Genomic DNA, 71875 nt, shown 5'->3' with positions numbered 1-71875 from the left:
AGAGAGAGAGAGAGAGAGAGAGAGGGAGAGAGAGGGAGAGAAAGTGTATGGTGATTTAGATTTAGGATAAAGAATCTGTTTGGAATTGGTCACAGCGGTAGTTGGACTCATGGCATTCTTCCTCTGTCTTTGTAACGATGTCTATCCTTCCATTAAACTCTTTTTATCTACTCTCTCTTTCTCTCTCTCTCTCTGCAGCTAGAATCCCACAACAAAGCTAACATTGTTTCTCTCCGGCCATAAATTATTCATGGACATCCGACCTTCAAATCAATTTACACATCCCCCCCCCCCCCCCCCCCTCCTCTCTATCTCTTCCCATCTCTCCTGACTCTCCCTCCTTCTCACACTCACTTCTTTTTTCACTTCTTTATCTTCGAAGTGACAAATCTAAACAAGTCACTGTTCTGAGGACACTGAAGTCACAGTAATGAACGCAGTGAAGTTCTGTCTATCAGCTTGTACATAATGTCCCAAATAACCAAATCCATAAAGTGAACCAGCTAATCACGACCTGAAATACAATACATTTTTTCAATAACAAATTCTCTTCCTTTTTCAGTCACTACCGGAAAATGACCAAATCAGATTTTGAAATATTAAAGTTTTAAGTACTCACTTTTTTTATGTATTTAAGTACAAAAGTATTAAGTATTTAAGTATCAGACTGTATCTTTAAGACTGGAGTATTTATCTAAAATAACTTCCTTTCATCTTAAATGTCCAATCAGTTTATACCTCTCCCCGTCTTCTCTTGGGGCTTTCTCTTCTTGTTCCTGTGACGAGGTGGTGCTGACCCCGCTGCGGGCGGGGCTGCTGTCAGCTGATGCGGTGGTCGTCGTCGTAGCGATGGGCGGAGGCGTGTCTGTGTTCTGTTTGAGCGTCTGAAGTTTAGCGAGGGGGATGATGTCGCAATTGTGGGGGCGGTGCCAAACGGTGCGTTGAGTGGAGGCGTTGTAGTAGTAGAAACGGGACGTGTTGGAGTCGAAGAGCTCCCACCACTGATCTTGACCGCTGCGTTTGATCCGCACACCCGCAGGAGCATCCCACACGCATTCGCCCGTCAGCAGGTTGGCATACATCCGTTCCCGCGTCCGCGGTTCAATGATCTCCACCCACTCCAACCTGAAGACACACACAATTATCAGTCATATTCAGCGAGTCTATAAATACCCATATACTAGAGGGAGACGGCGAGGGAGAGAGAGAGAGAGAGAGAGAGAGAGAGAGAGAGAGAGAGAGAGAGATGCAGACATGCCATGTACACTTGACTCCAAAAATACTGCATGTAAGCATTCCTGTCTGTGATTGCCAGGAATGCTTAGTGAATACTGGACTTATGGACACACATTTGCAAACACACACACACAAGTTATGGGTCATAGTTCACATTCCACTGTGCTTCTACAGCTGTCCAGGACCATACTTTGTCAGTATCTGCAAAAGTGTATGCAACATATGTCTGTGTATGTTTGTGTGACACAGAGATAGAGAGAGACAGAGAGAGAGATGTGTGTTTTGAGCATTTGCACGTGAATATGATATTGATATTCTGGAAGTGGGTCCATCTGGAGAGGAATATGAGTATTTGTGTGAATGAGCATGTGAGCGCGCGTGTACACAAGTGTGTGCGTGTGTGTGTGTGCGTGTACGTGTGTGTATAAGTCTGTATGTATTGTTGCTGCTTTTTTTGCTTTATTTATGGCATTTATGAAAAAAAAAACAGCTAATAACTCAAAGGTGATCTGTGCAGGATGATCCCAGTTGTTGTGATGAACAGTTCCACATCAGCAGTTACTGTTGATTCAATGACTTAATGACAAATTACTGAATATTAATTCTTCCCATTTTCACTGTCTCATTTTCTCCATTAAATGTCAACAACACTTGAAACAGAGCTGTGTTCAAAATCACAACGATGCAAATTGACTTTCACTCTGCCACTAAGCGTTTCCATATAGGAAATACATATATATTCATACAGGACTATGTGTGTCTGTGCCCATTATCCCTAAGCACCTAATCCCATAGTAAAATTCTAATAATCCCATAATCTAATATAATCCAGTCTAATCTAATTAAGAAATCCGGTTTGAAAGGTGTTTTCAGGGAAGTCTGTCCAACAAGACAGTTGGTTAATCTGATTGGCAGCCTAATGTATTTGTGAAGAAACATTTTAACCGTTTGTGTACACTACCCAGACATCTCCAACCAACCATGATACCACATTACGAGCCATCAGTCAAATCCCAAGAAAGAGAACGTAATTGTTTTTTTTTATACCTTATGTGAAATTTACATTTATTCATTTGTACTGTCTTACTTCACGCTTTGACAGCTGCAGCTGTATTTTGTTGAACTGTATGCAGCTGTGTTTCACGGAATGTCAATGCATATAAACAAAGGACCATGTTTCAAATAACATAACATTCACATAACAAGCACACATTGCATGCATACATAATTCCAGATATGCACAAATAATCGTTATTAGAACAGCGCCACATCCCACAGATGATGTATTATTTCAAATCAAATATTCCACTTAAAAATGTTAAGGCAACCTGGCACAGAGCCTATTCACACTCCCCTTTTTTTTGGTTCAATGCAATGATGGGATTATGCAATCAGAATAGTGGAAAAAAAAAGTCTAGTGTTACACTATCAACAATTCGATAACAACTTTTTCTTTATTTTCCTGATTGCTCAGTTGTGATGGCTAACAGAGCACATTGTGATGTAATAAGTCGGAGAAGTACAGCCTGCTCTTAGCAACCAGTCTCTCACAGCCTGCCCTTAGCAACCAGTCTCTCTCACTACACCAACATTCACAGGGTGTTCTTAATGAAGTATTGATCTAACTATCTGGGTCACTGGTGCACTGTCTAAATCCTTCTTCATCATTTCAGACTTTATCCCTCTGTCACTATCGCTGTATCTTTCGTCCCTTTTTTGGCTCCCTCTATCAAAATAAATTACATAAATCACACACAAGAAAGGTCACATGTGGATTCGGCTAATAATAGAGTTATTAGCGGTAGTAATTTGCAGTGAAACTGCGACTACAGCAGCTTCACATAGTATCACGTCCTCATTTGATTCTTGACTGTCCAAAAAAAAAAAAAAAAAGCCTGTCAGCTTATCAGGAGGTTTCATCTTAACAGGCTTAATTGTTTTCAAAGAGGAATCCACCTGTCACGGTTACAGCATAAAAAAGAAAATGACAGATGTTTGATGGTCATTGGAAATATCAGCTCAGTACCACTTTGACTGGTCTTTAATACCTGTCTCGCCCACACACACACACAGACAAAGTGACACAACACAGTGTCACTGTACAATGACTGGCCAAGCAGCACTGGACACCCACTGAATGACGAGCATCATTTTACTGTCCCTTAATGACACTCTCGCTCTACCTTCCCTCTCTCTCTCTCTCTCTCTCTCGCTCCCTCTCTCTCTCCATCTGTAGAGAATCCATTACTTTTAACCTAACACTCCAATAACCTGTCCAAAGAAAAGATTGCATATTATTCAAAATACTATTTACTGCTAGATTAGATTTCATGAGAGAAAGTGAAGACACAGGGAGAGAGGGAGTGCGTGTGAGTGTGAGTGTGTGTGTTCGCTCTTCCATTAGGCAGTGCAGTGGAGTGTGACGGCCAGTTCACCACCCGCGCTCCCTTCCCGTCCACAAAGACACACACACAGACACAGACAAAGACACACACACACACACACACACACACACCTGTCCTCTATTCCCCCTCTATCTCCTGCATGAAGACTTTTCTGTGCTGTGTGATATAACCTTGGCAGTGACAGTTTGCTCCTCCAACACACCACATCACACCGCCCTACAAGTGTTCAATGCTTGGTCGAAAAGAGACTCAAAGATGTGCATGACATGGTTTAGGATAATTTGATGCTAAAACTGTGAGAATTGCAGAGGGGCTGATTTGAGGCTCCACAATGCTGAAATAAAGGAGAGTTCTTCAGGGGAGTAAATTAAAAGAAAAGCAGACTGGCATATATTCACCCTTTTAATGTCAGTGAATTACTAGATGAGTACAAGTGTTTTTTACCTCACGGGTATAACCTGTTATATCTAGGCCAAGTCTTTGGACTAGAAAAACTATGGCTACATTTATGGAGACAACGCATCTAAGAATAGGCTTATTTCTAAGCATCATCTCTCATCTCTGACCCAATGATAAGAGTCAAATAAAACACTCTCCCTTAACTCCTATAACTCACGGTATAACACACACACAAACACACACATGCACACACACACATACACACACATACACACACACACACACGCACACACATGCACACACAAACACACACATGCACACACACACATATATTTAACATGAAAAACCTCAAGGGGGTCAAAAAAGGGTACATCTTCAGGAGAGACTGAAATAGTGAAGTTGAAAGGAGGGGGAAAGAAAAAGAGATAAAATACAAAGAAAGAGAGGTCAAGACATGGAAAAAAAAGACAGACAGAAAGCACAGGGAACATGAGGGAACAGGTGTCTGTGGATAATACTATGTGAGGTAAAGGAAATGAAACACAAGAGAAGAGCAAAGAAGGAAATTATGAGGAATTCTTGTGTGTGTGTGTGTGTGTGTGTGTGTGTGTGTGTGTGTGTGTGTGTGTGTGTGTGTGTGTGTGTGTGTGTGTGCGTGCCTTGTGCCATTTCGACTCTCCTGTCACTCATCTCTCCAGTTGCTAGGGGCTCCATGATGATGGAGCAGTCAAGGAACCAATTGCATGCTGTGGCTCCAGCTGTGCCCAAAAGCATTCTGGGAGAGACCAGAGTCAGAGGGTGTGTGCATGTCTGTGTCTGTGTTTTTTCTACAATGGGCAAAGAGATCAGAGAGGAAAGAGGTTCTCCTTCTCATTTTTCTCTGCCTTCTCACAAGACCCACGATACAGCAAATCCTTCTCTTGCAGTATAGTCAAAACAGCTATGGATATTCCTCCATTTACAGTTTTTCCAATTCATGCGGCTATGAAGCTAATCACATTTTCACACCACAAACAGCTATTTATTCAGTTCTGTAAGGCTGCATTGACATAATTAAAACAGTCTTTAAAAAAAAAAACAAATAAACAAAAACAGGGCAAAAACAAAACTACAGGTGTGTAGCCAATTTAATTCTAAAGCAAAGAGTTTACACAGCCTTCAATTAAGAAAAAAACAAACAAAAAACTTTCTAGTATCAACACCTAGAAGTTTATTTCTAGGGATATAAATGATGCTTTGAAGCTCCGCATATTTAAGACAACGATGGACTCAGTCTGTTAAAGGAATGAGACACGAGAGCATGAAGATTATAGCCTTGATGTAAAGGGTTATGTTTTCAACTGGAAGTTCTTTCGATTTCACAGTCGAAAAGCACCATTCTGTGTCATGCAAGGAAGCTTTTTCAAAAAGACAGCAGTTAAGAGTAATACTCCGGAAGATATGAAGACATCCCATGAAAAGAAAGAAAGCAGTAAGACTTCAGAAACTTTCCTTAAAATAAATTTCTAGAGTACTTGAATTACTGGAATAATCACTTAAAATGTAATTATGCGCCGATGACATCAAAAGTGATCCGAAATGTTCGTTTGGTAGTTTTGGCGTGTCTTTTTGAGCAAGGTCCTTTTTATTCTACAGGCTTTCACTGTAACACGCTATTAAGAACTAAGTGCTGCTCTGCTTTCCAAAATAGAACACTTGTTTCAAATCTGTCCTTTTCGACTACACTAAAGTAAACACCAAATCCACACAGGGAATGGGCATATTAGGCTCTTGTAATTATTTGTGTTTGTAGGTCAGCCTAAGTGATCATGTAAATGAGCCCTTGCCTACAGACCCAAACTGCACAAATGTGTGGGCACACACACACACACACGCGCACACACACAAACACACACACACACAGTGGAAGAGAAAGAGAGACAGAGAGGCTCTGGGGCATGAGGGGTCTCCATACACAGAGTTTCAAGCATTCCACACATTGTTCCCTCCCCCCCAAAATTCTATAGAGTTCTCAGTAATTCCCAACGGATTTAACAAACTACCTCCCTCTCTCCCTGTCTAAACCTTTCTCCATTTCTCTCTCTCCCTCTCACACACACACACATACTCATAGGAGGTCTATTGAGACATTAACACCCCTCCCCCACACTCGGAGTGATTCACACTCTTCAACAAAACCACCTGCTCTATTATCTCAGACACACTGCCTCTACATTTAAAGCCTTTTTACACAGACAGATACTTACAGAGATGTGCCCGTCTGCAGGATTCAAGCTCAGTGGGAATATACAGCAAGATCATCTCCCTCAGCACTACTAACACGCAGATTCCAAACGACTGCAGAGTTTAATGTGTGAATGGAGCAGATACTGCAAAAATCTAGAATGTGTTGACATCTCCAGGGCTGCAGAACGAGGCGTCAAGCTCAACCTGGAGAAGACTGAGCTTCTTCCGATCGACGCTCCGATCACCATTGAGGGTTTCGTGGTGTCCCCCTCCAAGTCAGTCAAAAACCTTGGCGTGACCCTGGACAGCTATCTAAACTTCTCAAGCCACATCACGGCGGCCACCCAGTCCTGCAGATTCTCCCTCTACAATGTTGGGAGGATCCGCCCTTTCCTTACCCAACAAGCAACCCGGCTCCTAGTTCAAGTACTCTTCATCTCCCGCCTTGACTACTGCAGCGCCTTACTGGCTGGCTTACCGGCCTGCACTGTCAGGTCACCTCAGCTGGTCCAGAATGCTGCTGCATGCCTGGTATTAAACCTCCCGAAACACTCTCATGTCACTCTGCTACTCACTGCACTTCACTGGCTTCTGGTAGCAGCCCACATCCAGTTTAAGACACTGGTGCTGGCTTCCCAGGCCACAAGAGGCTCTGCCCCATTCCTACCTTCAGTCTCTGATCACTCCATTAACTCCAACCAGATCTTTCCGGTCAACCTCCTCTGGGCAACTGGCGGTCCCCTCACTTCGGGGACCTGGCAGCCGCTCCACTCGGCCATGTCTCTTTTCTGCCCTCGTTCCGCGGTGGTGGAATGACCTTCCTCACCCAACCACAACTGTGGAATCACTCACCATCCTCTGCAGGAGACTGAAAACCCACCTTTTCAGAATTTACCTGTCGCCCCAATATGTAACCGCTCTTTAATGTTATGTTTTATATGTTATGGTATAAAAAAATCCTCTGAACTAACCTTGTCTCTATGCTGCACATTTTTTTTCTGTTTTATTGTTGCAGGATCATAGTACTGAAAATAATTAATTTGCATTCCTACTGCGATCTTTTGCTTATGCGGTAGTTAAACCAGATTGATGCAATAATTGTAAGTCGCTTTGGTTTAAAAGCGTCTGCGAAATACCAAATTGTAAAGTGTAAATTGGTTCATTTCTTGCGACTGGAGTAAACTGATACAAATATAGAAACTCCTATTCTGACTTGTAAGCTGCTCTTCAGCTGATAGCTAAAGAAAGATTTCCCCACTCCCCCCCACCCCCCCGCCCCCCCCCCCCCACACACACACACACACACACACTTTAATTCCAATATATCTGTTATCTCTCACATTCAAATGCTGACATTCTCTTAGGTATGTGTAACCATTAAAATAACCGAATAAAATAAGGATTACATGACTATGCGTGTAAGTGCGTGTGAGAGAGAGCATGTGCGTATGTGTGTCTGACCTAGACGCTCAGACCAGTTTTTCATCACTGCTACCACTGACATCCAGTATCCACCACACCAGACAAAGGCATCCAAGCAACAGTATCCTAGCAACAGCAGCCTCTGTAGTTCCATGACCCTCATGCCCCACATCTGTAGGTATCAGGATGAAGGCCCACAGGATAACACACACACACACATGCACGCACGTATGCACGCTCACACACACACACGCGCACGCACACACACACAAAAAAGGCACACAGCATGAACAATCACACACACATGGGAAACACACAAGCTCACACATACTGAACTACTACAAACAAACAGTACATTTTCGGAACCATTCAGCCTTTACCTTCTTCCACACTCACTGTTCTCCTGTCACCCCTCTAAATTCTATCGTTCCATCTCTCCCATTTTCTGTCTCCGACTAATTTTCCTTTTTTTTTCTTCCTCTCCTGTCACTTTCTATTTCTATGCTTCTCCCTCTTACTCTCTCTCTGTGCCTGCTAAGAACCAATGAAAGCCATCACTTAAAGAGAAGAGAGAACAGAAGAGAGACACAGGGTGAGAGAGAAATATTGACTTTAAAATTAATTATAAAACTTGAGTGTGACTTTGAATATGATTTTGAGCACAATTTTGTGGAAAAACCCTATATATGATAAGAAGGCCTTGGGGTAAAAATAAGTTGGATATAGGCACAATTTCAAGAAGGGCAGAATTAGCAGAGAAATTTCCAGAATATGACATAACCTACTTAGCTATGGCAGAAACATTATCAGATTCTTTAAAATTCAGACATTTTAGAATCTATTTTTCATGAAACAAGATCATTTTGTTTCATCAAACATTAAATATTACCCTATATGGGCTTTTTAAATGCATATGTAGATGTTCTTGTGTGACAGACTGTGGGGTTACTATCCAGTGGCAATTACGGTGGCGAAAATTGACCGTCAGAATAATAATGATGATAATAATAATAATAATAATAATAATAATAATAATGTACTCTATATGTGTCTCATATTATTAGACTAAATTCACCTAAGCCACCACCAGTGTGTACCACACAACAACAAGACAAAACGACGGGCAATGCGATCTACTATTACAACTACTACACTTGTCTGAGCTTTGTTATACTGACAAAATCTCTGACTGTAATCTCTGGCAAAAGTTCCTTTCTCGTGTATCTATCCCCATCTCTACTTGAAGGAACTCCTGTTACAGGAATGTCAAACTTGAATATTTACTTAAGAAATGAGTAGAAAAAGTCCATATTTGGCATATAATACAGACAGGTGCATTCAGATAACCTAATTATTAAATATAACCTAATTATTAAATATCCCATGGTAAAAGGTTAGAACAGGGAGAGAGGGTGTGAAAAAAGATTAAATTAGTACCATGACACAAGGTACAAAATGACTCATATTTACAAGACAGTTGCCATTGAAAAGAGCAAGAAAGGATTGAGTACTGAAACCTTTCACTACAGAGAAATTACACCCCTCCCCAGTTGACTTAACAGACTGCTCTTAGCAAAATCCATTTTGGAGGGGTGCAAAGTCAGAATGTTCAAGATACACAGTGTCTGTCGTTTTATAATCTCACATTTTCATTTCAGTTTATTGTGCCATACAATACCAGGTGAGTAACCCTCCTGCCATGAAATAGAAGACTGCTAAATGCTGTAGGTCTCAAAAGAAGGATTGTGCACACAAGCTAAAGGGATTAACAGAGCAGGCGCTGAGAAGGTTCTGTTTTCTCTGAATGGCAATCAGGCATATGTGGTCTGTGGAGCTTTTGAAAGCTGTAATTGATGGAGCATTCAAACCAGATGTTTGATTTTATTGGAATTAAGAAGTCAAAGCACAAACCCCAGACCATAGTCTAGTTTTATTCAGGAGCTTTTTTCAAAGTATATGCATCTGTGGAGCAAATCTGAGGTTAAGGGCTTTGTTCAAGGGCATGTCTGAAGAGAGCCATCACACATGGGAACTGAACCCACAACGCTCTGTTTACCGTGCTGTTGCCTTCAGCATTAAGCCACAGCTACTCTTAAAAAGAAAACCACACATAACCCCACACACAAGATCTTAAGCGTCGAATTTATGTCACTTTAGACCTGACCTAATGTTTGAGTGAGTGTCAGTGGATTAAACTGGGAACAGTATTAGCATCCTGACAGGAGATAGCTCTGTAAAACCACAAGCATCAATATTCATCAATCAGACAAAACACTCACGTTCATTCACTCTAACACACTAGAGACCTTAGCTGTCATGTGGCATGCTCCTTCTACAAACGCAGGCAGGCTGATAATTTTCATTATCTTCTGCCCTGCTTGAGCAGCGATGAGGTATGGAGATGGCTGCTGTCATAACCACGATGCTTTCACGTGATATTTTTAGATTTGTACATTGCAAGAAGAGAGGCCAGGTTCTAGGCGCTTTGTGTTAATAGCTATGTTAGCTATGTATGAATGCACGTCTGAGATGTTGTTTTTCCGTGCATCTATTTGCCCTTGAATAAAATTTAATTCCCACGGTATGTCGGTGAACATCCGTTGTGATAATACGTAGAGGGACGACAGGTGCTCTCGTGAGCGAAATGAGAGGGAAGGACTCAAGGAGAACTCAAGAAATTCGCAGCTGTGCGCCTGCGGCTGTCGGCGCTACAGCTTCCCTATAGTCACACCGGCACAAGAAAACCTTGAGCGCTCCAGAAAATGTCTTCGTGCCGAGAAAAATTTTAACACTGGTTGCGATACGCAATAGAATACTGTGAATAATGTGAAAACGAACTAGTGTGCTCCACCCACACATTTTGTATGATTCCATTCACATTCGAGCAACCTCTCCCTGCTTCGCGTCCTATTCATACAGATAAAATAATGTCAGGGGCTCGCATGATTGCGGTACAGTTGATTGTATGAAATATCAACATTCAAAGAGTAACAGTTTTGTCCGAGGAATTTTGGAGGGCCAAGCAATATGTGGCACCCCATAAATATCGCGAAAATACAGGTAGAGATTATGTTTCTGTTTTAAAAAAATCCATAGCATATTGTTGACCCGCCCCCCCAGCCCCCCCCCCCCCCCCCCCCCAACACACACACACACACACACACACACACACACACACTCACAGAGTTACACAGAGATATAGGCGTAGTCTTCCGCCACTAAATTAAGCGATCACAAACGTTTTCATAATGTCCTTAATCGATTGTGACATTAGCAGGCTCCTTGCCGCACGAGGTGAATAATGGCACAGAGGTCCCTGATAATCATGTAGACTGTGCGTTATATTTGATAAACATGCCAGAATGTGCTCATGCTTAAGATGAAAATGACACTTCCCATCCCCGTGCGGACCACCGATCACTGCAACACCAATTTAACCATTAATTATTTATCAGTTCGCTTAAAAGTGAGTGCCGCTGTTTCTCAGTCATCTCAAATCATCTTGATAAATATCATTAATTTCAGTCCAGATATGGGGGTGGTGCCGTCGCGTGCCGCAGGTGTCTGCATCTGGGTAATGACATTTGCCTAAATGAGCCTTGCGGGGGGAAATGGGATGCACAAGGCGAACAGACGCCGTCCTCAAAATGTATTTGTTGCTAGCACAGGCGTGCGCGCGCCTCTGAGTAGGGGATGCTCGAGGTCGGGCGGTGATGTTCTAACCGTGCCCAGCCATGACTGGTCTCAGCGAGGGAATGACAGAAAATCAACAATGAATGGATTAATGATAAGTGCGACTTCTCCTAGTTGTCTGGGCGTGGGATGACTGTTCGAATGGGTCAAACCACACTGATGTGTCTGATGCCTCAGCACGAAACGTTCGTTGGGATACACCGCTGTGTGTTAGAAGGAAGTTTCAATATCTCGGTCTGCACACTTAAGCTCTGTGATGCTACTTGTTCGATAGGATATCGACGGAGCTATCCTCGCATAGTCCATCGAGCCCACCAGCACAGACCATCCGGTCCGACCTTAAACACTGGTAGTTAACGGTTTCTGTCGGCTGCAGCTGCTATCACACTCTCATAAACCAGTAAGTGCACATGCAAGGGGAAGCGATGACCCATACCTCTCCGCCATAGTCCCGCTGATTCCTTGTTAAAATCCAGTGAGAATAATCCACAGGACATCAGTCATGATAATAGCTAAGGGCTTGTGCCACCGCAGTACCGAACGATATCTGGAGTACGCGCTGTCTCTCTGCGTCTCCGTCACCATCGACAACCTGACGTCACTCTGCGTTCAGTAGCGAGCACGCAGGGGTGTGGGAACGACGGGGTTACCATGGCAGCTCGGTAACGCCACTGGTTCGCAGCATAAGCACCGATTCATGTTTATCATTCTCCTTGCACGACACTGATAGAGTCCACTCGTGCTAAATTTGTCAAACCAGTATTTTCGCATAAAATGAAGAAGTCTCAGAACAAATGTACATCCTCCTCGACAAATCCACAGACTGTTCAGTTATAAAAATCCCGGCTACTCCCACTCAAAACAACACCTGAAATTTACCGGTAAACTCCCAAATTTTGAAACCTCTCATGTAGGCTACTATCGCCACAGGGACAAAAGAGCCACTTGGGAATGTTTGTTTTATCCATGTTTAAGAGAAAAAATTCATTAATTATTCTCATTAGTTACTCTCCGAATTTTCTTAGAAATGAAGAGATGAGAGTTAAACGCAACACCTAAGATATATCCTTCAATATATAATAAACGTGTGCAATATTTTAAGCTATAGAAAAATTGTGAAAACTTGCCAATATTTATTGAACGTGTGACTTGTATTCTCAGATGTCGTGAGTGTGTAGCCTAAGCGTTTCAGAAAACTTGGCTGTGTTTTTTTTTTAACCAAATACCACTCGAACTGAAAGAATGGAATCAAGACACACAAATTTCGCACAGCTGCAGAAGTTCTGTCGACGCTTTGCAATGTAGTCTTTGAAAAGCTTACCAAGTAAACCCATGCACGTAGGAAAGAGTTCCATACAGTTTCGTAGACCTGGGTATGTGTTTCAACCCCTAACAATAGAGAGCAGCAACTCTGTGAGATAGTAAATACAACGTTACATCAGAGAAAATCCAGATACGAGCATCTAGCCTAAAGCAACTGCTTTTTTGTAAAGCCTTTTTCCTGAACCAACTAGACAGAACTTTTAGCCATCCTGATAGATTTCATGATTTTAAACGAGCTACGTATAAAGATTTTCACGCACACATTAAACAGATATAATGAATTCTTAAATAAATTTATTGATGTGTTACCAATGTGTTCAAGCTGCTCCTTTGACACTGGATCTTTTATAAGTTTGTTTTACAAACAAATGATACCACAACTTTTAACAAACTTCGTGAGATTCAACAATATACGGTTGTTTATTATCCTGACAGGGTAAGTTTCATATTCAGAGATAAAATAACGCATTACACACACACACACACACACACACACACACACACATATATATATATATATATATATACACATATATATATATATATATATACACATATATATCCATACACACTAACAAATCTTTTCCCAAGAGTTAAAATACTCTAATCACTCTGACAACAATCATTAAAAAGCACTGAACACTTCACCTGTTCTTAAAAAATACTTCGGTAAAAACGACTGATTTGTGATTTGTACATATCATGTTTTCAACATAGCATTATACATTTTGCCATAGTGTATGCCTTTATGTATCTCTGCAGGTGAGTGTGTAAAAATCTTTGTAAAAGGCTTTTTATTTGCAATGCTGCAAATTAAAAATACTGCAACGTGGCTGCATTGGCTATAAACAACCAAAAAGTGCGACAAAGACGCCTCCCCAGTCTGACGACGTAATGACAAACACTGCTAGCGTCACCCAATGACAGTCCTCCAGCAACATATTATCTGTGCAGTTAGCAAGGCAGGCTACCTTAAACAATTATTGTCTCTACCTCTCCTTCACCTGTGTAGCATTTTAGAGATTTAGCTAAGTGTAAAGACAATATATGAGGGGTAAAATTTCATGCATTTCTCAACTTGCTCGTTTAGGCTTTTTAATGAATATAAGCTTTGTATTGCTCTGTATGCTGCTATGCGGGCCGCCATGTTTGCTTAGCCAAGTCTGCTTACGCTAAACGACAACTCTGTCGGAATTAAACTGCATTGACTTGTGACGCCATACGTGGCCGACCCGCTTTCAGCGAGCTGCACAATTGAAAGCAACACAGGAACTAATTTAAACTGTCCCTTGTTTCCCTTACCAGTGTTATGGTCGGAATGGTCATAAAAATCTGCCGTGTTTTGCAACTAGATCGACATGATTACAACCTTGAGAACAACTGAGAAACATTTTGATGCCTGAACAGTAGGAGATTAAATTGACTTCAATGGAAAGTTAAGTTTCTGTGTAATGTCATCCCTTCTTCTGTTAGCTCCACAGAAGTGTACAACCTGTAAGATCTAATGACAGCTGCAACGGTGTTGTGCTGCGGCAGGAGGAGCCTTAGGTGGCTCCGAAAGCCTCTGGTACCTGCAGTTTTCACGAGAGACGAGACCACCTACACTCAGGGGCAGAGTCCGGAGCCCCGCATTCGCGAGTACTTTTACTACATCGACCACCAAGGGCAGGTACAGCTTACGACTCCGTCCGGCAGAAAACCTCTTACTTAAGATTAAATTTGCATATTAAATTCATCACTGACAATCCGTACTCTGTCTCAAAACAGCTCTTTCTGGACGATACTAAGATGAAGAACTTTGTCACCTGCTTCAAAGGTACTGCCAGTGTGTGTAGTCTAGAGGAATGTCGGAGTCTTTCCCCTTCCCACACTTGCAACAAGCACGCACGCTGTGAAATATGCGTCATATATTACTGCAAATTTACCTGTTTCGCCATCAGCAATGATCAGAGTCATGTGCTGCTGTCTTACATTCAGTCACATGTGCCACAGTGCTCGTGTATTATTGTGAAACGTGTGTTTCCATGCAAATCCTTTGTGCTCATTAGTCCATGTGAATCATGTGTTTTGTATTAGATATAGTAAGCTTGCAACCTTATATACTAACTAGCTGAGAAACGGCTCTGTGAGCTCTGATCATTCACATCCAAACAGCACTCATGTTTCTGCTCTTACTTATCCTTCCTTTTGTATCAACTCAGAAACAGTATTTTTCTGAGTCTTTGGCAACTAGAACAGTTCTGTTTAAATTTATCTAGGTCTATAAGATGGCAGTGATAAACTATCCCCAAACATAATCTGGCCCAAACCTAGTCTACCTACGTATTTTACATAAGATTTTCAGAAAGCAAATAACAGACATCTACCACTGTCATGCATTTTGAAATATTTCAGTGATTTAAAAATATTCATCTAGAGTCAAGACAGATTGGAGAAATAAAGGAATTTGGTTTAACAAGGACTATGAAGCATAGACATCCCTTCTTGGGTGTTCACAACATGTTTAAGCCTATATTTTCAGTGCTTTTTTAAAATTAGGAAAATATTGAGGAAGTAGTAGGAAAACTTTAAATATGGTCTGACAGTTGGTTGAAGTTGACCAGGCTGTAGAGATTTCTAATCCAGCTAATGTGGAAATGGGAGAAGAGCACAACGCCATAATCGTAATTCGTCAGTCACTGTTATGCCATTAATTCCTCTGAATAGTGACCACAGTGGTATTCTCACATGTTGATTGTATTGGATAACGTACGTTGAATGAATGAATACTTAAAATGGAACTGAGTTTGAACCTATGTGTTCAGTTGTTCATTGCTTTGGCAGTTCTTATAGTTATGACCGCTCTGCATCTTACACTAAGCCATAGCCTCTTTCTCACACTTTGGCGACTTTGCTTCTCCATATCGTCAGTTATAAAAAGGTATTTGCCATTAAACAAAAAAGGACATTAATATGTGTGATCTTATTTTCCTCTTATAATTTTCCTCTATCTGATTTTTCATCCACTATTCCACAGATAAGCAGTTCCTTGTTTTCTTCTTCAGCCGCCTGAGAGCCAATCGGACTGGCCGGTACCAGCAAGACTTCCCATTTCTGTCTCTTTGTGGGAGAGAGCGTAACTTCCTGCGCTGTGATGATCAGCCTATTGTCTTCACCCACCTGTTGTCAGAGCTGGGGTCAGAGGAGCGTCTGTCCTACTGTGGGGGTGGAGTCAAATTGTCAGTCGCTTTTCAGCCAGAGGCTCTTTTCATGCATCCCCTGACTGGAAGGGTGTACCATCCTGGACCTGAAAGTGGAGGTGGTGTGGGATTGGTACGCTCTGCACTGGCCATTGATCTCAGCCCAAACTTTGAGTACCCTTCAGGACGAGACCACAATGACCCACCCAGTCACTTTACATGGGCGGGGCATCGATACACACTAACTAATGAGCTGGCTAGACATTTTGAGCAGACAACCTAGAGTGGGTTAGGCTGCTATTATAGGAGTTTGCAAAAGCATCCAGTTGTTTGGAGGAAGATTTAGTACATAGCTACTTCTGAAGTTGTTTCTGTAGCACACTCTATCAGTGTGGTTCAGAGTTGATCAGCAAAAATTATGTGCTCCAGAAATGAAAATCAAACGATGAACCGTTTGCAGCTTACCAAGGATTTCTGAGTTTGTGTGTGAGTATGTGAATGTTGGACCATGTGTACATGGATTTTGTCTCAAATGAGTATATGGGGTAGTTAGGTATGTAGAATTTGGATTGTTATCTAAATTGCTATGAATTAAAACCCTGTATATTTCATTAGACCTGCCTTATGTATTTTTGTGCATCCCAGTGTATCCTGAAGTAGTAATCATATTTACTGACACTGTATTTAAGAATCTGTCTGTTTATGTGTGTGGGGATGTGTGTGTTGGGGGTTGTGGTGGTGGTTGAAGGTCAACAAACAAGAGGTGGCAAAGAATGTGTTAAAAATATTGTCCAAAAATGTGTTTAATGAATAATCATTGTTGATGTTGTACTGGCTTTGTTTATTTTGGCACATACCTAAACACACCACTAGCTTCAATAATGGGTGGAGCCAGAAAGTAGGGTGGAGGAGAGGAAAAACGAAAGAGAATGGAGTGGGAGGGAGAGAGAGGACGAGACACCGGAGTCTACTGAAGGGGTGGAGAGCTAGTGGGAGGCAAGTTTAAACTCCATGTCCCAGAGGGCCTGGAGTATAAAGTGAGGCTGAGCGAACATGGCGACATCAGAGAGCGAAGCATGGACTGCAGCGGAACGCTCAGTGCGCGAGCGTGTGCCTCCCCTTCTTACAGACCTGTACCAGTTTACCATGGCTTATGCTTACTGGCGAGCAGGAAGACACAACGAGCCTGCCGTGTTTGAATTGTTTTTCCGGAACAACCCGTTCGCTGGTGGCTTCTCACTATTTGCTGGGCTGAATGACTGCTTACTGTTCTTAAAGAGTTACCACCTTAGTGACCAAGGTGAGTCTGAAACGGCACATCACGTCAGAGGAGATAGAAGGTCATAAACCTTCTATTTTATGAGTCAGTTATCACAACGTTTCCCTTGTTAGACGGTCGGCTGTATCCGTAATTAGTTTGTAGTAAAATCCAGAATGACACAGGATTTTACATCACATTTCTTCACATCTATCAAAATACTGAGTCGCGAAGTGCAATGTAGGCAGCTGTACTCAAACGGTTACACATAACACGTTCCAAATGGTTAAAAGGGCCCTGCTGGACCCGCCTTGTGAACTTTATACGACACCGCTGAACTTTTCGCGAGGCCTTCTCATATATCCGACACGCTTAAGACACTCTAAGGAAAATTTCTTGAAAGTCACCACGGGGTTTGCACATGACTTGAATAACGATGAATTAACTGCAGGCTACTTAGTGTAAAACCCACATATTACAGACGGACCAGCTTTTGTAACAACACGAGTAATGGTTATGTCGTCACGGGACGAAGGTCACTTATTTTTCGTAAGATGTCAGAGTGTGCCTACCACGAGATGCCTAACTTGTGCTGTAAACACACACTGACAATGTGTACTTCCACTACCAGCTACGGAAACTGGGAGTGGACATGACTGCAAAATTTCTTTTCCTCTTGTTACGTCAAGCAACGAACAGAGGTACAAATTTCAGATACACTCAGACAGTGCGTTACAATTACGTGTACCTGAAATGTACCACTTGGATTTACATCAAAACACATTGAGGGCACACTCAGCATGAACCTTCACGACACCTTAGTCACAGTGGTGTGTCTTGAGTATGATTTATTTGTGATACAGTTTTGCGTTGTGTCTGTTAAATACAGATGTGGAGTATCTACGCTCAGTACTGCCTTCTGACACTGACCCTGCTTTCTTCTCATACCTGCGGGGGCTGGACTGCTCCTCTGTCTCCATTCGCTCGGTACCTGAAGGCACTGTGGTCTTTGCTATGGTAAGGGATTACTGGCTCGGTTAAAAGGCAAAGTACATGTTTGATGTCTGTGAATAGGTGAACGAGTGAGAGCATGTGATGCCTCTGTGTTTCTCTCAGGTCCCTGTACTGGAGGTATCTGGCCCTCTGGCTGTGGTGCAACTGCTAGAGACCACCCTGCTTTGCCTGGTCAATTATGCCAGGTAGGCCCACACATACACATTTACATCCAAGGATTGTATTTATGCTAATCGCGAAGAATTTGTAATTATTTATCTTCTTATTTGGAGAGCACAGTCATCTCCTCCAACACACCTTTGTTTTGGTGTTTTAGTCTGGTGTGCAGCAACGCAGCTAGGTTTCGTTTGGCAGCTGGTCCCAGGCGCAGGTTGGTGGAGATGGGTCTGAGGAGAGCACAGGGTCCTGATGGAGGACTCACTGCCTCCCGTTACACACACATCGGTGGTGAGACATTGCCAGCAGATCCTCAGGCACACGCGCACACACACACACACACACACACACACACACACACACACACACACACACACACACACACACATAAGCATGCACATTAATGTTGCTCACAGGAATTATGACACAAGGGAGAAAATGTTCACACTGAAGCTTCAAACATAAATCCCCTTCAGCTACTTTTTTCCTTTTTTATCAGTCAAACATGTCAGAATTATTTGCATAACCCACTTACAGTTAGATTAATAAGAGTGAACATGCCTGTGATGGCGAATCAAATGGATTGCTTAGAGCATTACCATGACAGCCTGCTGAGCTGTTCCTATCTATTTTTATCTTTTAAATCAAGTTTTGCTGTTCGGCTACTGTGGTAGTGCAGCTATGCGATATCATCACCCATCAGTCATTGTTGCCTTAAAGTCTGTTACCATTTTCATCCTACAATGTGTTGTTTCTACTCTAAAATATATCATAGCTGTGTATTGTAGAGTTCTACTTCTAGAATTACTACTTCGTATTATTACTTTTATATGTTAGCAACCTGTAACACTGTAATTTTTTTTTCTCATGGGAATAAATCATGAAATAATGGTAAAAAGCAAAACATCAAGGGTAAACAACAGGTGAACATTACGCTCAAAAGATTATCTGTACTTAGAATGCAGTTTTTATGTTCATACCCTAAAGAAAAATGTCCACATTCACAGCCAGTATCTTGAGCTGTTTTCATGTCTGTGCAGGTTTTGATATGACCAGTAATGTACTGGCTGGCCGTCTGTTTGGCATTCCTGTGGCCGGCACTATGGCCCATTCTTACGTCACTTCCTTTTCCTCTCTCGAGGAAGTTTGGCCTCAGGTACAATATATATTTCTTCTGAATTATCAAGAGAAATAAGATAAACGGTATTATGAATGTAGTAAACAACAATTCAGTAATAGATGAATTCACACTTTGTTTCAGTACATTTAAGAAGGATTAGTTGTTTTTTTTTGTTTGTTTTTTTTTGTTTAGCTGGTTTTGATGACCACAGTGATTATTTAGGCCAACTAAAGCCAAAGATAAATTTAATGTTTGGCGAAACAGTGATGAACATCCCACTGTTTTTTAATTCTGAGAATGACTTGGTGTCCAATGTAATTATTCTGAGCATCATAATAAACTGTAGAACTGTTGTTGCACTGCAGTTAAGAAATGTTTTTTGCCAGCGCTGCTTATATGATGCTTTCTCACGGCAGACTCTGGTGCCTTTGGGAGGTCGTGACCCTGTTGACCTTATTTCGTTGGTGAAGGGTTGGCTGGGGAATGTGTGCCAGTTACTAGGGGCGGAGTCAGGCCGGGTCAGAGAGGGCGAACTTGCAGCTTTCTTGTCCTATGCTGTTGCTTACCCAAACAACTTTTTGCCTGTGATTGACAGCTACAACGTGAGCTGGTAATTTTCCATCGGAACAGGACTTTGCTCATATTCATACGCCTTATTTTTTTATACCACAGCTACATTAAATCACATGTTATCTTTGATCCTCTCACACAATTCAAAATTTCCTTCTTTGTCCTGTCCTCTTGCTCACAATTGTTACTGATTTTCATATGCATGTTAATGATGGTGATGTGCAATTATTTATACATTGTGACATTTGTCACTTCTTTTTATGCTGCATTATGAGACAGGTGTAGGTCATGTTCCATATGAGGAGGAATTTTATTTCCTGGGAGAAAATTGTTGTGATTTACTGCATGCATTGCTGATGATTATTTAAGTGTGGAAAAGTAGTGCAGATCAACGACAGTATTCCTCAGAATGGGTTTATTTCTCCTCAGCACTGAAGACACTTACAAGTGCTCACCGACATTCAGTAAGTACTTTAAACATAGGGAGGCCCTTCTTGTTCTTTAGCTCAGGAAGAGATAAGGTTGTACATCATCCTTACAGTAAACAATAGGAAACTGTGAATTAAACTAACTACTAGAACGCAGCTAAAAATGCCCATGTATCACATTTATGGTAAGAAAGCATAAGATTATTTGTCTCGGTGAGCTAGCTAAGCAATGCAAATAGGTAAAACATTGTGTGTCAGTGTATTAATTTAGTAGACTGACATTCGTTAACTGATTTGTATACTTGTATGTACTGTAATGCATATGACTGTCAAAAATATTATGACAAGGGGAGATGTAGGTATATGAACTGAGTCTCAGGTTCTGAGGAACAATGCTATTGCTCAATGAGAAGTCCACATTCATTAGAGCTTTCATTTGATCCAAAAAAAGCGTTCCATGATTTTTTTTTATTTGATTGATATACTGCTATTATAAAGCACTGCTAATATAAAGCACATGGTAATGCATGTTTGAACAGCCTGATTAATCTTATCAAAGCGTTTTGTTTATTGTTGAAGCATTTGTTGATTAAATTATCCCATTACTTGAGTAAGACCTACAGAACTGCATTTGTAAATATCTATATGTTTCTGTATGTTTGTTGCAGTAGTGGCTTGCTGTGTTTTTGTGCTGTTGCCCTTGCTCTGTGTGAGCTAGGGTACCAGCCAGTGGGCGTGAGACTAGACAGTGGAGACCTCTGCAGACAGTCAGTGGAAGTGCGGCATGTTTTCCAGAAGTGCAGCAACCAGTGAGTGTTACTTCACAAACATCTCATTAAGATTTGGTCACACAACTCTTGTGTAACTCTTCCATTCTCTTGCCCTTCCTGTAGTTTCTCTGTTCCTGGATTCCAGTCTCTGATCATTGTTGGCTCAAACAGCATGTCTGAACAAAGTCTAGCTGAACTAAGCAAAAAGGTCAGCGATCAAATTCATCCTCTCAATTCAGTCTCTTGTTTATCAGAGCTGTCGCTCACCTCCCCATTTATAATTCATAACCTTAATGAGGAGCTGATGTTTTTTTTCACTGCTTTAATCTGAACAGTCAAATGGATTCTGTAATGCAGATCTTGGAATATGTCCTGAACTATCATATGCCCACAATTCACCCATGAACACACTCATGCATGTTGTTTGTTTGCGCACACACAGATGTTTAAATTGACAAGAACCTCAATCCAACAGACTTCTGGTCTTACCTCATTTGGAGAGCACTGTATACAATGTTGCCTCTTCAGTAAGGTGCCATTTGATCCATAGAGAAAAGCAGATAACTAATGATGGTGGAGTGTGAGGGAGGGAGTTAGAAGCACCCTTATCTCAATATGCCCTCTGTTTTAATTACACTCGTTTAGTGAGATGAGTGAAGGAACGGAAGGGAGACTTGCCAGGATAACCACTTGGAAGCTCCCCCTCATTTGTACAATGAAGCAGTCCTGTCAGCCAAAATGAACATCACTCTCTAGCTGTTGCTGTTTTTGTCTGTGATTCACATGTTGGTAAAAAAAAATATGTATACCAATAAATCTAATGTCATGATAGGAAATTCAGAAATAAATCAATCATATCATTGAGGACATACAATCAAGTAGATTTATATTTAATGATTTACTATAGTTAAGTTGATAAGCAGCAACATGCAAGAATGTTGGAGGTTGTACAGGCTTATTTTTCATGCTGTCACCAGTCACAGCTATAAGAAATGTATATCAATAGTTATTGTTCTATTTGGGCTAATTGGTTCAAACAGTTTCATTTCCACTCTCTCTGATTCTTATTTAGGATAACGAGATTGACGTGGTGGGAGTTGGAACTCATCTTGTCACGTGCACACGTCAGCCCTCTCTAGGCTGTGTGTACAAGGTAATCCTTGTAGTTCTGCGTGTTTGCTCGCATATGTAAACACACATTCGCATGCTCTCACAGCTATTTTTGTCTGCAGTTGGTCGAGGTCAGAGGTCGGCCGAGGATGAAACTGAGCGAGGATCCAGACAAGAGCACACTGCCTGGTCGAAAGGCTGTGTACAGGCTGCTTGACTCAGACGGTGAGTTTGTAGGTGTTATAAATTCTGGGCCTAAAAAACAAGCTCTCAGGTATAATAGATCCTCTACCACATCACTTTCACTTATACTCGTCTTCTTCTCCACCAGGACATCCCTTCCTGGATCTGATTTCTCTGGCTGACGAACCTGCCCCTGAGGCGGGGGTGTCATTACAGTGTCACTCCCTAGAGCAGGCCCAGATAGAACTATCAGTCACACCTGCCCAGGTCACCACTCTGAGAATGGAGGTTTTTTCTTGTGGGCAGGTAAAAATCTATTCTATTTACTCCTTAATATATTTCAAATTGAACACAGAATTACATATGTGTGTGTGGTTTTTTTTTTTTAATTTTTTTTTTATAACCAGTCTGACCATAAGTATGTGTATATGGTTAGCTCACGCTCCCTCTGAGTGGCGTACCTCAAAGCCGTGCCTATGCCCAGATGTCCCTGCAATCCCTGCCTGCTTGCCACAAGAGACTACAGGGACCAGAGGCATACACAGTGAGTGACACACAGGCACCCCCACCCATGACAGTCAACACAATATTCATAATATTAGTATTAGTCTCTTAATCTCAAAACTATGGTGAGTGCATGTGTATTCATTATGCCTGTGTCTGTGTCTCTTCCACAGGTGGCTCTATCCAAGAGACTCCATTCTCTTATCTCCGATATCACACGAGGAAACAGCAAAGGCAGTAACTTTATGCTGCCAAACTGAGTCAGTTGGATGCAATCATCAGTGTCTGTTCGAACTAACAAAGACTCAGTAACAACCCAAAGACGCCAAACCATTTTCAGATTCTGATTGTAACTGGATAGGCTCATGTGGAACATGCCTGTGTATGCCCATCATGTATAACTGACTGTCTTAGTGTTCTTAAATATTTACCCATTGATCTCTGAAAATATGTTGATTTTAACATACAAACAAGGTCCTTTTGCTATTATAATGGGAACTTTCTGTTGACTTCCATTCACCTGTAACTAAAGATGAATATGCATAACGCCAGCCATATCAGATAATATTTAAGAGCTCTTTGTTTTTATAGGCATATCTTTCTTTAAACTTATTTCCTCAAAAGATTAGCTTTTTCAGCCATTCATTAACTGGTGGGGACACATGGTAGACATGAGCGCTGTAAAACTTAATACACACTTATTTGATATTTATCAACAGTTCTTATAAGAATTTTTCTAATGGACATAGACACCCAGTGAACAGCAGTGGGAATTCAATGACTGTTATTAAAATTCCGTTGTGGTGAAAACATCCTCATGCTTTAAGTATGATGAAACGGTCTTCAGAGAAGAATTCTGAATCACCTGGAGGAGGAGGAGGGTTTCTTTTCTTTTTCTCCTTTTTTTTCTCTTCCTCAGTAGGTAGAATTTCTCCTTGTGCCATTGGATTGAATAAGGGGTGGATTTGATTTCCGTATAGTTCGGCTGATTTCTGAACTGAGTTTGCTGCAGACTTGGATGGTAGATGTATACCAAGTGATGTTGCTTGATCAAAAGCACAATCTTTCGAAACCCGTGGAACCTTCCTCAGTGCTTTCTGGTTTGCTGACCTCATTGCACACTGTGTCATGCTTGTATCCTTGTTCTAACTTGTAGGGATTTGTTTATGTTCTGTTGATATCCAGGGAATAAAGCAGTAAGATCTCTGTGCACACCACCTTTAAGTTACTTCTTTAGTTTAAAGCCCTCACAGATCAGCTGAATCCCCACCGTTTTGGTATATTGGTGGTTGTGATAAACTGTAGAACTATTAAAGATTTGGCAGTGCTGATTCAGACTGAGAACGAGTTTTAACAGTGATACGCTTTTATAAAACTTGTTTGAAAATTGTCCTTAAAGACTTGCTCCCGAAAAGACAATGAAAAAGCTGCGTTACACCAGAGTCACACGCTCTCTCCGAATAACGGATTGGGACAAAACCTTTGTACTCGTTGACTCCTCCCGACAACCGATGCCTTTGCGTTACTATGGGCAACGGTCATTCTTCCGCTCCAAATCACCTCTATTCCCACCCAGTTGTAGCTCATTTGACGTTTTAACTGTCAGTATGTACTGTTTTTAGTACCGTGATTCGTCTGTGTAAGTGTCAGTCAGACATCGCGCCATTTAATTGGCTAGAGATATGGGCGGACTTGTCTTTCACACTAAACCCATGGAGCGAGAGATCAGCTGCTACTCATGTACATATTCAACAGATTTTGTTACTTGAGTCTGGAGTTGCTGTATTTTATTTCTGAGAGGGTTTAGGGAAAGAGTGGGCGAAAATCTTTTCTTCTAATCATTACAGAGCGCTTGGTGGTGCATTCACCTGATGGTTTATCATCCCTAGTTGTTCGAACTCGCAAACATTCGGTACGGGAGTTAAGGGATTACGGTTCAGTTCACCGATCTGCCACAGTATTTGATATGAGCTCATTACCGAGTCTCGCACCACCTCTCGCCTTGCGTGAGACTGAAACCACGTTTTCAGAAGTGCTTTTGAAGTGATTCAGCAGGAGTGCGTTAAGTTATTCCCCTGGGGACATATACGACAGAAGACATCATCTATCCTACGAGAAGCGCTTGTCACCTAAACTAAGTGTGACAAGTGTCTCCTTCTTTCTTCGTCTCTCGCACGCACGCGCGCACACTCACAGAGGGATGTTGGACGGAGGTTCTGAGGAGGAGATCCCAGCGCTCGAGGGGGATGGCGGATCTGTCCGAAAGGTGAGTGACTGTGTTGAGAATAAGAATTCTGTCACAGTTCATGACCTTAAGCCCTAATCCATGCCCTGTTCGCCCAGCTTTATAAATAGGGTGGAGGAGACCGGTCAAGCGGGTGTCTCTATTTGGCTGTCTAAGTAATTAAACGAGCCTGTTATATAAATTCTGGAACCTGAGGTTGCATTTGACCACAAATCCACCAATTCTTGCTGACGAATACACTGAAATTATCCTATACCCTAAGACCTTTAAGTGCTGTTGCCACCGTTTTCCTGAATTTCCTTAAATTTAGATTTAAAAGTAGACTTACAAGGCGCGTCTGTGTGTTGAAGGGATGTGATCCTTTGGTGTCAACGCAGCGCAGTAAACTTCAGCAACGAAGAGCCAAAATCAACCAGCAAATCAATCGTGAGCTGCGCCTACGAACAGGAGCAGAAAACCTTTACAGGTGTTTGCGTGCATGCGAGTCTGTGTGTGGTCCGGGGGGGGGGGTATGAAATTGGGAGAACATGTTTGTATCACCATGCTTGTGTGTTTTGAGTGTCTGTCTGTCTAGTAAAAAGTAACAGAGTGAATAACTACTTGTTCTGCTCGCCAGTGTCATTGACTTTTCCTCCCCATCCCAATTACTTACATGTTTCCACCAAAATAGGAAAAAAAAAACCCCACACACTTTGTGTGTTTGTTTTGTGCTAATGTCAAAAATCTGACGTATGCACGTTTTCACGTATCTGTGTTGTCAGTTTATATATTTAACTTGATATATAAATGTACAGTATATTTTCAATGTGAACGTCAGGTGCATGTATTGGAGCAGACCGTGATGAAGTGTTTGTGTGTTAGGGCGAGCTCCAATCAAAAAGTTAAAGAGACTGTTGCTCTGGAGTTGAGTTTTGTGAACTCCAATCTGCAGCTTCTCAAAGAGGAACTAGAGGAACTGAACAGCAATATGGAGATTTATCAGACTGAGAGGTACACACACACACAATTCACGTATTAAATCAGACTGTGAGACATACAAACATTATACCTAACTTCACAAAGCTCATCATGTTAGCTCACAGTTCCTACTGTTTTTTGTTTTTTGAAAGTGAAAAGGTAAATGTTCCTATGATCCCGCTGGGTTTAAAAGAGACCAAGGAAATTGATCTATCCGTCCCTATCCAAGTAAGAAAATCTCTCTCCCCCTCTCTCTCTCCTCCTCCCTCCCTCTCTAATCTCTTTGTTTTTATCCTCCTTCTGTGTTGTACCTCTGCTAAAGAAATGTCTAGTTTTGATGTCAGTGTTTATGTTGTGTGTGTGTGTTTTTTTTCTTTAGGATTTTATCTGTGAGCACTATGGCGAGGATGCCTCTCTTTACGAGACAGAGATCGGAGAATTCATGGCGCTTCGACAGGTTCGATTTTCTTCACAACAATCACGCTTACACACACAACCACTCTGCTTCACTTACTGTGCCCAGGGGTTTACAGTTCAAATCCCCGTAGTGTGACACTTCCTGACTGTGGAAAAGTTTCATTGGAAACAGGGCTGGCTGTGTCCTCTTGGGTGGGGTTGTCAGGCAGGGTCTGTGTTAGTGTTTGTCAGTGGTCACTGACAGCCAGCTGGCTCGGTAGTTTCAGGTATTGTCATGTTAGGAGCAATCTGCACCTCCCTATGCATCACATTGCTTTGTAGTGTGACAAGATGCAGTGGCTGCGCTCACATGTTACCATACTCACACCTTTGCCTTAACTGTAGATGAAATGGAGATGACATTAAAACAAAAAACAACAAAAAAAAACTGTCCTTCACCCACAAACACACGTCTGTTCAGATGTCTTTACTTGTGATCTAGTTTTACATTTGACAACCAATGAAAATTCTGTGCCACACCTTCTGTTTATTTTTAAAGACTATTCTGAGGTGTAGCATCAAGGTACAAAAAAATGGGCATGATGTCAGTTTGTCAAAACAAATATATGCAGTAGAGTTCATATGAGTCTCAGAGAATGGGAAATGTCGAGGCAACGAACTAAATTCCAACAAAAAAGGAAAAAATAAAGAAAAAAAAATCTCTTCATAAATAATATGAGAAAGGATTTTCAGAGAGAGAAGAATCTTCTATAAATCATTCTTTAAATATTGCCGAGAGAATTAATTTAATCAGAGTGGTATGACAACCAAAATTCTGGTTTGTGTTTGAGTTCATATAACTCCACCAAGATGATACTCAAAAACGGTATACTCTATTATTACTGATTTTTTTTTTTTTATTTTTGGTATAATAAATCCCCAAAATTACAAGGTGGCCAAACTTTGAGTTGTACTATTTTGGCCTTTCAAGGTATTCAATTGCATAATTCGATCCAAAACTCTAAAAAGAGTTAGTGTGTTCCTCTCTATAGTCAGATGAATATTCCAGTCTCCCCTCAGATTGTCTTGTCTTGTTTGTTTCCAAAACAGAATGTCAGCAAATCACAAAATTTTATTATAAGTAATACTATAAGAATTTGGCTTAAACTGAAAGAGTTGCTAAAAGAACCAGTAGTTTTACCTGTTGACATGGAATTATGGCGTAAGTCATGGAGAGCAATATAGGAGAGGACTGTGGTGAACAACAAAGGAAAAGAATGCAATATGCCCTTTAAATGACCTTGGGGTTGATTACTAGTTAATATCTTTTTCAGATTTAAAAAGTAAATTTAATCGGACTGACAGTGATTCTTCATGCCAACATTTTAGCCAAAGGAATTTATGTCAAGAGCATATTACAGAAAGACAAAATCAATAAATTTGACTGCAGTATGTCAGAATTCTGTGTTAACTGCACAGTGATTCTTGGCTGCTTTTGAGAGTGCTGAAAGCCTTGGAGGCTAAGAGAACAAATCAGGGGCTTGGTTATCATTTATTCTGTAATGTAATATCTTTTTAAATCCATCACTCTGTGTCCTGCAATACTCCACCCATGACTGTTAACTGAGATAACAACTGGGTCGGACAGTCTGTTATTCCTCAGTAATTAAAAAAAAGCACACACACGTACACACCGCTGAAAAATTTGATAATTTAATTAATAATTTAAATACAGTTCCGAGTTTTCTTATCTGGAGAACTTTCAGTTATGCCCCTACATTTTGGTGGATAGACCTACTGAACGTGGAGGTCAGGGTCATGGCATACAGTACTCTTTAAAAAGAACAGTGCAGTAAGAAATATAATATAAATTATGCGTTTATATATTTGTATGTATTTGTATATATTTATATGTGTATGCGTGTGTGTGTCCCAAATATATTTAGGGTGTGTCTCAAATTTTGTGTGGGTTTGTGTCTGTCTTTAGATGATGCGTACTCCCAGTCGTAATGATGCAGGTGTAGAATTGCTGATGGAATATTATAACCAGCTCTGTTTCCTGGACCAACGATTCTTTCCCCCACACAGAAATCTCGGAGTCCACTTTCACTGGTAATGGGATTTATGTATGCTTACATTCACAAATACGCTCAATAAAACATTCAGATCCCAAGATGTGAAGTGTATGTGCTTTTTTTTAGGGATTTTGAGAGTAAGTAGCTTTTTGTTTGTTTGTTTTTTTTGTGAGTGACACTATGTGTGTGTGTGTGTGTGTGTGTGTGTGTGTGTGTGTGTGCGTTCTGTTGTGTTGTGTTGTGTAATGAATGTTTGCTGTGGCTTTCTTTCCCCAGGTATGATTCACTGACTGGTGTGCCATCATGCCAGCGGGCGTTGGCATTTGAGAAGGGGAGTGTGTTATTCAACATTGGAGCGCTTTACACACAGATCGGCGCACGACAGGACCGCTCCACACACTCTGGCATTCACAATGCCATTGATGCCTTCCAGAGAGCTGCTGGTACGGCAAGAGTGTGTGTGTGTATGTGTGTGTGTGTGCGCATGCATATTCTTGCACAAATTTGTGTATAATGTTCTTTTGTGTTTCCATAGGTGCATTTCTCTACCTGCAGGAGAATTTTTCTCATGCTCCAAGTCTAGATATGTGTGGACCTGCACTAAACATGCTGGTCCGACTCATGGTTGCTCAGGTAAAAAAGGGGAAAAAAAGGGTGTGTGTGTGTGTGTGTGTGTGTGTGTGTGTGCCTGTGTGTGTATCTGTGAGAGAAGGAGAGAAGGTGAGTGTGTGACTGTAAGTTTGGTTGAGATATTTTAGTCTCCACGAGTGTGTATGAATCCCTGTCTTTGTACTAGCACAGGACTTTGTATTTCTGCACCTGTAAGTCAGTTTTTTTTGTATAAGACATTTTTTTCTCATAGGTTCAGGAGTGTGTGTGTGAGAGAGTAACGCTCAACCTGCAGCAGGCAAATCTCACCTCACACCTGCTTGTAGCACAGGAGGCAGCACGGGTGAGCAGAAGCAGTCAACTCACAGATACATCCACTGCACACACACACACACACACTCACACACACACACACACAGAAAGAAAGAGAGAAACAGACATGCACTGGAAATGATTCTTTTTCCATGATTTAACTGTTTTTCCTGGATGACTTGAAGTGGAAAAACTAGTTGTAATGCTTCATTCATTCTGTTTAAAATGATGGAAAGGCCTGTGTATATGTGTGTTTGTCTGTCTCTCTTTATTTGTGTGTGTCTCTCTCTCTCTTTGTGTGTATGTCTGTGTTTATGTGTTTCTTTGTGTTTATGTGTGTTCCACTGTGTTTATGTGTTTTTCTCTGTGTGTTTGTATGTTTCTCTGTATGTAGGTATGTTTCTCTATGTGTAGGTATCAGAAGGTCATTATGGACAAGACCTGTGTTTGTGTGTTCATCTGTATGTAGGTATGTGTGTTGGTCTATGTGTTTCTTAAGTCCTGTGTCTTTCTGTTTCTCTGTATGTTGTTATATGTATGTTACTAATCTTGCGAATGTGTTTTTCTCTGTCTGTAGGTTTGAGTTATGACCCAGTTTGAATTTAAGCTAATATTTAGGGACAGGGTTTTGATCACAGAAGGGAGCATAGCACAAACACAACAAAACTCAACTATCTGCAGAGGTATAAACTGCCTAATTTAAAAAAGAAAAAACAAAAATATAGGACGTTACCAACCTTTCTAACCAAAAACAGAGACAAATGGGATGAAATAACCATTACAACACTTCACGTTTCAAACTAGTGCTCTACCTATTCACAGGTTACAGATATTTACAAACTATCAGTCGTTTCAGAGCTTCAGGGTACCTCAGAATCAAAATCTAATGGAACACTGTTTAATACAAACATCTACGCACTCAGGAACAGCACTCTGAAACTTCTGTGAGATCTAATGTGAAAGAATAAGAGCAAGAATTATGCTTTATCGAGTGGCAGAGCCAATGGCAGCAGGAGTAGCAGTGCCTCTCTTTTTAAGGTATACTTCATCATCTTTGATAAATCCTCCTCACACCAGTCAGATTGTAGGGCTTTTAACTGCACCTAATAGGTAGAGATGGATAGAAAGGGAAAGTATGTGCACACACACACTCACACACAGACACACACACACTGATACACAATGACACACTAACATTTCTGTGAATGTAACACTCTGTGTATTGGTATGTGTGTGTTTGTAGTCCTGTATATGTGTAGATATCCCATTTTTTATGTCATTTAACATAATGGTTTGTGTCTGTGTGCAGGTATCGGACGTGTACTCGTTGGTGCTACAGACCATGACGGTTCCGTTGCTGAAGGACTATGTTCCGTTTTCTTGGCTCTCAATGGTTCAGGTTAAAATTCAACATTTCAGAGCCTTAGCCCACTATTACACAGCCATCGCCCTGTGTGATTGTACATGTGAGTACCTTTCAATAAGTGTGTGTGCGTGTGTGTATGTGTGTGTGTGTGTGTGTGCATGCGCGCATGTTTGTATATTGTTCACTACCAAATGAACAATACAGGCCTAAAAAATATCATTTGCCCTGTGAAATATCACATATTGTTATTGGTTTTACATGATTTAAACCATCGTAAGATGGGGTCATCAGACAAATCAGTAAAAAGAACACATCAAGTTTCACGATCCACTGTTAGCATTACTTAAATACATAGGACTAGCCCCTCAACAAGAGCTTAGATACTAGTGGCCATATTGAATCAATTAGGCGTGTTAGTGGGAGATATCCTCACCACTGGACCTGTGTCAGTTTTTAACATTTTAGTGGGTGTCTGATCCTGTAGATAAGACTGAAGATGATGGTGAGGATGATGAAGATAATGGGACAAGGGCTTTGCTCCAGATACACACCAGATCCCCAGATGGTCTGAATCTGCTAGATCCAGAGGACAGAAGAAGACTAGGTGAGTGTGTTTTAGTCCATCTGTGCATGATCTGGTAGACCAGTCCCAGTAGGGACTTTACCCCCTCTCCTGTTATGCTACATCCTCATCGTAAAATCCATCAAAATGTATCTGTTTTATTGATGAACACTTCCTACATTATAACTTCCATGTGGAAAACAATAAATTAGAGATATTTTTAAAAGATATGTCTAAAAAATAAAATTGGAGTGGCTAACTTGGATAAGTGTCCTTGTAAAAGCAATTCTGAAGTTGTTCACGTATACCCCCCCATATAACCTTCAAGTGAAGTTGGTTATTTAAAAGCACGGAACTCCGATGAACGTGGTTATCACGTGCGGATATCGTTTAAGGGATTGTGATCTGTCTGTGTTCTCTGTCCTGTGGTTTTGTGGTGATGAACTATGCGTTTGCTCAGGTAAAGCTCACCTACGGAAAGCCATCATAAGACACGAGGAGGCTCTGCGGCTGCACGGCGTGTGTAAGATGCTGCGAAAAATGGACATTCTGCAGGAGATCCTGTCTCAGACCCACGCCCGCTCTCTGGAGAAATACACCGACATCGACCAAGAGGACGATTTCTGTGAGATTGCTGAACCCCCTGAGATTCAGTGTGAGTTGATTGGTGTGTATATGTGTCTGTCTGTGTGTCTTTAGGTCTGTGTCTGTGAGTGTGTGTTGCTGAAGTTATCTGCAAACTTACCGTTGTCTGGGCACCGATCCATAATGTCAGATAGACTCCTCCTTTGTCATTTTTGAAGTCTATTGTCTCGTTTCCTTACCCTTTTGGTTAATTGTGAGAGTTACTACATATTAGACAGGGGTTGAGAGATGAGGTTGTCTGATCAATGTTTTTTGGGGTTTTTTTTTTTTTTTACAAAATGTGAACCTAAAGGTTTAACCCCTTAACTTTAACCCCTTAACATTTCTCACATACAGCTAAAACCCAGCAGAAGCCTGACATTATAACCCCAGACTTCAGCTCGGTGAGAGTGACTGACATCTTCCATAGGCTGGTAAGTAACACACACACACACACACACACACACAACCACACATGCATGAACACACATTATGTCAGGTAGTTTATTTTGTTTGTGGGTTTTTTTTTTAAGTGTTGCTTTTATGTTTGGATGTGTTCATACACAGGGCCCTCTCTCTATATTCTCTGCCCGTAATCGGTGGGTGGGGCGACGTGTGCACCTGGTTCGTGGGGAGGCGGGACTAGGCCTTACACTCAGGGGTGATTCGCCAGTCCTGGTTGCTGGAGTGTTGCCAGGGGGGTGTGCTGCAGTAAGACCACCACAGTTATACATTTAAACGAATAATGCGAGAAGCACCGTTAGCTTGTTGGTTAGCTGTTTAATACAGCCCTCTTTTACACAAAGTCTAGTACTAACTAGAACTCTGAGAAATAACTGTGTTAAGATAAAATCACAAGATAAAATAGTCTTCCAAAAAGTTTCTTTACATGTGTTGGTGTTGTATAAATATAAGCCTGAACGGATTGCAGTTTATATGTTTCAATTTACAATTTGATTAGAGACAGCAAAGGAGAATTAAGATCTCCTTGTCCTTACATGCAGGCCATTTGCCATCATTTATTTTTTACTTTAATTATGAAAAGCTAAGTAAATAATCTGAAATCGTTGTCTTTTAATACCACCATCATCTGTGACTTCCGTAATCCAAGCCATAATACACGAGAGATACTTATGTGTTCGTGGGCCTGGTTTACTGACTGTGCATGCATTGCAGGATGCTGGATTACGTGAGGGAGATTATATCATAGCTGTGAATGGCTCTGACTACAGATGGGCTGAGCATGCAGAAGTGGTGCATGCTTTGAAGAACTGCACGGAGAGAGGGTTGGAACTTAGTATCATCACACTACACACACATGAGGTACACACATCCTTGCGCACACCCTCAAGATTGTAAAGCACACACTCACTCACTCACTCACACACACACACACACATACACCAGACCTAGCAAATACCTGTATACACATGCATGCTGCACTGAAATCCTTTGCTTTCGATGTGTTAATTTCACATCATAGGATGTCCACTATTTGTCAGCTTGTTTTGAATTCATGTCATTCAGTTCTCCAAGTCAACACATCTTGTTGAGCGCTAATCGCATTGCTCTTGTGCATCATTCAGTCTGATTATTGTATCATCTCTAATTAATCCCAAATTTCAAATGCCGCTTCACTCTTTCGCTGGACTTGAACAGCACTTAAAACAGGCATTGGTCTCTTTTTCTCCAGGGGGAGAGGAAGGCGGCCCCACTTTCACCCAGTAGTAATAAAGAGAATCAATCTGCCAGTCAGAGGAGACAACAAACACACAAGGAGCGGAGCTCCTCCTCTCTTCTGAACTGGAGCTGGAGGGGAGGTGTTGGAAGTGGGGTCACGAAAAGACTGGGAAACACTTTTAGCCTCCCGTTCAGTAATTTACGTGAGAGCGAGTCAATGTATTGAGGGAAAGACAGAAGAAAGGGATTGAGCAGAGGTGATGAGATGAATGGACTACTCAGGGCTGTGCATGTTTTTCATTCCCTCTGATGATAAAATGTTATCATGCCTGATTGTTCTTCAGTTTCGAGTGAATCAAGCAGCATTATTCATAAACTTGAAACATAAACAGTAAATCATCACTTGGAAATGTTTCCAAAAATGGTAAGTGAAGATGAAAATCAAACAAACGGCAAAATTTGAATTGACTCTTAACAACCCTGGCTGCATCTGAAGTAATCCACCAATCAGCACTTAGCAGCTGTAAAGAACCTCTCTAACCTTGATGAACACTTCAAGGATATTCGGAACATTCTGTTGACATTAACATTATCCAAACTGGATTACAATAATTTTTTTAGCACAAATTAAGAGAACTGAATTGATGTGGAAATGAACAGTGTTATTTAACATGATTTTATGCAGTAATTCGCCAGTCTTTAAATATGACACAACACATTTCTCCAGCAGTACTGGGTATTAGTGTAACACTACACCAGTTGATGTACTGTAAGTTTGTTTCAATGCACAAAGCAGCCAATTAGTGGTAGTCATTGCAGATCCAAAGCAGATTTTTCTGGAACGTCAGATTTCACTGAATTTTTGGCCATGCATTTTTGCATGGGTAGTCTTAACTCATAATTTGACAAAAGAGTGGAATATTTTGTTAAAGAAAAAAACTGTTGTTTTTAACAGTATATGATTTCAAGACGCCCAGTTTGAATCTGATGCGTCTAATGTGCTTCCAGTGAACATCTGAAGGAAGTCTCTGTCTTACTTGCACTATTCTTAATTGTTTTTTGTCCTTGTAAAGACCAGATACCTAAGAACATCTAGCCGAGTAGATGTTCTTGGAACCTATTCTCAGAGATATCTCTGAGTGGTGTCCTCCTGGTTTTAGAGGGTATTGTAACAGTTGAATGAAGTGTCATTTGGTTGTACATGCGTTACTAAGTGTATGAAGACAAAACTAAACTTTTTTTTTTTCTTGTCCAAGTAGCATAAAACATGATCAGTACATTTGCATGAAATTATTGTGTGATGTGAAGAGGTAGTATTTTAAAACTAGGTTTTAATTAGAATTTCATTGAGAATGTATTTTCAAGAAAAGGTATGCACTGAAAAAAACAGTTGTCTACTGTATGTGTTATAGCAAAAACGACATTGTTTAAGAGGGGTGCTTGCTCTTAAACTGCGTCTTTAGATGTGTTACAGTCTTTGTGATTTCTTACAAATATTCAGTATTTGTTTACTGCATTCGGCCTTATTTTCCTTGTGTGATCACTGTGGGATTATGTTATGGATTACTTGTGGGAACAAAGACCAGTGTACTCTGATTAAAGGAGTTCTTGCAATTTTTTTTTGTTGTTATGCAATTGTATTAGGAAATAATTAGCACAGTGTATTTTCGACACCATTAGAAAATGAAATGGGCATATAAATTGTACTTTTAGTCAGCTGTGTTTTACATGTTTACGCAAACCACATCAGAACCATGATTCATGCATGACTGCTCTCAGCTAAGGCCATATAACAAATGACACACAAATGGTCTGACTTAAAAATTAAAAAGGAAGAAAGAGAACAAAACAAATACCCTTTGTGTTGGAGATTTTTTCGTGACTTTATGGTAATATAAATCTTCTGAAATGTGTCACACAGGGATTGCAGTATGATTTGTCAGGTGCTGTACGCAACACATGAAGTATTTCAGGACCCAAAATATTTTAGATTAAAGCAAATTAGCCATATCCACACCATTCAACATGCCAAATAGATATTCTTATATGGGATTATCAAACCACTAGATCCCTGAATCATTACACCGCGAAGATTACGCGTCCACGAGGTCCACGTGTTCCACGCACCATGTGCTCATTCAGTTGACCCTGGCTGAAGATGCGCATTTGCCGTACAGTTGTTGTGCAGTCCCTGTTCAACCAGATTTTTTGGCTCACGCACGGAACTCAAAATTGTTTGACCAGCTAAGAAATCGTCTGAAAGACTGATTGCCAAAGGCTATATAATAGATTTACAAAACTCCCATTGGCAACAAAACGTTGGAAATTGTTATGTTGTGTTGAACTGACATTAAATCTGTCATATGTAGCGAACACCAGTCTGAATACTTTTTTTTTTTTTTTTTTTTTACCACAGCTGGATTTGAATCACGAGGGATCGTTAGTGTCTCCGTAAACAATCAGCGGATTCCCATCTGTCGTAAATTTGTGTGCATATGACAGCCCCCAAACCGGAATCTTTCTGTATTAATGTGTTTCACTCTTGCAGTGGTCAAGTCCCAAGATATTTCTATTTGTCTCGGGAATTACTTCGGGGTCAAACTGTGGTCTGTCTCACAGTTACAACTCTAAACACAGAGAGATGTTTTGGTCATGTCGACAGATACTTTTCTTAGAAGTTGCTCTGTTCTGTAATTTCTGTTAACTCATCTATCAAAAACGAGCTGTGCATTAGCTGATAAATAATAAGAATCAAGATTTGAACAAAACAATAGACAGTTTTATTCCTTTTTAAGAACTGGGCTTAAAGGGTATTAGCCATTAAGATATATCAACACATAAGTTATCAATTCTGGTAGATGAACTCAGCTGTCAGTCCTCCAAGCCAGACACATAAATAGTTTATGCTTCAAGTCTCAACGCTAGATGTCGACACAGTGGAAAGTTTGAACATTAAGTCTGGCGTCTCAGTGCATTTGGTTGTTAAATGATATGCGGTTATTTGAAATTTAGTGTATCCTACATGGCACCAAGCCATTCATTGCGGTGAAATATAGATGATAAACAAATATTTGGACGGTTCATAACACTTATTATTAAAACAGCCGGTCACAGATTACAATCGCTTAAATTCGTATTCAAGATAATTTATTCGATCACACAATACAATTTAATAATTAAAATACGTTTATGTTATCTGCAACTTCCATTCCCACTGCGTAGATGAAAAAAGCGTGGCAGCATAGTTAGCTGTCGCACTAGATTGCATTTAGTGCATCAGTCAGATATGAATAAATTTATTGTGAGAATCTACTATTCTAAAGACATATTGAATTTGAACTTGTTTTTTATTAGTACTTAATGGTCACCCGTCATCCTATTACATAGATATTATGGCAATAAACTCTGTGGCCACAGCTTTATCTTGTGGCAAATCCAGACATGAAACTCATTTGGATCTCATATGATGCGCCTTACAGTTGCAGATGTACAGACTTACTCAAACGTTAGTCTTATGGCCAGCGTCGGACACTCCTTATAATTTAAATCAAGACCACTTATCAATCATTGACAAAATGTCTAACATATCATGTCCTTATCATATTCATGCGCACAGGACGCCTAAAGCATGAAGTCTCTCACAACAGTTTTACGTGAAATGTTGTCTCTGTGTTTTCCTCTTGCACTGAAATAGCTAATTATTACTTTTAAAGCTACCTGTATTATAAACACTATGAAATTAATATTGCTGGCTCTATCTATATTATATAAACAGAGAAGTTTGGTAATGCTTGCTGTGTCATTGATTTAAGATAAAAGTGTAAAGGACAGTACGACGCCAGACATGGTAAGGATTTAACTCTGATTGTAGACTTCACAAATCAAAAAGATAATGTTCGCTGTTGTATTGTGTAATTTATTGTATCATATATCAGACTGTTAAGTGCGCTATATAACAGTCCCATGGACAACATGAAAATGAAATATTGTTTCTAATATTTTAAGGACTTTAACCTTACTTTTTCTCATGTTATTGACACCCGTTTTGGTTAGGAGTAGCATTGAATAGGAACTTAAAAACGTTAACGCATAAATTTAGTTTGCTGGCTAATAATATGATAAAATATAATTTTGGACTAAAATATTATCTACATCCAAGGCAAATGACTGAATGTTACTTCCAAACGGATGAACTATCATTCAATTAATATTTGCATATTTTCTTTAAAGATGTAGGCCCACGTTATTCTACTATCTTTCTTCAGCGTCCACGCTCTCAGGATTTAAAAGATTTAAATGAAAAAACAGGTGTTGAAGGTGTAGTGTGTTATTCATTAAGTCACGGTTGTCAGAATCTTGTCAGCTTGTGACTCCGACCTAGTATTCTAATGCTACGTTTTTACCAGCTGTTTGGCTAATTTTTGCCCTAACGTTTCCACTGCACTGTGCAAGACAATTAATTGCGTTTGCTCCCGGTACCGCGTCAGAAATCTGTGTAATGTTCCAGAAGGTTCTGGCTTATTTCACAGCGATGGGATGCAGTAAACAAGTGAACAATCGATCACCGTGCAGTCACAGGAAAGACCACGGCCTAATCAGGACAGAAGGACTCCTTTTTTGCGCTGGGGTTTGCAAATGCAAGCCGCTCTGTCACTTGGGTGCAGTTAAACAGAGTGCACAGTTACTTAGCACTCGCAGGATGATTGCCAGGACACTGGGAGTAGAAACAGTAATGGTTTGTTATGATGACCTTTTCGCGTTTCCATTAGTCTCGGTCGTATTTAGCATGGCGACCCGGGGCGCTCAGTGAATTTGATTTAACCGTGTGTACACTGACCAAAAGTGTAATTATCGAGTCTTGGCTTCACAACACAAAAGGAGCGGAGAAGCGACCAAGACTCCTTTTAACTAAACAAAGTGGGTTTTAATGCACAGACAGTGGTGCACCATCAAACTTTTATTAAAGAGACTCTTTGATTGTTTAAACGAAAGAGTAGGCTAGTCTGAAGAGAACGTGGTTAGTCTGCCTCTCTAATGTCCATTTAATGTCTCGTCATTGAATATCCTCTTTCAGACGGAATTTTGTACTTAATTCACAATGACCACCTCACAAGTTGTTCGCAAAATATTTTTCTCCCAAGAGTCTGTAGGAGCCGGCCTTCAGATAATATGGTGCAATGGTTTCCCTCACATCCATGCTAATAAACTCTTGTAATGTACGCATAATAATGCCTAAAACCATAGACATTTTGGAGACTACTCGAGTTTTTAATTAATGCAGTGTTTTCTTTGGAGTGAAGCATTTTGCTCTCTTTATATATGGCACGTTTTTCATCCTAATCTAAGCAATGAAGAGAAACATCTTTTCAAAGAGCATAAATTATTGGAAGCAGCCAGTTTTTGAGCTATCACATTAATTAAACAAAAGATATAGGCTAGTTATGATATGCTGATGTATATTAGCAGCTCCAGACATCTGGGATGCAGAATACACAAACATTTCTATTCTGTCAAGAGTATATTCAAAAATTCAATTATCTCTCAAGCATGATAACGGTTTCCATATTATCACCGTCAAAGCCCTTAAATGAACTGCATGGAGCTGGCTGGATGAGTACTGAGTAAGTCTCTTGATAGTGACTGCTTGGCCGTGAGGGATATAAAAAAAATTCCATAAGGTTTCCAAAGTTTCCCAGGGTCGTCATCTGAGGATTATGATATTTCAGTTTTTATGTTTCCTGCGTGATGGGTCCTGTCGCTCATGACAGGCAGCTGGGGCTTCCATCCCATGTATCTACGGCTCCACTTAGCAACATGTCAGCAGGGAGGGCTCTAAATATCCAGAAATAATAACAGCTAGTCTCGCAGGACTCTGTGAAAGTAGATGATGCTACCATAACAAATGAAGATAGAAAAAAGCATTGCTTAGTTGTTGAAGACATGGAGAGATTGTGTAGCATTGTTTCTTTCCAGTGAGATTTTTGAAAATAACATTTGTGCACTCTTGACAGATTACTCTGCCCAGCTTAGTTATCAACAGGTCAACTGCTCACTCAGCTGCAACCAGTAATTGCTGCTACAAGATGCGATTGTAGCTGGGCTGACTGTATGGGGACGTCTATGTAGCCGTGGAGTTTTGGAACTCCTGTGAATTTAGGCGCTTTACCAATGTGGTGGGAACCAAACTGTAAGAACAGCTAGCATTGTGAGCAGTAATAGAATGTATTTGTATACTTTTTCACTGTAATCTGGAGTGGTCTAAATTCTGTCAAGGTACACACAAGAAAACAATGTAACATACGAAAGGAAACCAAAATGCTTATTTCCACACAGCAATGTTTTCAAACAAAGTCTCAGGTGGTTAGAATGGGTATATAGCTGCAGTGTTTTTTTTTTTTTGCTTTTTTTTGCTTTTTTTTGCACTAAGGGTCCAACAACTTTGCTGGCAACCGTATGTTTAGAATGGATTTTAGCCGAATTGTTGCTTGTGAATTAACCGGCAAGCATCACTAAAATATATTTGCTAATGTAAGCAGTACAAGACTAGTTGATATCCACTATCTTGAATTTAAAACGATACTATTTGATAGCAAAGAGCACTTTATGAAGCAGATTAGAGAAAGTGTTTCTAATAACCCCTCACAAACAATGTTTGTGGTTTATATGTGTATATGAGGTACTTGTTATTACAAATGGTATAGAGGAATTTCACAAATGACTTTTCAGGAATGCAGTTAACTATAGATAAACTTTTCCAAACTCTCTTTTCAGTGGAAATAATGGCACTAAGCCATACAGAAGGCTGCATACAATGGTCCAGTCCCATTAAATCTGTGAAAGTTCCTTCCTGTGTCAAACACTGCCAGAAATAGTAATACTGGCTTCAATCTCCACTCAGCAGAGGGGAGTCATAATTTGTGGGTTTAATAATGGAAATTGTTTAATTGTGTCCAAGTTTTGATGCAGTGAATTATTGGCCAAGGACCTTATTCAATTTTCCCGAGCTTGAAGGGCTTTCCTGTAAGAACATGGTGCAAGCAGTAAGGCAACAACAATGAAACTTCCATTATTACTGTGAGAGCGTGCATGTGCATGTGCACGTGTGTGTGTGTGTGTGTGCCTGTGCCTGTGTGTGTGTGTGTGTGTGTGTGTGCATGGTGTGTGCATGCGTGCGTGTGTGTGTGTGTGCGTGTGTGTGTGCGTGTGTGTACGTACTAGGCAAAACAGATCAGCATCTGAATCAGCTGACTACAAATGTCACACTAGATGAGCAGTCAGTTTCATGAACAGCCTGTGAAGATCTTCAAAGAGAGGGATACTATGGTTACTAAAGCGGGTAGTGGTTTACTGGACAGTTCAAAATAGTCATGACAGATGACTCATCCTTCCCCCTTCTCTCAATAAACAGACAAGTGTATGTGTGGTTAGATATGTGCATGTGCTAGGTTTCATGAAAGAGACATACAGGCTGAAATGTTTGTTTCCCATGTTGAAAAGTCCTGATGGCTCTTTTATGGTTTGGGGTGCAAAGTCATTGCAAGTGATCACCCTCATCCTATATGATAAAGCATTTCTATGCTAATGGTAGTGGTTTGAGAATGACAACGCTTCTATCTACAGTGTGGCCACTAAATAGTTTGATGAGCATTATAAAGATATACCATGGCCACCTAAGTCACCAAAATCCAGCCTCTTATGGGAGCTCTTGAGGTCTTATGGGAGATTCTGGAGCAGAAACGGCTTCAGTATATTCCACAGCCACCAACAAAAGAGCAAATGATGGATTTTTTTTAAGTAATAGTGTCACATTCTCCCCAGAAGTTCCAGACAGTTCAAAATATTTTGTGTCTACTACAATTTGTCAGTTACCAGAACAACCCCCCCCCCCCCTCACACACACACCTTTTTTTTTTTTTTTTTTTTTGACCGTGGCATTGTGAATCTGTGTCATCATGACGTTGTGATACCGTGTTGCAGATATTGCACGCCGTGATACTGTGTTCGTTGAACCTCACAAACTATAGGACTTTGTGATTGTACTCCCGGCATTCTTAACACACTTCACATCGACAATAATGTGTCCAACGTGTCGTACACTCCAGCTGTTTCAAAGCTTCGATGTTGCGCTCCCCAGCACCTGAAACAACGTGCGTGCCTACCCGTTGCGCTTCTTCCTCATCCCTTTCCCTAGATTGTTTTGACTGCTTGATCGAAGGCAAGCGTTACATTTCATCTCTAAATTTAAACCGGAAAAGTGTCACTCGAAAACACCGTGATATGAGGCAGTCGGGGTCATAGACCTTTCCGGTAATGAATCAGTCGTAATGAACACTACAGAGAGAAGAGACAACAAGGCAACAATTGGACGTCTTTTGGGGCAAATCATCTATGAACTACAAAGTAATGCTACTCAAGTTTTTTTTTTATTGAGGATCGTTAGGCTATATCAAGACACGTGTACAGTGTATAAATTTACAGTGGGATGAATGATGTTATCAAAATCTGTTGTAAAGTAAGTGGGAATCTTGTATATTCCTTTGCGCGTATTTTTTTTTTAAGCATAAATTTTTTGTCTCAGACTCAAATCCGAATTTCAGTGACGTGTTTAAATGGGTTTAATTTGTAAATACAACAAAAACAACAAAAACAACAACAATAGTAATGATGGTGATGAGAGTGATAATAATAATATAATAATAATAATAACAACAACAATAATAATAATAATAATAATTAAATTAATAATGATAAAGTTTCCTTTCTTGAGCCTAATAGATATTTTCCCATCTGCTCCCTATTTCTGGCAGAGCAATGATAAGAGGAACTCATCTGTGTAAGTTTTACATATGTATGGAGTGTCGCCTCTGAAGTTAATTGTGTTTTCGTTCCTGAGGAGAATAGATTTCCTCTGTTTATTATAAGCACAGGGACGGATTTGCGTCAGCGTGCAACTTGCAGGTTGAGATAAAGTTGCACAAATATTGAAAAAAGGAAGTGCTAACAGTCATTATAAATCCCCCCCCAAACACCGGAGGAAATAGGGACTTCTGCTATATCCTAAAATACTAAAGCATTTTCTATTTTGGGACAAATGTAACAGGCATATCCGCTCATTTAGCTTGAATCAGAGCCCATTTAAAACAGGATGACATGTATCGAGAAACTCCTAAGCACACTTGGCCGAGTGAATTGTTTAATTTTCTCTCTGAGGGCCGACATTTGATTTATTTTTAAAAATTTCCACCTGGCGCACAAAATCTAAAGTTTGGATAATTACGGTTAATTTCTTTTAGTTAACCACTTAGTCTGAAATAGGCTGAATCTATCTCAGAGGACGGTTCTCAGACCAGATCGTAGTCGACCAAGTTCATAACCTAATTACAAAACACTGTTTGTGTAGGCCAGCGTTCGCCCCGTTTTAAATAATACTTGCTGAATTCGTTTTTCAAGTTCTGTTAACATCCTACGAAAATAAGAACAAATAACTTATACTTTCTATAAACAACTAAGAAAAAATAATAATTTTATATTATTTATTGTGAATCAACTTCAAGACTAAAAGAGATTTCCCAGCGATATCGTGGGGGTCTGTGTGTATGCACTCGTTTTAGCTGCGTCGCTTTAAACAATTGAGTTATTAATAGAAAATAGATTCTTCTCACCTGGTTTTCACAGATTTGATAATTGGCTGACTGAAAAACCTGCAGACACATGGACCCCCCAGGAGCACCTTTGCGCACACCTTATCCGAAACATTGTATTTAAAAGGACCACCTCATATCACTTCAGATCAATTCACGTATCTCGTTTAATCTGTACAAATTCGATAATGATAGTAATAAAGTCAGGATTGGCTCTTTAGTTAATCAACTTTATATTGGGGTAAACGAGTGTATTTTTCTCAAAACCAATACTCCCCTTTGCGCACCCTCACAGGGGTGTGTCAAAAGTTTTTGCACAATTCCTATTGGCCAGAACAGAGCCAATCAATATTTGAGGAGCAACTTCTGCGTTGAACTTCTTGGACTACTGTCTGAAGTTTCGTAGTCGATGGAAAGATTTCTGGCACGTTGAGAAAGAGGTCTGCTTTCTCAGATACGCTATTAGTTACAGTTACATGCAGGTTTTTCGTGATATCGTGTGTGTCATTTGTCGATAAAGAAGAGTCGACGCAAGTGACGAGGATGTACACCACTGGACTCAATCCTTTTTACGCATCTAATTTTAGCCTTTGGTCCGCTTATTGTTCCGGCGGTTTTGCGATGGATACCATGAAGAAGCCCTCGTTTTGTATTGCCGATATACTTCATGTTGGGGATCCAGAAGGCATGCCTGGCACGTCAGCACTTATGGCTCATATGGGAGCCCGGTCTCAGGTTCATTCTTCAGGATCTCCTCTGCGTCCCTCCCCGGTGGCCCCGGAGGCGTCTGTCTTCGGACCCAGAGTGAACCCTGCCTCTGCGTACCACAGACACGGAATACACTTGACCGCTGTGTCCAGAACGGGGCTTAACTCCCAGTCAGCGCCACCACCATCAAGCAAGGATCTTAAGTTCGGAATCGATCGGATATTATCCACAGATTTCGAACCAAAAGCAAAGGAAACGTCGGCTTTACGAGGTAAGCGCAAGGACTTCATGCGCACATTAAATGATCTAGGTCCTGGCGATGTTTTAGCATGGAGAACATGCCACATTAGTTCTTATGTGAACTTCAGCTTTGTTACGGAACGCTAATGTAGACAATTATGTGGCGCGAACCAAACCGCCATAAAAGCCTTAGTACTATTTCTAAAACTAAACAATTCATATGCAATATAGACATATTGCATATAGAACAATTCAAAATTATATGTGTATTTTTTCCTAATCAGTTAAGGGGACACTCGCGAATGGGCTCATTTTCAAACGTATCCTTCTCAAATTAAACACGGAAAATAAAAATGGCTGTTGATCAAGATTTTAAATTGCGTAAACATTCACTTGTTCGGTATAACTGAATAGCTTTTTACATTGTTGAGGGAAAGTTAGTTTAGTTGATTAATCTCTCAAACTTTCTCGCCCTGTAACAGATCTCACGTCCATTGTTAGTTCGAATCGTCAGTCAGCGGTCCATGTCTCCTTGCAGCCGTCTGCAAGCCAGTACTTCGCATCCATAGACCCAGGGATGAGCGACCCGTCCTCCATGATGAGTTCAATAGGCAGCACCGCCAGACAATCAGGGCAGCATCAGTTCCAGGATACCTTTCCAGGTAGTGTAGACTCATAAAAGAAAAACAAATTAGGATGGATCATATAGTGTTATGCTTCAAAGCACGCTCTGTGAAGCTGTTGTTGTTTTGTGAATAACTGTACTTGTCATTTGCTGCCCCTCTGTAACGTAACTGTGCTCATAAACATGATTGAAAATGTACACTCTCAGACATAGACTGCACTTGAAAAGAACTTTTTCTTTGTTGCCTCACTCAAACAGGACCCTATGCAGTTCTCACCAAAGACACCATGCCTCAGACGTACAAGAGAAAGCGATCTTGGTCCAGAGCTGTGTTTTCGAACCTGCAAAGAAAAGGACTTGAAAAGCGTTTTGAAATCCAGAAGTACGTCACAAAACCCGACAGGAAACAACTCGCTGCGATGTTAGGCCTCACCGATGCACAGGTGTGACCACGTGTTTTTCATTCACTAATTGACTTGTTAATGTTACGCAAACAGAGCTCACTTTGTTTAATAAAGTGTGATAAGTCTTAGATTTGTTGATTAGTTGATGCACGGGTATCATTCTGTTCAACAAATGAGTGTGTCATAGTAGTCTAATGCAAGACAGGAAACGTACACTCTTGATAACGCCCAGCAATATAAGCAAGCAAAAAGAACAGCCAACTGAAGAGATTGCGAAATGGTCTACAGAAGTCAGAGGAAATGAAAGTCGATTATAACGAATTATTGAAAACACAAAAGGGTCATACGAGTGTTTCTTCATAGCACAATCCCACTCAAATGGCTGGGCATTGACATCACATCTATTTTGTCTGTTTTACACCATCAGTTGCAGAGATCACTCAAATAGGGTCTATACGCTCATCTCACCAAACTAAATATTAACTAAATATTAAACACCCCCCCTCCCTCTCTCTCTCTCTCTCTCTGTCTCTCACACACACACAGACAAACACACACACATAGAGACACACACAGACGTACACGTATTCATTCTGACCGAAATAATTATCATCATTTATTCATGATTTTATTTTACAATTTAGTTCTTTATTTCATTCATTCCTTTGGCAGCTCCCAGTTTTACAAATATGTTACGTAAAACTACATTCTTCTTCAGGTCAAAGTGTGGTTCCAGAACCGACGAATGAAATGGAGGCATTCCAAGGAAGCTCAGGCACAGAAAGACAAGGAAAAGGAGCAACCAGAAAAAAATTTGTCAGAGGCCGATCAAAAGGAGCCGGAGGAGTCTGAGTGCGAAAGTGAGCCGAGCGATTCCGAATTCGAGGACGGACCGGGAGACAAGAGTGACGTGGACATTTCTGAACTTAACAAAACCAGCGTAATTATGTCCGGGGCTCTCCCAATAAGCACGGAGGACACGACATCAACAAGTTCCCTGACGGAGACGGCTGCATCCTCGCAGATGTCACTATGAACTCACGGCCTATATAACAAGCCAAAAGACTAATAATTTAATATAAACACATTGATCTCACAGAGCCAGGTTGTAATTTAAAAAGCGTCTTAAAGGAGAGAGCGTCAGCTGATAATTGGATAGACTCCTGTGTTTGCTCCTCCATCTTTGTGAAGTACGATTTCTCTAACTTTTATCATAAAAGAGGAAATTAGAGTATTTCTCTAGTGAATCTTCATCTGAACCACTTATTTTTTTTTCACTTGTAAACCATCCGGATAATTTACGCAGTGTTAAAGTTAGACCTTTAAAAAGTCGATGAACTTGATTGCATTATATTTTCTCAATTAGAGTTTGCACTGAACTATGTAAATAAAAATTTCTTACTCTTGACATTGCAAATTGCATTGATCGAAATTAAGCGTGGAAATATTTCCACAGCTCGTTATTGTTTTTCATTATTATTATTATTATTATTATTATTATTATTATTATTATTATTATTGTGTCGTCGTCGTTGTCCACTTTAGGATCATTGCAGTTAAAAACACCAGTGGACATTTTACTTAGGCTCTCAAAATTTCAAATTTGTAGCAATTTTATAAAACAGTTTTATCGTAATTGTACTGAAGCCATGAGGGCTCACAATCTGATGTAAAACAAAATTTCACTAAGGTGGAAACAGGCCATTCGTGGTCACCACACTTGGTTCTCACGTAGCATTAAGCTTGCTTTACCTGTCAAGATCAAAGTGACCTCCGACACTCCGATTACTGTCACACTGTAAACTCTGGAAACTGTTTGACATCCCTATAGTTAGAAAGTTGCCTCACCACTGGTATGTGTACATTGCTGTGCACTTTAGAAATGAAGAACAGGAAGGCTACGTTCCCAGGGGAAAAAAAAAATCGGCTCTGTCATATAGTACTGTATGACAATTATTTTTTGAGGCCAAAGCTGCCTGATAATTGCATTGCCTGATATTTAGTCGTACCAAACCCGCCTCATATTTGTCTGCGTTAACAACGTTTGTTTTTTTGTAGTAGGACAAGGACTAGGCCTCGGATGGAGCGGTCTACAATACTATTTAAGGGTAGTTGATATTTTGTTTAATGAACAGAAGTGAATGATAATTCGTTGCTACATATTTGGCCCAATAAATGTGAAGTAAGCTGTAAGTTCCAATTTTTTTTAAACCACTACAAGGCCTGCGGGACTGTGATCTTACAGAATATCACTCGCCTACCCTCGGTGATAATCGTTTCAGTGAACGTACTTGCATTTTTTATACAACTCAATAATATTTTGCAGTCTGCCTGTTAACTTAACTGTTAGACTGCCAGAAGCATGCATAATGGCTCAGTGTTAGACATTTCCTGATAGTGCTGAGAGGTAGTCTGAATGTTTTGGTTGTCTTACTGTTTAGTGTGGACAAATGATGCTGCTCGCGCAGAAATTGGAGGACCAAAGCGCAACACTAACAGAATGCATCATTCTGACATGCTAACGATGCCATCTTTGCAAGTTTCGCTACTTTTTTTTCAAAGCCATATGTTGAGTATTCAAATCATGAGCTTTTGATAAATTGTAATTTGGACGTCTCTTGGCTTGGAAAACCGTCTCTTTGGCAGGTTAATGTATTTCCAAGCCTTTTTTCTCTGAAGAATGTTTGTCTGAAGAAATCTGGCGTGCAACAATAAACAGAGAGCGAAGAGCCTGGATTTATAGTTTGTATACATTTTCCGGCTCCAGATATCAGCAACGAAACTGATGAGTATGTTTTATGAATCCAGGCTCAGATCTAAACGAACTCCATTTATGGCGCTCGGATGTCTTTGCCATCATCTGTCGAACGGAAAATGAAGATCATGTCCTTATGATCTTGTTGTTTATGACGGCAATAATAGCATAGCCTGCACAAACTTAACACGTCAAGTGTTTGTCTATATGAATGATCACAACGGCAGTGTCAATATGGTTAATTTCACGAGGGAGACTTATTATTATTGAAGATCATCAAACATAGTGAGAATTGTTTTTAGGGGTCAACTGCGTGCAGTGCAAGTAGCAACGACGAAATCCAAGGTAAAATTCATTAATTCATTTGAAACGACAAAATTATTCGGATAGGTTTTTATTTAACTATTTAAACAAAATCATATACACGTTTGACTCATATTGCAGTCTGCCTTCCGCCACATACTGCACCATAACTGCACTGTAAACAAACGTTTCCTAATTCTTGTTTGTTAAAAAATACTTCACCTTTCTATTACAAATCACAGTGAGATTTCAGTGAGAGTTTTTTAATCATAAATCTGTATTCGATTTGTCAGCGACACCAGCCATTACGGATAATAGCTTTTGTGAACACTGTGCAATTAACTTCTGTTACTCCATCATAAAGAAATACCCTATATATATACCATACACAAAAGAAATATCTGTGAGGAGTATTAGAGTCTGTAATAACATTTTAAAGACATCCATAAATGTGGAACATCCCATAATATTCTCTTAAATAAAAAGAATAAAATCCTGACTGTCATCAAATTACAGGCTTGTGGCAGAGGAGCCTGAAGTAGGCAACAGTGTTTGTATAAATATATAGAGAAAGTGCTAGGCAAATACTGGTTGGATAGCTATATATAAACACTGAAATCCAAAGCAGATTAAACATGCTGAGTGTGAATGATGCATTTCAAGTTCTGTTAGCCTCTTCCTCCAACTGCTACTAGCTATGCCTGTATGATTTCTGTCTCTGCTATTTCCATTACATATCTCCTGCCACATCACAGCAGCTGCTATCGTCAGTTTAGACGTATCATTCATTAATAGCCTATATTAATTACAACTTAATTAATTCTTATTTACTTCAGTAAATCAATATCACTTTGACACCTGTATTGGCCGTGATGACAATGATTTCGCTACTTCATTGGGATATAAACAGAATTGTTTTATTATTCCTTATGTGAATTCGTAGCCCCAAGTCAATTTCATCTGACCTGTAGATTTTATTAGAATTTGAGCAGCACATTAATGTTGTGATATTCTTTTAAATGCACAGAAAAGAGAAACTACAAAAGACAAAGTAAACTATGTTGTGTCCATTATTTTATTTCAGCTAGTGTAGTATCATGGAGATAGAGTAAATGATTGTTGCCATCTAAGGAATTCCACAGAAGAAAGAGACAGGGAGAGAGAGAGAGAGAGAGAGACAGAGACAGAGAGAGAGAGAGGGGCAGAGAGAGAGAGAGTGAGAGAGAGAATGATGAAGAACACCTCCATAAAGGAATTTTGTGCCACAGAAACAGTTTCATTGTGAATGACTTCACCAAAGACCACCAGAAGCTCGCTCTACCATGGGGTCTACTTTCCTCTCCTCCGGAAAAAGCGATGACCTCTCGAGATCTACAGTTTTTCCGCTTAAGACCACATCTTGAAATCCACTTCAGGATTTACATTTCCTCCATTCATACCTAGTTCCTTTCTTTTTTTTTATGCAGAAGAAAGCTTTTTTTTTTTACGCCAAAACACAGCCAGAATGTCCAAAATATGTTTGTTTCTGTTCTGACACAGGAGATAAAGAGCATATTGTTTATTCTTGAGACATTAAACTCAGATAATGCTCAGATGTGCTAATAATTACAATTGATAGTGACTTATATTTGAACTGAACCTATTGTATTGAGCATTAACCAACACGAACCATTTATTTAGTCTATGTGCTACGAACTCTGAAGCACTTGCAAATCATTGGCAGCGTTAGCCACTGCGCAAATCTCATATTATCCCTCTCTAAGTTCTGAATTATGTTTGTATGTACAAACATGAAATAACAATAACAGTCTCGGTGCTTAAAAAAATACTGCAGGTTTTGATTTGTGAACTGTCCAAAGAACTTTTATGACCGGTATAGGAGAAAGTCCATCTGGTCCTGTATTTATTGTCAACCACTCTCCACCATTAAAAGGGCTGTTCATATGGCCCTTTGACCCAGGTGGGACAATGCCAAGGCGAAGCAGCTTAACAGATTCCCCCCCAAGAAATGAAACATTTTGAAAAAGTGGCTGCTTCAGATAAATCACTTGGCTGTGTATTTTGCTTCCAAACACATTAGCTCATGGATTAGCTGACTTAGAGGCTGCGATCTTTCTAGAGAGTTTGAGACATTAGCTGTGAGGATGCCTGTGAAACTGACATGGATTTCTCATCTAATTCCAGTGGTGCTTAAGAATCACATACAACTCATATTTTCATGAAACAGGCAGAAACAACTAAATTAGACTCATTCCCACTCCCCCTCGTCGCTTTAGGCTACATTCTTTCGCCGAAAAAAAACCCCAAGATGACATGGTACGTACATAATTATAGCACAAGAGTGCAAAAAAAAAAAACAAAAAAAAAACCAACCCTCTGAGAAGTGAAGATATGTTTTGGTAGGGATCAACTTGCTGAACTTGGACATCTCCCAGACTTGGATTAGGGAACTGTATAACATGTTGGATTATAAAGTTAGTATATGTAGTAGCAGATGAGATAATTGTCTACAGGGCCTGCTGCTACTGAGTGTGTATTCTAACAGAACTCTACCTGACAAATTCCACAGAAGAAATAGTTTTCCTGTCTCTGCAGGCTTATCTGCCTTTGGATCCGTCCTTTTGTATAATTCCCTTTGCCAAGATGATTAGACCAATTCTTATAACATATAACCTTGAACACACCCGCCCAGTTAAAGGAGGATAGGCCTAATGTTGGCCCCTCTTCTGAGCTAGGTTTCTTTTAAGGTTCCTTTCCTCTGTTCCTTCGGTTTCTTTCATCATTCTCTTTCAGTCTCTCTCAGCTCTTTTGAGCTTCTATCAACTGCGATATTACTCATTTTAAGAGCACTCCGCGAATAATATTAGTTCTGAATTCAGTTAACGATGACAGCAATGATTCTAAAAGAAACTGGGCCCAGTTCATTATAATTTTATTAAGCAGCTGCCCCAACAATTTCACAACAGCCAAAAAAAGACAAATATGCAGCATTTTGCAGTAGCCAACACCTGGAGAAGCAGAGAACCTAAAACACTGATGTGATTCTACGTAGACTTCTTGTGGCCAAGGTCTTGGACAAGCTCCACCAAGGCGGAGGTAAGTGAACACATTTAAATCATATCTATAGCACAGTGTAAAAAAAAAAACAACAAAAAAAAAAACCTGAAGACACATCACTTCAGCCTCAGCAGTATCCTGAATATAGTGTCTGATTTACGAGATCAAGCAAAGTGTTCCCTCACAAATTGGCCTTTCCTGAGAAATGACTCCCACAAACTGCACAAATATTATTGCTCTTTAACGTTAAAACAACAGACTGTCAAATATGACCTATGTACTTTTTTAATCCGTTTCAAAGGAAGAAAATGAATTTCTTACTTATTATGTTGCTTTTATTGTACCTTTTGTTTAAATATCTATGGCATTCTCTTTTGCACAAATATGACCAAGTAATCTGGATGATCATTCTGTATGAATAATATACTATATACTGTAATAATATACAACTGTGCTGTGTGAGAACATGCTTTAGTTTGATGTATGCAGGTCAGTGATCAATATACCGCACATTTTTAGTCCATTAGTAAAGACATTTGGAAAATTAGATAAATCTCTACTGAGCCAAATGCTGAGCTAAAATCATAAACCTAACAGAAGTGCACACAGGTCCATTATAGTAAATTATGTGACCTGCTCATAAATCCTCACTTTTCTCCCACTGAACAGAACTGCTTCAGAAAAAGCAGTGAAGAGTTTTATCCAACGAGAAAAGGGCACTAAACTTTAAGGAGGCCATTGATGAAAAGCATTCATCATTCGGTGCACAGGAAGAAATAATGTTCAAAAGTGCAATAGTGCTAATCAGTAGCAACAGTTTTTATATGGATCATTTTTCTTCATATTTGTTGTTTTTGTTTCGTGAAGTGATTGTAAATAAAGCATATCACTTTTGAACAAAACACTTGAAGTTGTTTTGAAATCCAGAGAATGAATGGTTTAGTTTGAGTTTGGGGCTACAAACACATTTCTAAGATTTTTTTGCACTTTGAAGAACAATTTCAATCTAAAGCACAACCTTCATGTGTTGGCCAAGGCTGAAAACTGAGCTGTCTATACAGTAGCTCTTGCCACATTCTGTAAAAGGTGTATTATTGAATGCTTTTCTAACCTGGCAGCAGTATCCAAGCAACTTGGCCTTGCTTTTCAAAAACCAAGTCCTTGCCAGTGTTTGGGAGAGGGTGAGGAAAGAGAGAGAGAGAGAGAGAGGGAGAGAGAGAAAAAAAAGACTTAGAGGCATCTAAAGTTAAATTTAAAGATGTGTTTCTTTTGGACGCCTGTCTGTGCAGCCATAAACCAAAGGAGACATTTTCATACTCAACATTTTTCATGGTTTTGCTCTGAGTTTCCTCCCTTCCTCTCTCACTCCACCTTGGCTCCAGTTACCTACTGCTGCACTGCCTGGTAGACCACAGTCGATGGGGCATCGGCTCCTCGTGAAAACTCCGTTGTGGGACCTCCACCCACCCGCACAGAAGCTTCCCCCTCTGGACGGAACCTAGTTGACCTTGGAATGGTTCTGAATAAGGGGATCCTAAGAGAGTTTGCCACCTGGATGCCGACCACTTAAGAATCCTTTCATCGCTTGCTTGGTTTTGAAGTAATACCGCATGTGCACACTTAAGTCTAATCACCAACAGTTATTAGTGCTAATCTAAAGGCTCCCCAGGCTTCCACCTCATTTTTATGTGGCAATAAATGAACCATTTTAGAAATCATGTATGTTTGGGAGGCAGTTATCCCACTGACTCTGTGGCATATCATCATTTGAGAGGAGTGGTTGCAGTTTATTATTAATCAGTGTTTAATGTTCCTCCATAGAAGATTTATCAAATGTCATGTTTGTTTCCATGGTGAACGTATTTACGGACTTCTGCGCTTGAGATTATAGCCACATTCAGACTGCCTGCAGAGATGCAAAAACAAAGGAAAGGAAGCAAATTACTGTCATCAAAGGTGGAGCAAAGATGATATTCAGTTCTGTTTCTATACTTGAGCAGACTATGGTCTCTAAATTTATGGATGGTTTCAATCTAACCATCGTGGCTCTGACTAAAGAACGTGAATGTTATGGCTATGAATATCAAATGAATAAAAGGGGTGGGGGGGGGGGGGGGGGGGGGTGTGGAGAGGGGAAGGGAGGGGAGGAGTGGTGATCAGTTATAAAACGGTTAGTCAGCTCCTCAGTAAAATGTCTGCATTTCTTTTATTGGTGTCTCTGAACGTGAGGTCTATTTTAAGGGAACATCTTAAGACTCTGATCTTCATTTTATGGGAACAACTTCAAAATTTTGTGCCAGTTTTACCAGCAAAACCGTCTCCAAAAGGGATCCAAACATTTCTATCCAGTGTTTTGAAAGAAAAAAAAAAAGAAAAAAAAAAACCTCTTGAAATGCTCATAAAAGCAGACAAATCTGCAAGTCATACGCCCCACAGAAAGTCACATTTGATCATGTGATGTACAAGAAAAGTTTTATTTTATTTGCGAATAGGTAACTCGAAAAAACAGAAACAGAACTGTGCTTTCACCTCACAATAATTAACACATTACGGGAGCAGTTAACGCCATGTGGTTACTGTGGTAACTGTGTCTGTGTTATGTGTTATGTGCAAACTCTGAGGTTTTCTCATATCCTCATTTCCACTTTATCATGACACACAGATACATAGTGTATTTATTTGGGGAAGGGATGAGTGGCTAAAAAAACACAACTCAAATAAACTTTCTTAAATGAACAGACACACGATGTGAACAGAATTAAAGACCTCTCTTTGATGGAAGAGAACCTTAATGGTATGCAGACCGGAATCATTATGTCTATTACGCCACAAGGTACATTTCACAAGTTTTCCAGAAAATGCACCAAATTTTTGGATGGGAAAGCAATGCCACATCTGGTCTCATTTGGCATTTAAGTGATCTACCGCTGCATAATAATAGCTAGAATGTAAATAGAGTGATGAGTTCAACATTACTGATTGTTACACAGTAAATTTACAATTATGCGATACCACCACTCTGAAGATCACATCTGGTGTGTTGATGTTAGTGTCATTCTATTTGTTTGGAAGGAGCGATTATCTATTTGAAACTCTCATTTCCTAAATATGTGACCTTCTTCTTTATTAAGTAGACGCAACACAAGGTTAAATAAAGGGAGTAGAACAGGCAAATAGTGCATCTGAATTATGATTTGTTTATAAATGTCTGTGGCTAAAGTTGCTCATGTTTGGTGTAATGGGGTCATTGTACTGAGACCACCCTCAGTCTCTATCACCACTGCTTAAATGGGCCCATTTCTCATGTTCTCTGTGATAATGAGTGCAGTATCTAGGCGTGGAACATTGCCCTGACCTCTGTCAGGTCCCACTAACTCAATGTCTGTGTGTGTGTGTGTGTGTGTGTGTGTGTGTGTGTGTGTGTGCATGTGCACGCACCAATGCACGTGTGTATGTGCGCATGTGCATGTGTGTGCGTGCATGTGTGCGTGGTACAAACATGCGTGCATGCGTGTATGTGTGTAGGTGTGCGTGTGTGAGTGTGAGTGTGTGCGCGCGCGGATGTTGTTGTCTGTGTGTCTATGTGTATGTATGTGTCTTCTTTATGGTGTTACTTTTAGAGGGAAAATGGAGACAAGTATGACATCCCTGTTTGTCTTAGTCTCCTCCTCAAACAAACAGTGAAGATTACAGTGAAAAAAGACAACATGACCGCTTAATGGAATATTAGTGTACTGATAGTGAGTGTGGGCTTCACATCATGCACCAGTTCATTAGAGGCATAGTGAACCACTGTTCAACTGTACCGTTTTGTACAAAACAATTCAGTACACTATACACATGCGCCGTGAAAGCCACCTGCAAAATATGTCCATCGTCACTTGAAACAGTATACAACAACTTAAAATCACTGTGCTGACAACTATGAATGGGCTCAAGGTGAAATATGACACAGATATTGCCCATGCTAAAACGCATAATTACCAAGAGCATGAAAGTGAAGTATCAATAAATAAGGTTAAAGAAGGAATGTAGAAATCGGCTGAAGTTAAATTGAGAGTTAAATTTAGGTTCCTAGTGGCGGATGATGTAATTACCAGACCAGATGAACAGCGACCTGTTATTGCACAATTCAGGAAAACCTTTTTTTTTTTCTTTTTTTTTTATACCTCTGTTCTCATCAGACAATGATGCTCAAGAAAGCAAGCTACGTACTCCCTGTTCTGTTTGGATTGTGACAGCTCTTTGCAATTTGTGTTTAATGACTTTGTCATAATAAAGCACCATCTGCAGAGCCATAGATTAGACCTATGCTTTCTATCACTTTCTATAGAGGACTGTGTGAAGGCCAACACAACTTTTGAGAGCCTGTTGCTGGTTACCACTGAAACCTGCATCTACTCACAGAGGAAAAGAAGGTGAGTGATTTTTAGAAAGCTGTACGGTTTCACATCTCCTCATAAAGGCCACTTTCAACACCAAGAGATGTGGCTTAGTACAACTTATCATTGTGTGAACACAGTAAAGCTTTGCACTAGGTGTTCTAGCACGGACATGACCCATCCCTGTGTGTAGTGTATTGTACACCCTCGCGTGTAGGGGGCTTGCACGTACGTGTAGCATGTTTACAAATACGCGCTCACACACAGCCCTCATGAACAAGCTCTGTTGTTCTATAACCCCATGTGTGTGTGTGAGGTCAGAGTTCAGTTCCTCCTGGGTTTGTTTAGGAATCTATGAGTCTGCACAGCTGGCCTGATCATCTGTGCATAGCTGGCTATAAAAATTTACGGAGCACAGCCTCAGCCAGCTGCATTTATCAGCTTTAACGGGGATATTCCTGCGATGAGGCGTCGGGTCTAATGTCTGCCCCTCTGTACTCCTGGCCTTGCTCAGCCAATGAGCTGTGCTGCCTTCTCTACTGAACCTTTATATGGACTGAATTTGATATGAATCACTATGTACATATATATATATATATATATGTGTGTGTGTGTGTGTGTGTGTGTGTGTGTGTGCGCACGTGCGTGCGTGTGTGTATGTGTGTGTGTCTGTGTGTCGGTGACACACACATTACATTGTAAAGAAAACAAACTTTTTGATCTTACCATCACATCTTTGTATCTATCTGTTTTTTTCTCTCTCCACTCCTCCTCCACACTCATTCTCCTCCACTTTATATCTGTCTGTTTGGCTGTCTTTTTATCTCTCGCCTCTGACACATGTTTGAACTCCGACTTAAAACATCCATCAGGTAATCATTACAACTTCGGGGTCTCGACCTGTAGCACTCCAATAATAACATCTCTCTCTCCCTCTCTCTCTCTCTCTCTCTCTTGACCCACTCATCTCTCTCTCTCTCCCTCTACAGCTCTCCCTCTAGTCTAACTTTTCCCCTTTCACAGTGTCTTGATTGAGATACAAACCGATTTGCCCTGACTGCAGGAAACATGTAGAGGAAATGGCGATGTACTGTTCTGCTTTGAGTGCCACTTCAACTTATTTATTTGGACAGGGAAAATATTTTGGTGGAATTCCCCCCATCTCGTGGGATCTGAGACCAGGGGCTTAAACACAGATGAGCATGTGTGAGGTGTCATGTGGACTGCTGAGGCTTTTTAGGATGGATCCTGCCCCCCCCCCCCCCCCTCCACCCCCACCTCTGACCCATCACACGTCCAAACACAAACAGTTCTCCCTCATGTCTGGAATCCAATTAGTTTATCTCACTCTTGACACACTTCCAATTGTTGTCACTAAAAGAGCCAGCAGGACTTTACAAATTGTTCCATTAGAAAGTATTTGTCACTATCTAGCCATGAATGAAGGTGCCATGGCGATTGATTATTAGCTTAGACCACACGACCATCTGGTTTTCATCAGGTTGAGGAGCTTGATTCCCTTCAGCAGCGATGGTTTGACACCCAGTGGTGAGGTTTTCGGCCATAAAGAGATGTGTTACAGGGCGAGTAAGTAAGGAGTTAGGTTCCAAATTCTTAGATGTTTATTTTTGTAATGTCGTTTATTTTAACAGCGTTCACATCGCGGTCTCTGACCATTCTTGTCATCTTGTACAATAAGGAATTAAGTTCTAAACTCCATCGTGTTTATTTTCGTTATGTAGTTTATTTAGAAATGCACACGCTGAAGCCTCCGTCCTTTCACATAATCCAGTAATCTTTTGTTATATTCCAAATCAACTCAGCCCTACCATTTCCGACTCACACTTATACATTCCTTGAATGTGCAAAATGATTTGAATGGTTAGTCAAAATGAAGTGTAGAATAAAAGATGTATACCGGAATGCATGTAGTCCAAAACCTTTAAATTTCTTCCAAAAAATTTGGAACCTTACTCTCTTTCAATTTATTTGAGGACCTAAAGAGAATTTCTCAGGCAAACTGAAAGCCATAGATTTATTCACGATATAGTGACAAGAAATGTACATTGAAGTGATGATGGAAATGACATGACAGTGACCTCTGTGTTGTGAAATGACTTACTGAGTTCTGACCATGTAATTGCATAATTAACTCCAGGGTCTGTGTGAGCTTGGCTTGGTCAACCCTCCAACCCACAGCTCTCTGACAGTTTCCCATACTTGTTTGTCTGAATCTTGTGCATTTTAATGGAGTTAGGTTAGAGTTAAGCATAAAACTTCCACTCGCTGTCTGCTAATGTAGTACGTCCAGGACATGTGCAACCAGGTCACAGAGTCAAAGTCACAGCGGGGAAAGGGAATTTAATTAAATAATTCACTTTTTAAAATAATTTCAGTGTGATGACAAATTTGATGGTGCAATATCAAGAAAAGTCTACATGAGTGAAAGAAAGCAAGTAAAAAACAACCAGAAATAATACAGGAATTGAGAAACTATACATTCTACTACACCATGATCTGTTGTAATTGTAAAAGAAATCATGAACGCCTAAATGATAATTTCACTGCAATATATATAGAGGGATCCAAATTATGTTTATATCTGCTTAAAATGATGTATGACATTAAAATAAGTTACTAATATAAACCACCTTTATATTGCAACACAAAGCCATACATAGCTCAGAAAGATTTTTAGATAGATAGATAGATAGATAGATAGATAGATAGATAGATAGATAGATAGATAGATAGATAGATAGATAGATAGATAAGTCTGAAGAAAAGATAGGCAGTTATCAGTGTGGGCTAATTTAGTGGCTCATAGCTTTGATGTCTCAGTGACGCTAAACGTATTGATGTTGCAAATGTTCATAACCAAAAAATCCTTATTAAGTTCATCAGATTGTGGTTAGCTGTTATTTTCATACGACATCGTTCTGTATGTCACAGATGTTTAAACACTTCTTTTCTGACCAACTTTCACAAATGTTCAAGTGAAAAAAAAAAAATCACACTGACAAGGAAGAGCAAAATAAACAAGGCCTTTTGATGTGTAGCGCCAGTATTCCTTCAACGCTAGACCCTCTTAATCACAGTCAAATGCAAACTAATTCGACTCACTGCCAGTAGAAACACACACACACACACACACACACAGAGTGCGACAGACTCTCTGCGGACTGGGGTTTGGGATCTCGAGAAGGCAGGAGAAACATGACGGACAAGCTGGTTCAACTCGCACTAAAATCCACTAATGCACTCCACAGACTGTCTTCTCTCACCTCCTTTTCAGCTTGATTGATTCAGACCCTGGGGAGACAGATTGCTGCTGGTAGGGAGTGATCTGGTGATCTGTTGTGAATGTAATTAAACCTAGTGGAGTATGATCTGACTGTGATAAGACTGCTCTAACTGAGATTAATCTTCCCTCCAACAGGCTGTGTCAGGAGATGTCTTAACCATAGAGACCTAAAGAAGTTAACTTTACATTAAACAGTTTTGGTTGCTGAGGGAAGCTTCTAATTTCTCTTTGAGGAAGTATCGTCAATATATATATTTTTTTATTACTAGCTATTTGTTAGCGATTGTCTTACTTGAATTGTGTCATGTTAAATAAATAGGACAAAGATGGACTTGCACACAGAATTTTATCACACAAAGAGACCTTGCAGTAACTGAAAGCATGAAGATAGTCCGTATAATCTGGCCACAGGCACTATTACATAAACAGGGATGTTTTAAATGAAGATAACATTAAAAATTGAGCATGGGAGGGAGGGCAGAAAAGGTAGTTTACATTCTCTGCAGAGTAGTCTTGATAGCAGGCCAAGAGAAATATTAGCTATTTTAAATGTGTGCATTAGTGTAATTTATTGGGCTCCCTCTCTGGTTGAGCGTTCTTCCCAGTCTTCTTTCTTTTTCTTTTTTTTTTTTTTCTTTTTTTTTTTTTTTCTTCAGGCCTTAATACAAATGGCAGGTCCCACCCCAAGAATGGATGGGAATCACTCACAGTCAGTAATCGCTTAAAACAACATCATATTTACCGGCTAATAAGCACAATGCGTTCCACGTTGTTCTCCTCCTTCTGACTGGGATTTGAGCCCTCATTCCGAAAAAGCCCTGTTGATTTACACTAAGTTATTTGGAAATGCTTTCATTTGGAAGGTTGCTATGGGTGGTGGGGAGGAGGAGGAGGAGGAGGAGGAGGAGGAGGAGAAGGAGAAGGAGAGGAAACAAAGAGGGAGAGGAGGGAGAACTGGGGAGGTGGAGCCGAAAGGGATTTCATAATTCTTTGTGTATGTCTGGAAGTCTTCCACGCATTCCGATTTTTAACCAATTTATGTCCGAATGGAATGACCCTGGGAATTAATGAGGCTCTCGCCCGTAAGTTCCAGCACTGCCGGGGTCAAGTAAATCATCCTTAAGGGCTCCAGTCTTCCATTGCCTCGCTCTCCCTCTCTCTCTCTCCTCTCTCTCCGGCTCAACATCCTGCGATAACGGACAGACACGGGGCCTGAGAAATACCACCTCATCGACACTTTCTGTCTATCCGGCAGGACATATTTTAGTTGCAGCGCGCCAGGCGGCTGTAAAGCCGGCTTTTAGGGGAGTCTGCGGCCGTTGATGAATGAGAGCAAGGGCTCTGCTGAGAGGCGAGGGGTCACTTTCTTAACTCCTCATCTCAGTCTGGGCTTGTTGATGTTATACACATTTTTCTCTCCAGGGGCTTCCTTTTTTTCCATCCAAGTCCCTGTTTTATTGGAGTATTTAAAACCTTATACAATATGATTTAGAGACACTCTTTCCCTTTGAATTAATATTTGGCGATGTAATTGCTAAATCATCCAAAGCACATTTATACTGTGGAAAAATGATGACATCATGCATATTAATCCAACTTGACTGTATGGAGTAACACCTAAGTAATGACCGCTGCAAATCAATCAAGGGGTTTTATACGGCAAAATAGATTTGTCACTTCATTTAAAAACAATTCAAATGCCGTATATTCAAATGATTAGTGTTTTACAATCTAAAGGAAAAGAATGACAACATTGCTCTTGGGGATCTTTAATTTAGCACATTTCACCACTTGAGTTTCACAGCCTAACCACCGCTTTAACACTATTACAGAGATCATAATAACACTGAAATTTACACAGTTTCCATAACTGTGGGGTTATAAGAAGCGTCTACTGTGAAAAGGAATATACAGATGTGGTTATTCCTACATGTCATCATGACTAGATTATTTTATATGCCAGTTTCTGTGTAAACATGTCATTATTTAGCACATTAAGTTCCTCCATCCCCACCCCCCCCTTTCACCCCCCAGTCCTATCTCTGACATCATCACTGATACTGTGCAATACTTATTGCTGTCATGAAGAAAAAACAAGGCATGCATAACAACTCACAGACATTTGGTGTCGTGTATGCCCTCCTCTCAGCAATACTTTATCTTGTTTATAGGATTACTCTCTGAGTAACAGTTAAGTTGATAAATGGATTAGACTGGGTGACAGTTCTCCATATAAATCTAGACTGTCTGCAATTACAGCCATTACATACTTCAGGCTCCTCTAGAATAAACTACACGATGATGTCAACCGGCCGCTTTGAGATTAAGCAGCTCTGCAAGTTCTTGGCTGATGTCTCCAAGGGAACACCTTGATGGCTATAATTACTGTCATGTTACGAGTGTGATGAGAGATACCAGAGGTCTAAATAAAACGTAAAATGGTTTTGATATAATAGATGTGTATCTCTTTGTTTAGAAATTCCACAGACCATCTGCCACATGTCTAGAGAGCTAAGATCTTCTGTTGCTTCAGCTTGTTCAAGTATTTAATGAAATCTGAATAGCCGTTTTAGCACACGAGCTTGCGATTATGGTCGAGACCATCGCATAAGGTCTGATTTTACTGGCGTCGCAATGGTTTACTCAGTTTATCATTAATTGCTCCTTTTTTTATCTGTTTCAAGTGATTTCTTATGTCTAATGTATCCGGATACATTAGGTTCTTATACCTAATGCATCTGAAGTCACAAACACTTGAGTAAATGTACTCAGACATTCCCTGTCGTCTTCATAAGAATCCATCAAACTATCTCATATCCAGCCTAATTTGAAGTGTACAGCAAAGTCACTGAATGACGTTACGTTATTTCTCGGGAAATGAAAGGAAAGGATTTAACATCAGGAAAGAGGAATCTCTGACCTCTAAATATTTTTTTTCTTTTTTGGGGGGGGGGGGGGGGGGGGGGGGGGGGGGTAAATAATGTTCTGACATTAATGGTGGCTTTCACAGTGAGAAACAATTCCACAGTTCACTGTGCTTTAAGTTCAAATCATTGTTGTAACGTGGCTATTTTTGTGTCACATTGACTTTGCGAGCCAACAAATAGAGGCACTGAATCACTGTGACATTTAGATTACACGAACACGCTATATTTAAAGACCTGCTGGATAAGATAATACACATTGGTTTCACACAGTAAACAAACTGTAAATCCCCTGTCAAGTGCTAAATTGAGTGTTGTCTGTTTATGCAAGAAGTCTGTTCCATAATACAATGTGCCCCAAGGTCTCTTTGACATCTAATTTATTAGGTTGTCCGGTGTGGTATCATTTTCCTGACTATCTGTTACATTGTCCTCTTTTCCTTTCATGAGTCAGATTCTGACCATCAGGAAGACTAATTTTAAACAAACAAACAAACAAACAACCAAACAAAAAAAAGTAAACCGATAAATTAATTAATTGATAAATGCATCATTCAAGAAAGCTCTTTCAGCAAAAAATAATGTTCTTTGCCAACAAGAAATAGGTGAGCCTGACATGGATAACAGTGGAGTTTGAGATTGTTACGGTAATGCTTTTGGTGAAAAAATAGTCAGAATAGTTGGGCTCTTTTCTCAAGCAATTTATTGTTTGAAGGGTTTCTAAAGAGTGTCTGTTTTTAAAGTAGGAAGGATGGGAAGGTATTCTGACTGTTAAAAAAATTATGATAAAAGGGACATACTATCTGATATGAAACTGACTGTGATAATAATAGAAGGGCTGATAGTTAGAGCTGGTCAACTATACCCTCCAGGGTAAGGACTGTGGCATGTTTTTCCTCCGCCTGCACGCCTGAAATAAATGTACATTTCCACGGTTACACAAAAAGTGTGCATGCATGTCCTGACAAATTAATGAAGGGTTGGTTGAGTGGCTTATATATTTATTGACTTTTACTGATTTTTATTTATTTAGATTTATCTGCTTTATACATTTATTCATATAAACTACCTTTTCTGTAATACTACACAACAAGGTCCTCAACATGTTGAAACGTGATAGCAATTAGTACTAAGTAGAAAAAAAAATACTAAGCAAAAAAATCATAGTGACCAGTCCAATAGACACTGATATCTCTTCACAACCATCTGATTCTAGTTATATTCTAGCCCATACATACGGCAAAATGTCAGATAAAACATGTGCCATGTTTCATTACACAGAGTTTGTCTATTAATGACATCTCAGATATAAAACTGTCTTATACAGACTGACTCACTGTCATTGCTTTATTCTCCATAGAATGAATGAAAATAAAAGGAAATAAAAACATGAAGAATGATATTGTTTTACATGGAAATCAGACCAACCGAATTAGACCTCAGCACAAAAATGTACCTGTTTATCTCTTTGAACATGATGATGAGGATGACTAGTCTCTAAATTACACGTGTCTTGGCAAACTCTTGTAGAACGTCATTTAAGTGTGAACAGGCAGAAAAGGTTGGTCACTTTGTGGCCTGCACTACTCTTTGATGTTTACTTTTTAGCAGACAGTCTTTTTACTGTACACCCACAAAAGGTATATCTGCAAGAAGGAATGCTCTTTTCGAGAAACAGTTGTTCTGATGTTGTTCTTGGAAACCTGCTGGCACCTTAAAACTCCCCAGGAGAAGCTTAATTATTCCACTGTGAAATACCAACAGAAGAACTCTGCTTCTCAGAACAACAACAAGTTCAGATGAATTTTATGACCCATTTATGCTCTAAGTCTCATCTTTATCTGGATTCATTTTCTAATATGTAACAATACACACCATTCATAGAGCAATGCTTAGATTTCAGTTAGACATTTTTCATGGTTGGAATGCTTTTTTTCACAACTAAAGTAACATTTTTAAACTAGCCTGTTTGTTTGTTTGTTTGTTATATTATTGTACTGTTTGTTATAATGAGGAAAGACAGTTTGTTTCCTTATGCAGACAACTGTATCTACTGCTGCTAATTCTCAGAAGATCATGTGTATGATTTGAAAAAAAGTGCTGAGAATCTGGATTTTATTTTTGTCTAAGTTTGGGGGGCAAATTTTATTCTGTTTTTCTATTGTTCTTACCCTACAGTCCAAAAATGATACAGGAGCCAAACCAAGGGTGAGAACTACTGTTTAACATTAGTGAGTGTGTGTGTTCTCTTAAATGACCATTTTCCACCTAGTTATTCTGTAATACAACGTACTACAATATTTTCCCCCAAGTTCCCTGTTCTCTCATTAACCATCAAAAATGCATTTGTGTCTGAGACACAAGAGTTCCCACCTACATCTGTGCTTGCGTGTCATTGTCCACATAAGACTGGCCAGCAGCAACAAATCATGAGGTATGGAGCCAATGCTTACCACAGTTTCCCTAGTAAAGTGGTTCTGACACTACAAAAACAAGAATGGCTAGAAAGTGTGAGAGAACATTCAATATGAGCCCTGAGAGTTTCAAGCATAATTACATTGGATTTGCACTTTTTTTTTTCCTGTTGAGATGACATCAGAGATGTGGAGACCATATCAGTCATACGGTTTTCAGAGCAAATGCCAACATAAGAGGCACATGTTCAAACACACCAGCAGACAAGCCACAGCTCCACTGCTGAGACAAAAAAGCCATTCAAAACCACAGTCATGATTTATAGAAGGGGGCTAGAGACCAGCACAAAATTAATTGTAGGAAATGCAAGGGTAGCCCAAAAGCCATGTCCAAGATACACTTTCCCTGGCTTTCCAGACCTATGGAAAACCTGGGTGGCCCTTACCCTCACTTCCTTTGGTTTTCTGTGTTAATGTCATTGCTTTCGTCCATATTACAGAGTCACCACCACAAGTACAGCTGGGGTCAGAGAGACGGAGCTGACCATGTTTGTTCACATAAATACAAACAGAAGTTTGCATGCTGATGATACACATTCTGTGGCAAAAATAGCATATACTTTGGTCTCATATGATAATCTGTACGTGGACATAGTAGTTCAGACATAATTTCAAGAATTGTTCAGTTTGTGAGATTTCCAGCAATGGAAAGCCACATGGCGCATTGTGGTCAATAGAGGTTTTGACTCACTTAAAACACTTAATTTTTCCTTCAACCTCACACTGTTTTAAAGTGGTTCAAAGCTGTATTTGCTGCTGAGCAATGCCATCCAAATATGTAGTACTCTGATATAGCTATCTCACTATGCTTACACAATAGGAAATATAAGTGCAAGTCAGGGGTGCCGGAAGCGGGGTGGAGGGGGGGGGGGTGGCATAACCAACAGAGATTATTTGATTGTAAAGCACAATTTCTTTGTAATTCCATCTAAAGTAGGCTACCCTAGAGGCTGAAAATATGTCCCACTGGTGCTTTGAAGGCTCCAGCTGTCCAGCTCTAGTGTCTGGGTTTTGACGGTTTTCAGTCATTCATTCATTCATTTTCTAAGTCGCTCATCCTGATTAAGGTGGCAGTGGGTGCTGGACCTTATCCCAGTGTTCACTGGGCAAAAGGTGGGGAAACACCCTGGACAGGTCACCTTAGATAGCTTTTGTGCAAACATCTTACAATGACTGCTCATTTCCATGTTGCTTTACCTACAAATACTCTCTTTGTAGAAGATCAAGGCTATGATTTATTCTTTAAACAAGTATTCAGACTACTAAATAGCTTAGGGATGGACCAAAGAATTTTGCACGTTTGGAAAAACGATCATTTTCATATTTCTATTGTGGTCAGAAAGAAACATCATCCTCGTTAACAAGCTATCTGATGACCTCTTTGACCTCTGATACTTGCACTAGTCATTTTGAGAGCTCTAAAACAAATCAGAGAACCCCACGTGCCGCTGCAATAATAACATTATCATTAGTGTTGTGTAAAGAATATTGTTGTGTCCTTATCATAATTTTTGCATACTTTTTTCATGAAGTGAGCTCGTACGAGTGTGCCACTTAAGATTTAACAAACGCTACCAACTTCAGAAACTTTCAGAAACTTCAGAACTTTCACAAATGACTCACATAAACGTGATGGATGCCACCTGCTCATAAATGAATGCACGTTTAAGGGGAGCGGGAATTAACGCAACTGATGCCCCAAATATGCACAAAAACACTAGGCGTCCTGCCCCGTTTGTCTGGAAACGTCAGTCATAAAAGTGGCATCCAGGAGTAAAAAGAACGAGATTGAAGGCCTTCAGATCTTGATGGTCTGATTTCAGAGATTAGTGAACGAAAACATACCATTTTGAACAACATCAACAGTATAATTAAGGGACCTTTTAAAGTCAAGGAGTGGTGAAAAAATTACTAGTGCTCTAAACGCAGTGTCACTCGAGGCTCGTACCATCACTGAAATGAAGAAAAAGTGGTTTGATACTGGGTTTAAAAGCAGTCTTACCAAAGCAAGGCAAACCCTGCCTGCAAGGAGAGAGGGTGAAGGAGACGTCAGATGGAAGAATACATGCTAGAATTTGTGATGTTGCACTGTTTGACAGACTGACATTGTAGTATTATAGAACAGCCTCAACAGCCAATTTAAATTACTGGTAATAATATTTTTTATATTTTCAAATTCTGAGTTATAATTCAAAAAACAGAGTAAAACAGTAAAATATCAATGCCAAACAGGATAATCTCAACATGATTATATATTATGAAGTTTAATTTATATGTTCAAACACCGTTCTGTTATGAAATCAGTACAACCCTTTGGTCACAAACCTTGCTTTAGAGAACAACAGTCTAATTGTTCATAATTCATACAACAGGTCTGGACCACTTGTAAATCTCATTAGTGAGAAAATGAATGAATGCAGAAACTCTTATATCGCTTGTAGGAGTCAATTATGAACAAGTCATACATGCAACTTGCTCACACAAGTGGTTCTTGCATGAGGTCCAATGTCTCCTGGTTCCATCATCTGTGCTCAAGTGATCTCTGTTTACACCCCTCCCACACCGACGACACACACATCTTCTGCCTGTTTTCCAATACGGACACCCAGGTGACCTAGGCGCATCTCTGTCTCTGCATGCCTCTCTGATATTTCAGCTAAGGTGTCTGGGCACATCCTAAAACACAAACTTGACAAGACCAAATGAACAAAATTACCCTTGTAATTGTAATTTTACGCGCAAATAATTGTTCTGTAGTAATTAAGTGAAGTTGTTAACAAAAAAACATGCTTACTTTAGGACACTTCCTCATGTTTTCAGCAAACCTCCTCTTTTGACTCACCTTTCTTGCACAGCTCTCTGTCTCTTACTCTTTAGGGGGAGAGAATTCTTGCCAATCCATGGCCTTCCCCTTACTGTTAAAATTCCTAGCCAAATATACTAATAAATTCAATTAGCATCTTCAACCCTCCTGCCACATAATTTTATCATCATCTGACTATGAACTAGTCAAATAAAGTTTATGTTGTTTTTGAGTGGGATTCTCTTTCCACTTCGCCATCTTGGTCAATATTATGGAAACCATATTAACCTGGAAACCATATTCAATTCAAGTCCATGCTTGGTTGCTACAGAGTTGGTCTTGGAGATGAACAGTGTTAAAGTAGAAACCTGAATTCCCAGGTTTTGGCATTTTTTGTCCTCAAGCCACCTTCAGACTATTTGGTGTTCCTCCCCTCTCTTTGGTTTGTGAATTCAGAGCCAAATACTGGCTTCTTTGCATCCCCTCTTCCCCTCACGCATTAGTATCCCCAGATCCCTAGTTGCCCTGGGTGACATGAACGCCCTGTTGGTGCTGCTGCTCTGCATTATTTTGCTTTTGTTGGCACCATTTTGTAAGACCTCAGTTTTCTGAAATAACAGAGGATCTAAGCCCCATTACTCTATATTTGGAATATTGTAAAGAAGTAAGTGGAGGCCAGTGGAACGTTTTGTAAATCTTGAGTCACCCCAAACCACGGTGAGCACGATAAATGTGCTGGGTTCTCCAACAGGATATCCCCTTAGACTGGCTTACCATAACCATGATGAGTATAACAGAGGGGGCATTATTTTTCCTCAACAGTTCGGGAAGGTGATAAAGGGCCCTCAAGTCCTCTTGCCGTGTGCAGTGGTACACACACATTAATTCATGTTGACGCAACACTTTTACCTCAAGAAAAAGGGTTTTTCCTCCAATTTATTTCAGATCTGAACCTTACCATAAAGATAGTGGTACTGAACAAGAATAAAATGCTTGGTATGCTGTAAAGAAACATATATAATACATCTCTAATTGGAAAGTAATGATGATGGCTGATGGATTTGAGTAAAACCTATATCTGACCTGTGATTCCTTCACTGAACGCTCTACTATAAATTTTACATCAGACATTATTTTTCATTACAGTGCTCTTTCTAATGAATAATAATCATATGAATAATAATTTGTGTGAATAATAATCACTTTTACAGAATTTCAGTCAAAGATATCTCATACTTTGTCTTAAAGCAAGGATATCGTATCAAATTATTACCAGTTAAAGGAAGCTGTTTGGAAAGTTGTCCTAATTATGAAAATGAAATTTCTTTAAAACACAGACATGCATTTTAACCTTCTTGTCTGAGGTACAAACACTCATAAACGTTCATTTTGCCATTGGGATGTAAGCTTGTGTTACTCTCTTGGCAGAATTGAGCATGACACATGTGGCCAACCATCTGCTAAAATTATTACCAGACATGGCTTCCTTTGAAAAAGCATTGGTTTTACAAGAAACTGTTTGTCAAATGAGTCATAACCTATTTGCTGAATGTTCTGAATCTCTCTTCTGTCTTCAGTCCTGTAATGGTAATTACGAAGGTATCTCTCTGCCATGTGAGATAAAATGCAACACAGCAGTAATCATACAAACTTTGTTGATGACCAGTACACTTTGCTCCTAGTGTGATGTCTAGCATATTACAAGAGTAACATGGCCATACTGCTCTTGGTGTTTTTTGATGATAACTGTAATCTGATGTAAAAATTTACCAGTGCAAGACCCCCAAATGCATCCTTGCAATCATTTACAATCATTTGAAATGGTCTTGTAATGTGTGACTATTGACCATGAAGAACTAAGTGTGGTACATTAAAAATGTCATTAGTCTCAATGAAAATTGTTTCTCCGCCTGCCTGGACTGCTGCTGATCTTTGCAGATATTTCTGATGTGCAGGACTGTATTTCTTGTAACAGTTTTACATCAACATTCATTTTCCTATTTATTCCTGTGGTATTGATGTTAACTCCAAATATTTCTTTAAACAATTTGTTCAAAGTCCTTTTGCCCACAAGCGATCAATGAATATATTTGACACTACTGATTCTATTTACTTGGACAGAAAAACCTTAGTCTTTTTTATCAGCAGAGAGGCCAGCAAATAAAGAACAGGTTGTTAAAAGAAAGGGCAATTAGTAAAAATTACATATATGTATAATTACATATATGAGACTTTTACACACACACAGACACACACACACACATATACATATATACACACACACACACACACACCCACACATATAATACACAGAAAAAAAAAACACGCATAATTTTGCCTCACCCTGTTCCTGATACTTTCAGATACTTCATCTTCATCAAACTGCCTGATTTGACAAGGCTTTGGCAAAGCTTTATTATAAATCTAAAATGTCAAAAACACCCAGCTTTTGTAAATTACATACCATGCTCCATGTGAGCCTCTTCTTCTTCTTCTCTTTCTTCTTCTTCTTCTTTTTTGCTTTTTTTTTTAAACCTGTCAACCCTTCATTCTCTCCAGTTGTAAGCTGCCAGTCCTTAGATGTTGGTTTTCCATGCAGTGCTCCAGCCTAAAGGCCAGATTCAAATGATACGCTTCCCATTTAGTCGATTTCCAGGAAAACACAGGCCTTCAGTGTGATTGCTTACACTAAAGCGAAGTTCATGATTCTGGGTTAATCAATGGCATTTGATAAGAAGTGAGGGGCTCTTAAATTAGCCATAGCACAATCAGTGAAAGAGTGTAGCATAGCATAGCATTAGCATTAGCACAGAAAGACATGTGCATGGTTTTCATGGTTGCAGTCTGCTTATGTGGTCATAATTAAGAGGCCACAGTATGACAGGAATAAGAATGTAACCTGTTGGACCAAAATTTGTGATGTTTACTTAATGCAATTGCGTGTAAATTTTGTTTGTGAATATGTGTCAATTGTCAGAGAAGGCATGTTTAGTCATTTAATTTGTGTCCATATTGTGTGTCCAAGTCTTTAACATAAAAAAGTTTCACACTTGAAACAGAAGCTGTTGTATGTATGTATCAGGCTCTTTAAAATGATAATTTTAGTTGCACATATTTCTTTTAGTTATGCAACACTCTGTTGCGTGTTTAAGATATGTGAACTATTAAATATTGACTGATGTCATGTGAACGACTCTGCCCATTTTGCACACGTCATAAATTGACATTGTTTCTTATCATTTCAGAGAACAAAGGCAAGTTAATTAACATTTGTTTTGTGCTGGTTCCTATGCAGAGTCCTTCATTTAAGCAAACCTGTGCTTCAGTTCGAAATGGTCAGTAGTCAAGAAGCTGGAGTCCAAGCTCTACTCAGCTGTACACAAAAATGCACCTTGTTTTTCAGTCTTTGCCATGATCAATATACAGCCTGCTGCTGCTGTCTACTATTGTAGTATCTCCAAAGTCAAGAACGTTGTGACATTTAATTTCACCCAGAGGCCTTTAATGAGAAAGTGTGTGTTAATCTGACGATATACAAAGTTTTAGCACCCAGATAACAAAACAGGAAGTGGTGACAATGTGTCATTTCCAGAATAAGGAAGTTAACATGCCACAGTGGTATTAATACAATTTCATGGACAAAACTTAGAACAATCTCTGTGGGTTTTGCTGACCAGAATTCTAAGAAATGTGACAATGTACAATGTTTTTGCAAAGGGACAACCTTAAAAAAACAACAACAACAAAGCAAAAAAAAAAAAAGGTTGACTTGTTATGCGCATTCCACCATAGCGGGGAGTCACTCTTGGCCGTGGTTATGGTCATCTTCAGGAAAACTCCCTCCCTCATTTCTACCTGACTCTCTGCCTTAAGTTTAAGGAACTGGGAGCTACTTTCACACAGTGAGAAACTGAGGGCATGTACACATAGCCAGCTGCCTACTCTAAAACAAGGGGTTTCAGTTCTCCTAAAGAATACCTCCAATGAGTTGCAACATCCCTAACAGGCCGTTAAATGTTAAGATGATATCGTAACAGTTGGAGCCCTCAGAAAGAAACCACAATTGTAAATGTCATAAACATGTAAGGGAATAAGATGGCTAGCAGTTTTCAACGTGTGACAATGAGACTGAATAAGAGAAAAAGATACTGTAATTTCTATTTTTGTAAAAAATTAATCTAAAACAAGAGCTCAGTCTTGTTGGAAGATGGCTGTCTTCTGTATGTTCAGTAATAAGTGCTTGCCTTTCTCTGACTTGCATAGCAGCTATTATCATCATTATATCACAAGTCACGGCTAAATTCAAGAAGTTTGGACGTTGCGTCCAGATCTACTGAGAGATCTGCATTGTAATGTGAATGTGTATTTAAACTGTGCTAACTCATTTACCTTGTACACTTGCAAAACCTCAAAACTAAACGCAATTCATTTTG

The 71875-nt window shown here is 39.9% G+C and overlaps 5 protein-coding genes across 6 annotated transcripts in view; 4 read left to right on the top strand and 1 right to left on the bottom strand.

Annotated features, from left to right (window-relative positions):
• Positions 1 to 2229, bottom strand: part of arhgap39 (Rho GTPase activating protein 39) — a 13019-nt gene extending 10790 nt beyond the window's left edge. Inside the window, exons 1-2 of the mRNA XM_030770950.1 lie at positions 2225 to 2229; positions 739 to 1125 (exon numbers count right to left, since the gene is read on the bottom strand). Coding sequence (XP_030626810.1) covers positions 739 to 1125; positions 2225 to 2229 — 392 coding nt within the window. The remainder of the gene's footprint in view (positions 1 to 738; positions 1126 to 2224) is intronic.
• Positions 2230 to 13662: 11433 nt separating this feature from the next.
• On the top strand, positions 13663 to 16505 carry c4h8orf82 (chromosome 4 C8orf82 homolog). Its single transcript, XM_030771906.1, has 4 exons — positions 13663 to 13758; positions 14178 to 14373; positions 14472 to 14520; positions 15721 to 16505. Exons 2-4 carry the CDS (start codon positions 14209 to 14211, stop codon positions 16164 to 16166), a joined length of 660 nt encoding a protein of 219 aa, XP_030627766.1. The 5' UTR covers positions 13663 to 13758; positions 14178 to 14208; the 3' UTR covers positions 16167 to 16505.
• Positions 16506 to 16882: 377 nt separating this feature from the next.
• naprt (nicotinate phosphoribosyltransferase) lies at positions 16883 to 24174 on the top strand. The gene is made up of 13 exons (XM_030772483.1): positions 16883 to 17183; positions 18031 to 18158; positions 18258 to 18340; positions 18472 to 18602; positions 19352 to 19467; positions 19848 to 20041; positions 21098 to 21238; positions 21323 to 21407; positions 22272 to 22352; positions 22432 to 22534; positions 22641 to 22798; positions 22929 to 23036; positions 23170 to 24174. The coding sequence occupies exons 1-13, from the start codon at positions 16937 to 16939 to the stop codon at positions 23254 to 23256; spliced, it is 1662 nt and encodes a 553-aa protein (XP_030628343.1). The 5' UTR covers positions 16883 to 16936; the 3' UTR covers positions 23257 to 24174.
• Positions 24175 to 25148: 974 nt separating this feature from the next.
• Positions 25149 to 34084, top strand: rhpn1 (rhophilin, Rho GTPase binding protein 1). Its single transcript, XM_030772558.1, has 16 exons — positions 25149 to 25262; positions 25592 to 25707; positions 26103 to 26231; positions 26351 to 26426; positions 26578 to 26655; positions 28582 to 28706; positions 28946 to 29112; positions 29205 to 29302; positions 29532 to 29621; positions 30900 to 31056; positions 31453 to 31560; positions 31979 to 32173; positions 32500 to 32576; positions 32710 to 32853; positions 33319 to 33465; positions 33836 to 34084. Exons 1-16 carry the CDS (start codon positions 25197 to 25199, stop codon positions 34046 to 34048), a joined length of 1986 nt encoding a protein of 661 aa, XP_030628418.1. The 5' UTR covers positions 25149 to 25196; the 3' UTR covers positions 34049 to 34084.
• A 9795-nt stretch (positions 34085 to 43879) lies between these two features.
• hlx1 (H2.0-like homeo box 1 (Drosophila)) lies at positions 43880 to 46848 on the top strand. 2 transcript variants are annotated; one of them, XM_030771379.1, is made up of 4 exons: positions 43880 to 44442; positions 44894 to 45073; positions 45295 to 45479; positions 46159 to 46848. In XM_030771379.1, the coding sequence occupies exons 1-4, from the start codon at positions 44007 to 44009 to the stop codon at positions 46474 to 46476; spliced, it is 1119 nt and encodes a 372-aa protein (XP_030627239.1). In that variant the 5' UTR covers positions 43880 to 44006; the 3' UTR covers positions 46477 to 46848. The 2 variants fall into 2 exon arrangements, with proteins under 2 accessions (XP_030627239.1, XP_030627240.1); XM_030771380.1 differs by lacking the exon at positions 44894 to 45073.
• Positions 46849 to 71875: the final 25027 nt, after the last annotated feature.

The sequence above is a fragment of the Chanos chanos genome, chromosome 4 (genome assembly GCF_902362185.1).
Source record: "Chanos chanos chromosome 4, fChaCha1.1, whole genome shotgun sequence".
Taxonomy (NCBI): Eukaryota; Metazoa; Chordata; class Actinopteri; order Gonorynchiformes; family Chanidae; genus Chanos; species Chanos chanos.
This window is presented reverse-complemented; position numbering and strand designations above follow the sequence as displayed.

Coding starts and splice junctions, on each gene's coding strand:
- c4h8orf82 (XM_030771906.1), top strand. CDS start 14,209: ATGACAGCTGCAACGGTGTTGTGCTGCGGCAGGAGGAGCCTTAGGTGG. Junction 14,374..14,471: donor ACATCGACCACCAAGGGCAG/GTACAGCTTACG, acceptor GTCTCAAAACAG/CTCTTTCTGGACGATACTAA. Junction 14,521..15,720: donor CTTTGTCACCTGCTTCAAAG/GTACTGCCAGTG, acceptor ACTATTCCACAG/ATAAGCAGTTCCTTGTTTTC.
- hlx1 (XM_030771379.1), top strand. CDS start 44,007: ATGTACACCACTGGACTCAATCCTTTTTACGCATCTAATTTTAGCCTT. Junction 44,443..44,893: donor GGAAACGTCGGCTTTACGAG/GTAAGCGCAAGG, acceptor GCCCTGTAACAG/ATCTCACGTCCATTGTTAGT. Junction 45,480..46,158: donor TAGGCCTCACCGATGCACAG/GTGTGACCACGT, acceptor ATTCTTCTTCAG/GTCAAAGTGTGGTTCCAGAA.
- rhpn1 (XM_030772558.1), top strand. CDS start 25,197: ATGTTGGACGGAGGTTCTGAGGAGGAGATCCCAGCGCTCGAGGGGGAT. Junction 25,263..25,591: donor ATGGCGGATCTGTCCGAAAG/GTGAGTGACTGT, acceptor TGTGTGTTGAAG/GGATGTGATCCTTTGGTGTC. Junction 32,174..32,499: donor TGAACCCCCTGAGATTCAGT/GTGAGTTGATTG, acceptor TCTCACATACAG/CTAAAACCCAGCAGAAGCCT.
- naprt (XM_030772483.1), top strand. CDS start 16,937: ATGGCGACATCAGAGAGCGAAGCATGGACTGCAGCGGAACGCTCAGTG. Junction 19,468..19,847: donor TCGAGGAAGTTTGGCCTCAG/GTACAATATATA, acceptor TTCTCACGGCAG/ACTCTGGTGCCTTTGGGAGG. Junction 22,353..22,431: donor CTCTAGGCTGTGTGTACAAG/GTAATCCTTGTA, acceptor TTTTGTCTGCAG/TTGGTCGAGGTCAGAGGTCG.